The sequence below is a fragment of the Hemicordylus capensis genome, chromosome 7 (assembly GCF_027244095.1).
Source record: "Hemicordylus capensis ecotype Gifberg chromosome 7, rHemCap1.1.pri, whole genome shotgun sequence".
NCBI classification, from domain to species: domain Eukaryota; kingdom Metazoa; phylum Chordata; class Lepidosauria; order Squamata; family Cordylidae; genus Hemicordylus; species Hemicordylus capensis.
This window is the reverse complement of record NC_069663.1, coordinates 36,750,248-36,820,310: the sequence shown is the minus strand read 5'-3', so window position 1 is coordinate 36,820,310 and position 70,063 is coordinate 36,750,248. Positions and strand designations below refer to the sequence as shown.

At 49.4% G+C, this 70,063-nt stretch overlaps 2 protein-coding genes and 1 non-coding gene across 6 annotated transcripts; 2 read left to right on the top strand and 1 right to left on the bottom strand.

Moving 5' to 3' along the window:
• The first annotated feature begins 15,711 nt into the window (after positions 1–15,711).
• Positions 15,712–15,786, top strand: TRNAA-GGC (transfer RNA alanine (anticodon GGC)). Its single transcript has one exon. It is a non-coding gene; the product is annotated as a tRNA-Ala (tRNA).
• An 11,156-nt stretch (positions 15,787–26,942) lies between these two features.
• Positions 26,943–37,441, bottom strand: GJA4 (gap junction protein alpha 4). Of its 2 annotated transcripts, none has more exons than XM_053268758.1 (2): positions 37,300–37,441; positions 26,943–31,692 (listed from the first exon to the last, which is right to left on the bottom strand). In XM_053268758.1, the coding sequence occupies exon 2, from the start codon at positions 31,684–31,686 to the stop codon at positions 30,634–30,636; it is 1,053 nt and encodes a 350-aa protein (XP_053124733.1). In that variant the 5' UTR covers positions 31,687–31,692; positions 37,300–37,441; the 3' UTR covers positions 26,943–30,633. The 2 variants fall into 2 exon arrangements, with proteins under 2 accessions (XP_053124733.1, XP_053124732.1); XM_053268757.1 differs by lacking the exon at positions 37,300–37,441 and adding an exon at positions 35,562–35,635.
• Positions 37,442–50,211: 12,770 nt separating this feature from the next.
• Positions 50,212–67,771, top strand: LOC128333059 (uncharacterized). 3 transcript variants are annotated; one of them, XM_053268087.1, is made up of 22 exons: positions 50,212–50,683; positions 55,701–55,774; positions 56,944–57,007; positions 57,996–58,084; positions 58,407–58,470; positions 59,188–59,273; positions 59,813–59,885; positions 60,828–60,913; positions 61,265–61,343; positions 61,703–61,794; positions 62,318–62,387; positions 62,688–62,857; positions 63,185–63,307; positions 63,427–63,547; positions 63,638–63,775; positions 64,185–64,358; positions 64,536–64,685; positions 64,910–65,029; positions 65,131–65,239; positions 65,563–65,625; positions 65,893–66,084; positions 66,379–67,771. In XM_053268087.1, exons 1-21 carry the CDS (start codon positions 50,471–50,473, stop codon positions 66,075–66,077), a joined length of 2,343 nt encoding a protein of 780 aa, XP_053124062.1. In that variant the 5' UTR covers positions 50,212–50,470; the 3' UTR covers positions 66,078–66,084; positions 66,379–67,771. The 3 variants fall into 3 exon arrangements, with proteins under 3 accessions (XP_053124062.1, XP_053124065.1, XP_053124064.1); XM_053268090.1 differs by lacking the exon at positions 50,212–50,683 and adding an exon at positions 52,872–52,910; XM_053268089.1 differs by lacking the exon at positions 50,212–50,683 and adding an exon at positions 54,056–54,094.
• Positions 67,772–70,063: the final 2,292 nt, after the last annotated feature.

Below are 70,063 nucleotides of genomic sequence, written 5' to 3'. Positions count from 1 at the left end.
GTGAGTCCCCTTGGAAAATGCCTGTTCTAATGCTAACCTGTCCAAGTGTCTCGCCATTGATTGTTAACTGTGTACTCCACATGCTCATTGCTTTTTAAAATAAATATCTGAATGTTTTTGCTGACACCAGTTGTTTCTAAACATTTTAGTATCCATGTGTGAGGCAATGAATCGAAGGCTTTCTTGTAGTCAATCCATGCAACACTTAGATTTGTTTTTCTTCTCTTGCAGTTTTCTAAAATCATTTTGTCAATCAGCAGCTGGTCTTTTGTGCCTCTGGTAGGGCAATTTCCTTTCTGTTCAGCTGGAAGCGCTTTGTTAGTTAATAAGTGTTGCATCACTTCATCTGCTATTATTCCAGTTAATAATTTGAACATGTTTGGCAGGCAGGTTATTGGTCTATAATTACTTGGAAGTGCACCTTTTGCTGGGTCTTTTATTATGAGATGAGTTTTCCCAGTTGTTAGCCATTGTTCAATATCACCTCCTTGCAAAATGTGATTGAACTGTTTTGATAGTTGTTTATGAAGGCTTGTTAGGTGTTTAAGCCAAAAGCCATGCAGTTCATCGTCGCCTGGCACAGTCCAATTTTTAATTTTCTTTGCTCTTTCACTTGTTAATTCTGGTGTTATTATTAGATCTTGCATTTGTTGGTTACATTTTTTGACCTCTTTCATCCAGCCTGCTTTTTTATTATAATCTATTGGATTGTCCCATAATTTCCGCCAGAATTGCACTGTTTCTTCTTTATTTGGTGTTTCTAGGTTTCTTGCAGTTTCTCCTTCTATGCTTTGGTAGAAACGTCTCTGATTCAACTGGAATTGGAGATTCTGCCTGTATTGTGTAATTCTGGCTTCATATCTGCTAATCTTCTTTGACACTGCTGTTATTTGCTCCTTTATTATTTCCAGGACTTCTCTAATTCTCCTTGAATCTAGGTGGTATTTTTGGATCAGATACTGTTTGTGTTTTCATTCTTCAGATTCTTGTCTTTCATATCTTTCAATTTACTAGCATCTGATCTAAGCCTGGAGATTTTATTTTCTAATCTAATCTTCCATTTAGGTGATGTACTGCTTTCTTTTTTTACAGGTCTACTGATCTTATATCCGAGCTCTTGTGTTGTTATTGTTGCTGCACTGGACATTAGTTGGTTTGTTTCTTGCAAATTCTTGGTTGTTATTTCTGCAAGTGCAGCATTGACATCTTTTAATGCCTGAGCGAGTTGTTTTTTGGCAACTGTTTTTAGAGCGGGAAGTTGAACCCTGGTGGTTGTTTGGTTCATGTGCTCAGTTATTTAGTTCTTGTTGCTTTTCTGTTAAGCAGCATTTGGGTTTTTGAGGTGAAGGCAAAGGGGCGGTTGCCTGGTTTTGATTTTGAAACAGTTCAGTAACAGTGGCATCCTCAATTTCCCACACTTCCTCCACCTGCGCCTGAGCAACTTCTTCAATTGGTGATAATTCTTCTTCCACATCTTGAGACTGTGTTGCTCTTTTCAGTTCTTCCAGCTCAACTCCTGTGAATACTTTATTTCTTATTATGTATCTTCTCTGGTCTGCCAGCCTTTGTTCTGTTATTTCTGTATCTGGATGCTTCTCTTTCCAAATTTGGTACATTCTTTTTAAATAACCTCTTCTAGTTGGACTAGACTTGTTCTAGCAGATCATTATTTCCTTGTTGGCATTTTTCGTATATTTTTTTCGGTTAAGCGACGTTTCTTCCAGTAACTTTGCAGTCTCCAGCCCTGGTTGCTCAACTGAAGATCCTGAGTCCTGTTGCCCACTTGCCACCAGATGTCCAGGGACTCCAGCACCTGGCGCGGTCCTTGTTGACCCGGGCAATGACCGATCCAGTATAGATTTATTAAAGTTACGTCTCACCATAATGTTGATGGGAGAGGCACTCTTTGTCTGGCTCCTCTGGTGAGACCTGTCCAGTATGGTTTGACCTCTGGCATAGCTCTCACCTTCCTCAGAGCACTCAAGCCCCACAACCACGCCAAGGTAGTGCCTCACTGGGGGGTTGTTGTTATTATTATTATTATTTCTTGTTTACACAGTCAGACAGGTGTTATTGATTGGTTTGTTTTATCCAGACATCAAGTCCTTCCCAAGGACCTGGGATGGCTGAATTTTATTGTCAATTGTTATAGATATCATCGCAGAATATAGGCTGTTCCCAGTAAAGCTGCTTTATTATTATTATTATTATTTATTATTATTATTTTGATTTCTGTACCACCCTTCTTCTTCTTCTTCTTCTTCTTCTTATTATTATTATTATTAATAATAATTTGATTTCTATACCACCCTTCCAAAAATGGCTCAGGGTGGTTTACACAGAGAAATAATAAATAAATAAGATGGATCCCTGTCCCCAAAGGGCTCACAATCTAAAAAGAAACATAAGACACACACCAGCAACAGTCACTGGAGATTCTGTGCTGGGGGTGGATAGGGCCAGTTATACTCCCCCTGAAAAATAAAGAGAATCACCACATTAAAAGGTGCCTCTTTGCCCAGTGGGTGGATCTCCAGGAATAGCTTTAGTTGGAGTGGGCAACCATATCTCTGAGCACCCTGAGTCAAAAATGCACATTTGAGTCATTATCTGAGTTCCAGGTTGTGCCCTGTGAGTCAGACCAGAAACCAGAGAGGAGAATGTACACATTTTCTGTGTGTGCGCGTGTGTGTGTGTGATTGTGGGGTGCGGGTAGGAGTTATCAAAAAAGCAATGGAATGTTGCTTTTCAAACATCACCAAAGTCTATTGACATAACACTGGAAGATCAGGACAGTTGAGATTGCATGAGTATTGAATACATATTATTTGGCACTCACAATTAATGCTTAGAATTCTGGAACATGCTATTCTTTAAACGGTGTGTCTATTGCATCTGGTTTCCTGGTTGTTAGAAGCAAAGATCTGATGGGAGGGAGCCATGCCGGGGGGGGGCATCGGAGACAACGGCAGGAAAAGGGTCTTGTAAAGGAGAGTAAACTGCAAGCAAGATTCCCACAGTGTCAGGGGAAAGGGCAGAAAGGGAGCATGGGAAAAAAAGGGCTAAGAAGCAGAGGGAGAGGCAGCTACGTCCCTTGGGAACTCAAGAAGAATGTGATTCCCTGGTTTTGGAGTTCCGTTTCTAACATGGCTTTTCTCTCCTGGGAAGGTGCTTGCTCAGATGTGGAGAAATGTCTCCAAAGTGGAAATTTTCTCCAAATTTAGGAACACTGGATGCTGCCTCCTGCTAAGTCAGGTCCTTGGTGCATCTAGCTTAGTTTTGACTTCACTGACTGGTAGCAGCTTTCTAGTGTTTCTGATGGGACTACCTGTCCCCAGCAGGGTTCCCTCTAACAGGGATTCCCAGATGTTGTTGACTACAACTTCCGGACTCCCCAAGCAAAAACCATTGCAGCTGGGGATTCTGGGAGTTGCAGTCAACAACTCCTGGGAATTCCTGTTAGAGGGAACACTGGTCCCCAGTCCTACCTGGAGATGCTGCCAGGGATTGAAGCTGAGACCTTCTGCATGCAAAGCAAGTGCTTTCTACCTAATCCCCAAACATCGGAAGACAGGAAGCTGCCCTAGGCCAGGTCAGACCACTGGTGCATCTCGTGAGATATAGCCTGCCTTGACTAACAGCATCTCTCCAAGGTTTCAGACAGGGGTCTTTTCCAACCCTACCTGGGGATGTCAGGATTGAAACGGGGGCCTTCTGCATGCAAAGCAGATGCTCTGACACTGAGTTATGACCCCCCCCCCCGGCCAAGGCATAAAATTGTTTATATGAACCTGCCTCCTACTGAGTCAGTCCCTTGGTCCATCTAGCCCAGTATGACCGACACTGACTGGCAGCTGCTCTCCAAGGTTTGGCAGGAGTCTTTACCAGAATGACCTTGGAAGGCTGCTAAGGACTGAACAGGGAGGTTTTACAGACAGGGCTTCTACCTCAAATCTCCTTTGGGAGAGAGTGTGTGCATTCATATACCAGCCAAACGTACCCCCTGAAGTCCCTTCGGGATCCTTGGACCCACCCCCCACACAAGTCGGGCTTTGTCCTGCGAATTCTAGCTTATCTCAAGGTATTTCTGGGTTTGTAAAATGCTGGTTTTAAGCCACTTCTTCTTTTTCAGAGCAAATAGGGAGAGGCACTGTTGTAGAATCATGAGCATGATAAGAGGGATGCTCTCTTTAGAAATGCAGATATAGCTCTTTAGGAAGCTCTCCCCCCCCCGCCCCACTGCATTGGCTAGAAGGAAAATATGGGGGCATACCATGTGAACTTGCATCAAAACAAAACCCGAGAGCAGAGGGGAGGGGCTGCTTCCCTCAGTGCCGCGAGTGTAGTTCGAAGTGGCTTCGCTCAGCATTTACCCCGCAGCATGAAGCCATGGGAGAATAACGCCCTGGGGCCTTCAGCATACACAACGGGCCCTTCACATAAAGATGCCCCCTTCTTAAATATCGCTTCTCATGTACCACAGCAGAGCCCTGGCGGTGAAGAGAGGTGTCAGGGCTGAATCAGGGGCAGAGCCACTATTGGGCGAACGGGTTCAAAGAACCTGGGCCGCCACCAATCAGGGGCCATGCCTTGTAGCCCCGACACGCCCCCAGCATCTGACGTCAGATGTGAGGAGCATTATTTCACTCCCAAACACAGCCGCGTGGCCCCATTTTGGAACAAAATCAGCCTGCACTGCACTGGCAGGGCGGGCTGGAGTGACTCTCCCTGCCTTTAAAAGCAAGGAGAGCCACTCCTGGCCTTGCTGCCAATGAAGTGGGGCTGATCTCCCTCCCAAATGGAGCCGTGCAGCCCCATTGGGGAGGGAGATTGGCCTGCTCTGCGTTTGCAGCATGGCCAGAACAGCTCTCCCTGCCTTTAACGGTGGGGAGAGTCACTCCGGCCCACGCTGCCCAACACAGCATGGGCCGACCTGCCTTCCAAATGGGGCTGCATGGCCCCGTTTGGGAGGGAGACCACGCCCCTGCGTCTGATTTCAGATACGGGGGCGTGGCTAGCCGGGCCCCTGCATCTGACGGCAGATGCGGGGGCGGGGCCAGGGGCCACAGTGGCAGCCAAACACGGTCCACCACCAGCCTTGCTCCGCGGCTGGACTGAATCCCGGTGAGTCTCAATTTGCCACAAATCCTACTTTTAGCGGGCAGGCAAGCCATAATGTAGACTCCACTGGCACACTCTCAGAGCATTAGCAAAAGCAACATTGACATGGAAGAAGGATCTTTCCATTGGTGGCTCGTATTGGCCCCAAACTTTTATTTGAGCCAGCGTGGTGTAGTGGTTAGAGTGCTGGACTAGGACCGGGGAGACCCGAGTTCAAATCCCCATTCAGCCATGAGACTAGCTGGGGGACTCTGGGCCAGTCACTTCTCTCTCAGCCTAACCTACTTCCCAGGGTTGTTGTGAGGAGAAACTCAAGTACGTAGTACACCGCTCTGGGTTCTGAGGAAGAGCGGGATATAAATGTAAAACAAACAAACAAACAAACAAATAATTTACCCCAGAGTTCCCAGTCCTCCCTACCCCGCTGCCTTTCTGGGGGAAAGCATCACCCTTGGAACAAGGGAGCGATTCTCACAGGAAGCACTCATAGGAACATAGGAAACTGCCATATACTGGGTCAGACCATTGGTCTATCTAGCTCAGTATTGTCTTCACAGGCTGGCAGCGGCTTCTCCAAGGTTGCAGGCAGGAATCTCTCTCAGCCCTATCTTGGAGATGCTGCCAGGGAGGGGACTTGGAACCTTCTGCTCTTCCCAGAGCGGCTCCATCCCCTAAGGGGAATATCTTACAGTGCGCACACATCAAGTCTCCCATTCATAGGCAATCAGGGCAGACCCTGCTTAGCTAAGGTGACAAGTCATGCTTGCGACCACAAGACCAACTCTCCTCTGTAATTCAGAGGGATTTAGTGAACATCAGGTACGTTGGAATAAGATGGTTGTATTTGAAAACAGAAAAGCAAATCCACACACATTCAGTTACAGGACATGTGGATTCGACCATTTTCGAGCATTGAGCATGAAACTCCAAGTTTGTGTGTGTCTCTCTCTGTGTGTGTGAATGAATTGGGGGCAATATCTGACAATGCTCACATTTCTAGTCTCCCATTCATGTGCAACCAGGGCAGACCCTGCTTAGCTATGGGGACAAGTCATGCTTGCTACCACAAGACCAGCACTCCCCCCACCTGCCTGCCTTCTCAGCCCCAAATTCATCCCTGGAAATAGCCTGCTGCAGCCATGAAGCTGTCTGTGTTATTCTTGGAGAGCAAAGGGGGCCGCCTAAGCAGCAGAGCCCGCCCTGGACAGAGAGGTTGAATGCTGTCATAACAGGCAAACAATAGGAAGCCGCGGAAGATTGTAGACCGCTCTGTTGCAGGCACACTTTGGCACAGAGGAGGTCTCCCTGGGGTAGGGATCTCTGCGGGCAACGGTGCTCGCATGGCCTTGTTTTCCACCTTACTGGAAATGTTGGGCAAAAACTGAAGCATAACCCCGTCCCCAGTTTTGCCAACGAAAATATTAGTCGAGGCAGCAAAAACAGGGAATGAAATCAGCGGCCTCTCTCTCTGCAGTTGGCCGGAGTCCTCGGAGGTATCTGCACCATCACCTTCTCACAGGGCACTTCCTCTGCCTTCATCCGACCCTGGAATCGTTCGAAGGCCACTCCAGGGGAACTTCAAAGATTCCTCCCTCTTGCTCTTGCAGGCGAGAAAGATTTCCTCATGGCCCAACCATCTGACAACCTTGCGCGGCTGACAAAGGATCCAGAGTGTGTTGCTTTGACACCGAGAGTGCTGACAGGAGGATGTTGCTGAACAAGCGCAAACGTGGAGAGGAGAGCTGGTCTTGTGGTAGCAAGCATGACTTGTCCCCATAGCTAAGCAGGGTCCACCCTGGTTGCATCTGAATGGGCGACTCGATGTGTGAGCACTGCAAGATATTCCCCTCCGGGGATGAAGCCGCTCTGGGAAGAGCAGAAGGTTCCAAGTTCCCTCCCTGGCAGCATCTCCAGGATAGGGCTGAGAGAGATCCCTGCCTGCAACCTTGGAGAAGCCACTGCCAGTTTGTGGAGACAATACTGAGCTAGCTAGACCAATGGTCTGACTCAGTATATGGCAGTTTCCTATGTTCCTATGTTCCTATGTGTGCTAAGTCTGGAACTGGCACTCCAGACAAGTGTTGTGCAACTGCAGGCATGCTTGCGTTTGCGCAACAGTTGTGCAAGTGTGGTGCAACACATTTTTTTTAAAAAATGGGAACCTTTGGGCAAAAGTGTTATAGCAGGGTTTCTTAACCTTAGGTCCCCAGATGTTGTTGGACTACAACTCCCATCATCCTCAGCCACAAAGGCCATGTCTGGGGATGATGGGAGTTGTAGTCCAACAACATCTAGGGTCCCAAGGTTAAGAAACCCTGTGCTATAGTGCAAATCTGCAAATCCCTGTTTTTTTTCAACACAGAAAAGCTATATAATTAGGAACATAGGAAGCTGCCATATACTGAATCAGACCGTGGGTACATCTAGTGCAGTATTGCCTACACAGATTGGCAGCAGCTTCTCCAAGCTGTGACCTGCAATATGCGTCGGTCCAGAGACCACTTGGGATAGGCCCATAGTTGTCATGGCCACTATGAACTCCCGAGCTACCCCAGACAGATAGGTCCCCAAATGAACATTGAAGTCCCCCAGCACCAAGAGTCTGGGAGACTCCAACATGAGTTCCGCGGCCAAGTCCGTGAGCTCAGTAAGAGATTCTGCTGGGCAGTGGAGCGATCGGTACACCAACAGACGTCCTAATCTATCCCTGGTGGCCCCCGAACTCAAGTACACATATTCAATATGGTCCGACACCCTGACAGGGACCCTGGTAAGGGAGATGTTATCCTTATAGACCACAGCCACCCCACCTCCCCGTCCACGTCCCCTCACCTTGACTAGCGAGCCAGAGGTTGCTGGTTCCTGCTGGTGTGTTTCCTAGACTATGGGAAACACCTATATCAGGCAGCAGTGATATAGGAAGATATTGTGTGGGAGGAGGCAATGGTCAACCCCTCCCTGTATTCTACCAAAGAAAACCACAGGGCTTTGTGGGCGCCAGGAGTTGGCACCGACTCGATGGCATATTTTACCTTTACTTTTAACCACCTCAAGGGATGAATGCTCATGGCCATTTTTGGCAACATCTACCCACTCCCAAGATGGAAAATAGGTGATAGCATTGTTGCTAACTGAGTAAAGAGGTGCCTTTCAAAGTGGTGATTCTCTTATATTTAGCAGGGGGAGAGCAACTGGCCCTATCCAACCCCAGCACAGTATTCTTCCAGTGGTGGTTGCTGGTGTCTATCTTATGTATTAGATTGATAGTTTTATTATCTTTAATGTTGGGTTTTAAATGGTTTTAATGTTTTGATCATTTTGGTTTTGTCTAACTGGTGTTGTTTTCATTGTACTCCGCTCAGAGGTTTGGGGCGTTATAAAAATTTCGGTTAGTTAGTTGGTTAGTTGAATTAAAGAATGAATGAACCAACAGACAAACAAATACATTTTATTTTTAGACTGTGAGCCCTTTGGAGACAGGGAGCCATCTTATTCATGTATCATTATTTTTTTATGTAAACTGCTTTGGGAAATATGTTGAAAAGCAGTATATAAAAGTTTGTTTGTTTGTTGTTTGCATGTATAGCTTATCACCCCTTCTTTAATCCTAAAGGTAAAGTGTGCCGTCAAGTCAATTTCGACTCCTGGCACCCACAGAGCCCTGTGGTTGTCTTTGGTAGAATACAGGGGGGATTTGCCATTGCCTCCTCCTGCACAGTATGAGATGGTGCCTTTCAGCATCTTCCTATATCGCTGCTGCCCAATGCAGTGGGGATTCGAACCGGCAACCTTCTGCTTGTTAGTCAAGCATTTAATTAGGGCAAAATTGCCATCATTTTTGCACAGAGCAAAGGGAAGGGTCAGGTTTAGTGTAACAATGAGCAAACAGTTGTCCTCTCTCCATGGAGTTATCTTTGGAGGACATTCCTACCAATTGTCATGTCCACTCCTCTGATAACATCGAGAACATTTTGTGGCCGTCTTTGTCTTTTTAACACTTTAAAAAGTTTTAAAAACATCATTGTGCATTTGTCTGCTGCAGGCCTGATGGTCAGGATAACCAAAGCATGATTGAACACTGATAGTCTTGCAATGTTCTTACATCTCTAGGGGTGCAGAGTCAAGAATGATACTGAGCATTCGTTCCCCTGATGGGACCAACTTAATTCAGCTTAAGTCGCTCCTTAATGATGGCAATTGACTATGCTATTTTTACTCCCTTTCTCCTAGTTAAATGTCTAAGTTGGCATCTTGTCTCTAGCACATGAAACAACAACCAGAATAGTAATAATAATAACAAGCATCACAATAATCACAATCATAATCAACTTTGTTCGCCGCCCCATAACAAATTGTTCTCTGGGCAGCTCACAACAACACAATTAAAACGTCCAATTAAAACACATAATACAAGACAAATAAATTACAATAGAAAAAAGGGTACAAAACATCTTTAATCAAATTTTAATCAATCAAATGGAGTGAACAGAAAGCTCTTCACCTGGGGTCGAAAAGAACAAAGTGATGATGCCAGACAAGCCTCACATAAGAACACAAGAACAGCCCTGCTGGATCAGGCCCAAGGAGGCCCATCTAGTCCAGCATCCTGCTTCACACAGTAGCCCACCAGATGCCTTCTGAGAAGCCCACAGGCAAGAGGTGATGGAATGCTCTCCTGTCGTTGCTCCCCTGCAACTGATATCCAGAGGCATCCTGGATCTGAACCTGGAGGTAGCCTATAGTCTTCAGGAATAGTAGCCATCAATAGTCCTGTCCTCCATGAATTTATCTTAACCCCTCTTAAAGGCATCCAGGCAGTTGGCTGTCACCACATCTTGTGGCAGAGAATTCCACAAGTTGATTATGCATTGTGTGGAAAAGTACTTTCTTTTGTCGGTCCTCACTGGGGAGGCTAGGCTATTCCATAGACAGGTTGCCACTACTGAAAAGACCTCCATTGCTTACATCACATGTAGGTAATGCGTATGTGCATGGATTCTAAGAGAGCCACCATAGCAAGGGAGAGGTTGCAGCTCAGAGGAAACACACCTGCTTTGCATGCAGAAGGGCCCACACTCATAGGAACATAGGAAGCTGCCATCTACTGAGTCCAACCATTGGTCTATCTAGCTCAGTATTGTCTTCACAGACTGGCAGTGGCTTCTCCAAGGTTGCAGGCAGGAATCTCTCTCAGCCCTATCTTGGAGATGCTGCCAGGGAGGGAACTTGGAACCTTCTGCTCTTCCCAGAATGGCTCCATCCCCTAAGGGGAATATCTTACAGTGCTCACACATCAAGTCTCCCATTCCTATGCAACCAGGGCAGACCCTGCTTAGCTAAGGGGACAAGTCATGCTTGCTACCACAAGACCAGCTCTCCTGGTCTGATGTTTTCCTTGGTATCTCCATATAGGGCAGGAAATGACCTCCGCCTGAAACCCAGTATCTGGGGATCCATGACTGAAGACTACTGCATTAATTGGAAGAGCTGGTCTTGTGGTAGCAAGCATGAGTGGTCCCCTTTGCTAAGCAGGGCCCACCCTGGTTTGTATTTGAATGGGAGACTACATGTATGAGCACTGTAAGATATTCCCCCTTCGGAGATGGGGCCACTCTGGGAAGCACATCTGCATGCTTGCAAGGCTCCAGGTTCCCTCCCTGATATCTCCAAGATAGGGCTGAGAGAGGGTCCTGCCTGCAACCTCGGAGAAGCCGCTGCCAGTCTGTGTAGACAATACTGAGCTAGATGTACTAATGGTCTGACTCAGTATACGGCAGCTTCCTATGTTCAACTCGCAGAGACCAAAAGAGCTACACTGGCTGCTGATAAGTTTCTGGGCAAAATACAAGGTGCTGGTTATTATCTATAAAGCCCTAAGCAGCGTAGGCCCTCGTTTTTAAGAGAACATCTTCTTTGCCATGAACCCCATCACCCATTGAGATCTTCTGGAGAGGTTCGTTTACGGTTGCTTGTCTGGCAGATACTCAGGAACAGGCCTTGAGGTACTGAAGACATATTGGTTCACCCAGGCTTTTAATTGGGTTTATAGTTTTAATACTTTTAATGTTGGGTTTTAAACAATTTTAATTTTAATGCTTAAATTATTTTAATTGTAAACCACCCAGAGATGCATGTTTTGGGCGGTATAGAAATTTAATTAATTAATGGAATGATTTTAATCAATCAGTCAATCCGTTAATTAATGGATGGGCTTAGCTTGCTAGCACTAGAAGATTGGGCCTCGGAGCAGGATTGGGAAACCCGTTTCATTGAAAGAGGTGTTTCGTTTCCATTTCCACTTCGTCATTTCTGTGAAACCATCCGTGCGGATCGGTCTGGAAGGTGAATCACCCTGCCTCCCTCTCCCTGCTTTTTTTGGTGGTTATTCTTTCCCCGTTTAGGTTTGTCTTTGTTTTGTGCCCCCATAGGATTGCCTGGTCTTTTTTCCTGCGATACAAAGTTTACGGCAATGATAACAGCGAACAAGGCCCTTTTGTGTGGTCAAGCCAGGGTGGGACCTGCTCGATAAACTCCTCTTTCGTGGCTGCCCATTCTTCTCCGATCTCGCAGGAAACAGCTTCGCGATAAAGCAAAGAGGAGCGGAGAGGAGAGAACAAAGCACGCCACTGCAGCAGGTCAGCTGGGGAAGGCAAGGCACACAGAAGAGGACAAAATAGCTGGTCTCCTGAAATTCAGAAACTGCCGCTGATATGAAAAGATCGGCTACCCTCCATCCATCCATGCCTCCATTCTTCCATTCATTTGTTATGTTCAATAGCCCAGATTGCAAAATGCACTAAGGAATCACCTTATATTCTGCAACATAGGAACACAGGGAGATGCATTATAAAGAGTCAGACCCTTGGTCCCCCCTGGTCCACAATGCCACTCAGCATTGTCTGCACAGACTGGCAGTGGCTTCTCAAAGGTTTCAGGCAGAAGTCTCTCTCAGCCCTATCTGGCGATGCCAGGGAGGGAATTTGGATGCAAGCATGCAGGTGCTCTTCCCAGAGCAGCCCCCTCCCCTAAGGGGAATAGCTTACAGTGCTCACACATGTAGTCTCCCATCCAAATGCAAACCAGGGTAGGCTTTGCTTAGCAAAGGGGACAATTCATGCTTGCTCCACAAGACCAGCTCTCCTCCCCATCCCCTGGATAATCTCATCCCCAGAGACGAAAGTTTGGGCGGTATAGAAGTTTAATAAATAATGATGATGATGATGATGATGATGATGATGATGATGATGATGCATGGATTGACTACAAGAAGGCCTTCAACTCATTGCCTCATACATAGATACTAAAATGTTTAGAAACAACTGGTGTCAGCAAAAACATTCAGATATTTATAAATAAAGCAGTGAGCATGTGGAGTACACAGTTAACAATCAATGGTGAGACACTTGGACAGGTCAGCATTTTCCAAGGGGATTCACTATCCCTCTGTTGTTTGTAATCGCCAGGACTCCATTTTCACAAATATTAAACAAAACAGGCCTCGGATACCAAACATCTAAAACATCAAGTAAAACAAACCATCTGCTGTACATGGACAATCTGAAGCTGTATGGAAAGTCCCAGTCAGAAATCGAATCATTGCTAAACACTGTCCTTATATTCAGTAGCGATATAGCAATGGAATTAGGACTAGACAAGTGTGCTGCATTAATAATGAACAGAGGGAAAATTAGAAAAACAGAAGGTATAGAACTGCCCCATGGAAGCAAGATCAAGAACCTGGAAGAGAAAGAACCTCACAAATACTTGGGCATTCTCCAGGCTGATAACATCGCACACACTGAAGTTAAAAGAAAAATTGGAAGTGAATACATCAGGAGAGTTAGAAAAATCCTCAAGTCCAAACTCAATGGCGGGAACACCATACAAGCCATAAACACCTGGGCTATACCTGTCATCAGATACACTGCAGGAATAATAGACTGGACCCAGGCAGAGCTAGAGATGCTAGATCGTAAGACCAGGAAAATCATGACCATCAATCATGCTCTGCACCCCTGCAGTGATGTACTGTAGATAGGTTATGCTTCCCTCGCAGCTCAGGTGGAAGAGGAATGCTGCAAGGCCATCAAACAGTAGAGGAGGAGAAAAGAGGCCTTGAAGAATATATCAAGGACAGTGAAGAAGATGCACTTCAAATGGTCAATAATGAGAAACTATTAAACATCAATGAAACAAAGCAGGCCTACAAGAAGGAACAAGTCAAGAACCAAGCAGAAAAATGGAAAAATAAGCCTCTGCATGGTCAATATTTGCACAATATAACTGGAAAATCAAACATCAGCAAGACCTGGCAATGCCTTAAGAATGGCAACTTGAAGAAAGAAACTGAGGGTTTAATACTGGCTGCACAAGAACAAGCACTAAGAACAAATGCAATAAGAGCCAAAGTCGAAAAATCCACAACAAACAGCAAGTGCCGCCTTTGTAAAGAAGCAGATGAAACAGTGGACCACCTAATCAGCTGTTGTAAAAAGATCTCACGGACTGACTACATACAAAGGCATGACAAGGTAGCAGAGATGATACACTGGAACATCTGCAAAAAAATACAAGCTATCTGTAGCCAAAAATTGGTGGGACCATCAAATTGAAAAAGTTGTAGAAAATGAAGATGCAAAAGTATTATGGGACTTCTGACTACAAACAGACAAACATCTGCCACACAATACACCAGATATCACTGTAGTCGAGATGAAAGAAAAACAAGTCAAAATAATTGACATAGCAATACCAGGGGATAGCAGAATAGAAGAAAAAGAAATAGAAAAAAATCACAAAATACATACATCTACAAATTGAAATTGAAAGGCTGTGGCAGAAAAAGACCAAAATAATCCCAGTGGTAACTGGCGCCCTAGGTGCAATCCCAAAACACCTTGAAGAGCACCTCAACACCATAGGGGCCACAGAAATCACCATCGGCCAATTACAAAAAGCAGCTTTACTGGGAACAGCCTATATTCTACGACAATATCTATAATAATAACAACGATATTGATAACAAAATTCAGCCATCCCAGTTCCTTGGGAAGGACTCGATGTCTGAATAAAACAAACAGTCAATAACACTTGTCTGACTGTGTAAGCAAGAAATAATAATAATCTGGGACCTTCTGCATGCAAGCATGGAGATGCTCTTCAATACAATGAATATTGTAAAGTTTGAAATTAAAATCCTACAAATTTCATCTTGTTCTCTTACTTCCCTTTTGCAAGCACATTAAACAAATTCTATTCCATATATTTAATTTATTGAACTTTTATATAGGTGTAATCTACACAAAATGCCTGGTCAAGAATGGGCCTCACCTACTAGTCCGAAATACTTGCATCCTACCCTTCCAGTAAGCCACCTAATGGCGCAGCAGGGAAATGACTTGACTAGCAAGCCAGAGGTTGCCAGTTCGAATCCCCTCTAATGGGAGTTGTAGGCCAGCAACAGCTGGTAGACTGAAGTGATGTAGGTCTACACTGACTGGCAGTGGCTCTCCAAGTTTTCAGGCAAGGATCTTTCCCAGTCTTACCTGGAGATACTACCACGGATTGAGCCTCAGACCTTCTGCATGCAAAGCAGAATCTCATCTACTGAGCTTTGGGCCTCCCCCAATGTGTCTGAAAGAAACTTTGCTTCTCTGCTAAAATTATCCTGACCTCTTGCAAATGTTCTGTTTCCGGTGTCCACTCTTATCACTCCCAGAGAGGGAAAGAAATAGAGATGATTAAAAAAAAAAAAAAAGCTTAAACACTAAATAAGCAGATAAGCAGAATGTTTCAGTGGCTGTGATCTCTGGAATGCTGAGCCCCTGACTCCCAGATCGGAAGACAAGTGCCTAGGAAGGCGACTGGGGGAAAACCCAGCTATATAAAAAGGGATCCATTGGGGCTCCTATGTGGGAACATAACATCAGAATACAAGAAGTGCCTTGCGGGGTACATCAGGCCAAGGTTCGTGCAGGCCAGCATCCTGTTTCCGACAGTGGTCAGCAAGAAACTCCGTGCAAGTTCACTCACAGGGCTTGAAGGCAGCAGCCCTTCTCTGGGATTGGCCTGGAGTCACCAGGTATTTGCATCCATCGCCATGTTATATTATTATTATTATTATTATTATTATTACATTTATATCCCGCTTTTCCTCCAAGGAGCCCAGAGCGGTGTACTACATACTTAAGTTTCTCCTCACAACAACCCTGGGAAGTAGGTTAGGCTGAGAGAGAAGTGACTGGCCCAGAGTCACCCAGCAAGTCTCATGGCTGAATGGGGATTTGAACTCAGGTCTCTCCGGTCCTGGTCCAGCACTCTAACCACTACACCACGCTGGCTCTCTCCATGTGACTTTTGAATGCAGCCCTCGAGATCTGAGTGGCTTGAATGGGGATGGAGGCCAATTCCTGGAGATTCTAGGCCAACAGCAGGAAAAGGCTGCCGCCTTCAAGCTGTGTGAGTTGCAGCGCTTGAGTTGCAGCAGCCAGAATGGATGGTTCTCTTTTCTAAGCAGGGTTCAGCTTGGTTTGCATTTGGATGAGTGACTGACTGTGGGCACTGTCTGCTGGGAGATATCCCCCCTTACGGGGTAGGGCTGTAGCTCAGTGGTGGGGCATCTGCTTGGCATGCAGAAGGTCCCAGGTTCAATCCCTGGCAGCATCTCCAAATCGGGCTGTGAGAGACCCCTGCCCGAAAGCCTGGAGAGTTGCTGCCGGTCAGTGCAGACAATACTAAGCTAGATGGACCAAGAGCCTGACTTGCCTTCAGGTCGCTTCCTTTGCTGCTAGCTTTCCTCACCAGGCCTCTGTTGTGGGACATGAGAAGCGATATTTAAGAAGGGGATGTCTTTAGGGGTTGAAGCCATAGCTCAGTGGAAGAGTGGGGCAAAGGCAGGGGCACATCTAGGTCAACCCCTGGGGGCAGCTCACAGGGAGAACTAATAGAATAGTATGAAATTAATAAAATTCAATTTAAAACAAGACCAAACCAAATCAAACCCGGCTAACTGGGCAGAGAGGCACCTTTCAATGTGGCGATTCTCCTTACTTAGCAGGGGGAGAGCAACCGGCCCTATCCATCCCCAGCACAGCATCCCTCCAGTGACTGTTGCTGGTGTCTGTCTTATGTTTCTTTTTAGATTGTGAGCCCTTTGGGGACAGGGAGCCATCTTGTTTATTTATTTATTTTTGGAAGGGCAGTATAGAAATCAATCCATCCATCAACCAACCAACCAATAAATTTTGATGCCCGGACTGCTCCTGGTGGGAGGCCCCCATCAGCGCAAGCCACCACCACCACCCAGTGTGAGCCCCCCCCAACCTACTTTTGGGGGCTTCCTGTGCCTGCACCGCCGAACCAAACATTCCTTTAAGAAAAATGTTCCCGCCGCCACGCGGCCAAGGGATAGCTGCTCTGTGTGTGCATGCGTGCGTGGGTGCGTGTGTGTGCGCCCAGCAGTGCTTCTCCCCGCCACCCCCCACCGGCGACAGGGATCTCTCACAACTGCGCAGGCACGCCTCACATCGCGTTAGAGGTTCTGAGCCGAACGGCAGGCCCAGCTGTCGCCAGCGGGCGGTCGTGGGGGGAAGAAGGACTGCTTGGGTACTGCTGTGGGTGGCTGCAGTCTGCGGCCATAATGGAGGGAGGGAGGGGGTAACTGGCCCTCTCCATCCCCAGCACAGCATCCCTCCAGTGGCTGCTGCATCTGTTTCTTTTTTAGACGGTGAGCCTTTTGGGGACAGGGAGCCATTTTATTTCTTGATATCTACGTAAACCGCTTTGGGAACTTTTGTTGAAAAGCAGTATATAAATATCCGCCATATTCATCGTAGTCATATAGATAAGTAAGTTAATAAATAAATAAATAATGTACATGCATGCACAGAGAGAGAGAGAGAGAGAGAGAAATCCTTTTCCTGCTTGCCGCACTCGTTTCATCATCGCCTAGAAACACAGCTGGGAGAGGGGAAAGCACATTTAAGCTCCTCTAGGCAAGTTATTTTTAAATGCTTTTTTCTTTTTTCTTTTTAAACAACCCTCAGCCAAAGAGAATGTACTGTGCTGGAATATTTAAAGCCCTCTGGTAATAGAAACAGAAAAACAATACCAACGTTTCACGCTTTGAGGCTTATCTTGCGTCCATTTCCACCTATTATGCGAGAGGCAAAGAATGTTCGGTTTCAGCCTCGTGGAGTTTTATCAGTGGAGAACCCAGAAAGAGGATGGGGGGTGGAGGGGAGAGATGTACAAGCCAAGCGGCAACCAAACGGTCTCTCCTTAAAGGGAAATCAAAGAAGGAGAGGGGGACAAGAATGACAAGGGCAGTGCAGTGCAGCTGAAGAGTGAGAATGGTGAGGCTGGAAATGCTACCGAGGGACACACGAATTCAAATATATGTAAACCACGGCTTTAAAAAAAGGAAAATTCAGAACGGCACAATGGTATGTGAGGGTCCATCATCCATGCACACAGACTTGCTGTGCCTAGAGTCACATTTAGGGCTGTGTGAACTGGTTCGGTGGTTCAGTTTGAGGGTTCAGGGCTTCGGCTGCCTAAATGGCCGCCGGGGAAAAAATGGCCACCACGCATGCACAAATGGTCCCTGCGGGGCCCTAGGCCATGCCAGGCCTTGCAGAGACATTTGAGCATGCACAGTGGCCTCCAAAATGGCTTTATTATTATTACAACAGGCCACAGAGGTGATTTAAGAGGCCAACGGGGGAGGGGGAACCTTTGTGGATACCCCCCTGTGGCCTTTAGGAAGCCCCCCGAAGGGGCAACAGGTAAATATTTTTTAAAAATATATATTTTAAAAAATATTTTGTGAACCCCCCCAGACCGAACTGAACCGGGGGGAGTTCAGGGTGGTGGTGGCTGCCAGACTGAACTGGCCTGTTCAGGTTTGGGTACAGTTCGTACCCAAACCGAACCGGGCCAGCCAGTTCCGTGCACACCCCTAGTCACATTCCATGACACTTGGAAGCCTATACAGAGTGGGAGGAAATTCTCACAACTGGGATATTCTCAGAACAATTTTATTTTTTATTTCATTTTTATATTTATATCCCGCTCGTCATCCAAGGAGCCCAGAGCAGTGTATATGGTTATGTTCATCTCCACAATGACTCTGTGAGGTAGGTCAGGCTGAAGGAGAAGTGACTGGCCCAGAGTCACCCAGAGAGTCTCATGGCTGAGTGGGGATTTGAACTTGGGTCTCCTCGATCCTAGCCCAACACACTGGCCACTGCACCGCCCTGGAATTTGACAACACAATTGCAGTAGAGTGCGATAATGGCCGCATTCACATGTAATGTGGAACCACAGGTTCAATGGATCCACCATCCTGCTCCCTCCTGTCCGAATTCAGATGTAACAGAGAGCAGGGAGCCTGTAGTCAGTGAGACTGCAGAGAGGAGGGGGAATTGGCTGTGTGGGCTTCCATCTTTCATGAAATACAGCCTGCATAGCCAATCATGGCCATAGAGAGGGAGGAGCTTCCTCCCTCAACTCTGGTTGAAGGGAATGCAGCCTGCGGTTCCACAGTTGGATGTAACGCAGGCTGTGTTGAACCTCGGGTTGGGGCAATGAAACTCACTACAACCTAACAGTTCAAACTGGAGTTTCACAGAGAAAGCAGCATATCGCTTGTGTCGTGGAACTGGAGTTGCACGTATTTGGACGTAACAGTTTGGAAACCTCTATCCCCTTAAACTCTGGTTCCATGTTACGTGCAAATACAGCCATTGATTGGTGAAGACACTGCGGGGAGTAGCACTGGAGCCTGCAGGAAGTGTATTTGTCAGTGGGGAGGAGAAATAGGTACACTAGTGTTGTATTCTATCTAGTAATCTTTTATGTTTTGTTATTTTAGAAGTTTGTCTGAGTGGGGATCCTGTAGAGCAGGCCTGCTCAATTTTGCCCCCCCTGCTGTTTTTGGACTACAACTCCCATAATCCCTGGTCACATTGACCAATAGCCAGGTATTATGGGAGTTGTAGGCCAATATCTGCAGGAGGGCCAAAAGTGAGCAGCCCTGCTGTAGAGAGAGAGAGAGTGTGTGTGGGGGGGTGAAGTCATAAAGAATGCTGTGTGGGTGAATAGGGCAAGGTTGCATGATTTGGTCATTAAATGAAAGGAGGAAAAAACCCTAAATTGGCTTAACAATTACCCCCACTCCAACTACTCTGCCCCAATATAACTCAATGGAGTAGAATGTCCGTGGACACAGAGGACACTTAACAGACAAGCAAGTGGGCAGAGCTAATGAAACTCATTGGTGAGGAGAGAGAGAGAAGGAGGGCTTGAACAAAAGAGTGGGATGTTTCTCAGCTTGACGAATACTCCCTCAAGACAGTCAGACAACCCCTTCTGCTTCTGCGGGGAAAAGGTACAGTATCTAAAACAGCCATTTCACACTTTTGTGTTTCAGAGGGGGAAGTGGTTTGACCCATTGAAGCTCTGGGTGAGTGAGTGAGTGAGTGAGTGTGTGTGTGTGTGTGTGTGTGAACCCCCACAAATAACATTAAAACAAATTTATGTGTGTGAACTCTCCTAAAGGATGTATGTTACAGTAGGGATTCCTGACATGGTTGCTAACTTTGGTTTCACTGCCATGCCCAGCCACAGGCTCAGCCATCACATGCACACCAGGAATATACTGCAAGTTGCAGATCCACATACGTATCACTGGATTTTCAGTGGTCTGTACCAGCACCTGTCCCCCAAAAGGCAGATGCAGGTGAGCATAAAAGGCAGATGCAGGTGAGCATAAATATCATAGTTCTCTACACTTATTCTTCCATGCTTCATAAAACAGGAAGGCAATTCAAAGGAGGGTTGGAATAAAAATAAAACTACAGGAGTTCAGTGAGAATCAGTTTACATTTAGGAAAGAAATATCCAAATATTGACATGGAGAAGATTAGAAATTGGGATGGACTCTTACGACATAATCCTGGGCATGTCTGTCTACTCAGAATTCAGAGAGTTCAATACGGCTTAGCAATAGCAATAGCAATAGCACTTACATTTATATACCGCTCTATAGCTGGAAGCTCTCTAAGCGGTTTACAATGATTTAGCATATTGCCCCCAACATTCTGGGTACTCTGGGTACTGGCTTACTCTCAGGTAAGTGTGCATACGCTTGCAGCCTTATTGTCAGGGTTTGCCTGGATGCTGATTTGGAAGAGAGCAAGTCTGAAGATGAAGGGGCATCTGCCCTGGCCTGGGTCTTTGCTAGAGATGTGCACAAAATGAGTTTTTCAATTCGTTTTGAATCTGAATCGAATTCCAAGAATTCATTTTGAATTCAAATCAAATTCAATTCTGGTTGAACAATTTTGATTCAAATTCAAATCAAATTCGAATGGATTTGACCCTGTTTTGGCACCTTTTAAAAAACCAATCAGGGGGGATTGAATGGTTTGGAAAAGGTGCCAAACAGCTCTTGAATGGAATTCAAATCAAAGGTTGAAAATCCGATTCAAATTTGGATTGATTTGTACATCTCTAATCTCTGCCCCTAACAGCAAATCCCCAGAACCTCTGAACATGGAGGAGGGCTGGTCTTGTAGTAGCAAGCATAAATTGTTCCCTTTGCCAAGCAAAGTTTGCACTGAAATGGTTTTCATTTTAATGGGAGACTACATGTGTGGGAACTGTAAGATCTCCCCTTTAGGGGATGGAGGGAGTGCTCTGGGAAAAGCACCTGCATGCTTGTATGCAGAAGATTCCAAGTTCCACCCCTGGCACCTCCAAGATAGGGCTGAGAGGGACTCCTGCCTGCAACTTTGGAGAAGCCGCTGCCATTCTGGCTAGACCATACTGATCAAGGTGGACCCATGGTCTGACTTGGTATAAGTCAGCTTCCTATGTCCCTATTTCCCTAAAGCATCCAGAGCCAACCACTCCCTCAGAGATGCCTTGGAGCCCAGGGGACCCAGCGCCCACTAGTGGGGTTTCAGGCCCTGCCCTCGAGACCACACCCCCCCCCAACACCCCCAGGTCCTCAGGAATGGAGGAGATGCCAGGCCAGGACTGAGCTCTTGCTCAGAAGTGTACACTTGGCTTCTTGAGGCTTCCCTCAGGATGGGTCTCCTCAGGAGGAAGGGGACACCCAACCCATATGTCTCCTTGGGAGAAGGGCTGCCATAAAAATTCGTAATGGGGTCCCTGCAAGCTCTACAGTCCTCCAGTTCCCATTTGCTTGTGGCTAATTATGGATCTGCTAATGGGGCGGATCCATAATTGACCAAACCTGTGCTCTGCTCATGGGACGCTGTTAATAATATTATCTAGTAATATTTTAAGTTGTGTTCTTGAGAAGTTGGTCCCAGTAGGGATCCTGTAGGGAGTGTTGGACGTGGGGTGGAGTCAGAAAGGGAAAGAGAGGAAAAGGAGAAGGAGGCAATGGAGTTGTTGCTGAATAAAACCTTTGTTAAATCCACATAAGATGATGGATGGTATGCCGTCCATTAAATCTACATAAGACATGGACGGTGATGCCGTCCATGTGCTGGCTCAGTGCCAAGAGGTTGTCAGGACCTGAATGGGCCAAAGCAAGTTCAGGCTCAATCCCTCCAAGCAAAAACAACAACAACAAATATTTATATACCGCTTTTCAACAAAAGGTTCCAAAGCGGTTTACAGAGAGAGAGAGAGAGAGAGAGAGAGAGAGAGAGAGAGAGAGAGAGAGAGAGAGATCTCCCTGTCCCCCAAAAGGGCTCACAATCTAAAAAGAAACATAAGATAGACACCAGCAACAGTCACTGGAGGTACTGTGCTTGGGTTGGATAGGGCTGAGGTGCTCTTGTTCAGTTTGTGATCTAGCCAATTGCTGTATGTGAGTTGATCTCTTGATGGGGTTGTGCTCCCCTTGAGAGGGACTGTTCATGATCTGGAGGTCTTCCTGGACTCATGGCTCCTGCTTGAACAGCAAGAAGAGGCCGTGGCCAGAGGTGCCTTTGGCCACCTTCGGCTGGTTTGCCAGTTACGGCCTTTCCTCGACCAGCAGGCCCTGGCAACAGTAACTCATGCCTTTATTACCTCTCATTGGGATTACTGTAGTGTGCTCTACTTAGGGTTGCCTTTGAAAATGATTCAGAAGCTTCAACTAGTCCAGTATGTAGCAGCCCACTTTCATTGGTTGCCTGTTCGCTTCCGGGTCCAATTCAAAGTTTGGGTCTCACCTACAAAACCCTTATGGGCTTAGCACCTGTATATCTCTGGGATCGCCTCTCTTGGCCAGTTGTATCTCGACCTGTGAGGTCCTCTCAGCTGGACTGCCTTAGTGTCCCGGGCCCTGGTGTGGTCCTAGTGTCTTGGGCCCTCCCTGGTTGCTTTTAAGTCCCTTCCGAAGACCCACCTGTTTCACCAAGCATTTGCCATTTTTATATATTATTATTATTATTATTATTATTATTATTATTATTGTTGTTGTTGTTGTTGTTGTTGTTGTTATTATTATTATTATTATTATTTTAAATCAATTTTTATTGGTATTGTGGTTGTTCGCCAACAGTCTTTGGAGGAGGCGATATATAAGAAAATGTAAACAAGCAAACAAACAAGATTACTCTGTTTTAATGAAGGAAGCAGCCACAAAACAGATGGAGCCAGGGTGGAGGAGCCTCCGGGACTACCCACTGCTGGCCGCCACGGCTCCCCACCCACTTGCCGCTGCCAGCTTGCCTCCCATTGCTGGCCGTGACGCGGTCTAGTGTCGTCAGCATGCAGGCGCCTGGGAGGGGCTCACGTCGGGATGGTGACATTATTATACTGTGTTGCAGCCCGCAAAGGGAGGCAAACCCATGGTAACCGTGATCGGGGCCACAGAAGCGAGCAGTGGGTGGGCGAAGAGGGGAAAAAATCTAACCACAGGCTGCTAACGTCACTATACCACTTTTAAGTCACTTTTACAGTCACTGCACTGGTTGCCTTCCGGGCCCTATTTAAAGAGCTGGTTCTCAACTGCACAACTCTTATTTATTTGTTTGCTTGTTTGTTTGTTTGACACACTTCTATACCACCCAAAACTGACGTCTCTGGGCAGTTTATGGGCTTAGTGCCTGAATGTCTCTGGAATCGCCTCTCTCGGCTGGTTGTATCCCATCCTCTGAGGCCCTCTCAGTTGGCTCTCCTTAGTGTCCAAGGCCCTGGTCTAGTGCGTGGTGCCTGGGCCCGTAGGAGGGCCTTCTCTGTGGCGGCCCCTCTTCTTTGGAACACCCCTTCCCCCTCCAGATTCGTTCAGCCACCTCCTTAGTGGCTTTTAAGGCCTTTCCTAAAACCTACCATTCATAGGCGTAACAATGGGGGGGGCAGGGGGGCACGTGCCCCGGGCGCCACTTGGCAGGGGGCGCCAAAAAGTGCCCCCGCCGATTTGCCGGAATTTTTAAATTATTATTATTATTTTTGCAGAACAGTCCCCCTCCCCCAGTCCCGGCGGGCCCCCCCCCATTGGCATTGCTCATCCAGCACTTTGAAAATAAGCTGGAATTAATTGTAGGTTGGGCAGGGGGCGAAAGTATATACTTCTAAACATTTATTGTTAAATTTATATACCACCTTTCATTAAAAACAACCCCAAAGTGGTTTGGTTTTAGTCATGGATTTTAATTTTAATTGCTCTTTTTGTCAATGTGATGAAGATTAGTTAAATCTGAGTGGTCTTAGGCAACCAATGTTGCATCTGAAATGCCATTTCATTTTTTATTGTCATAAATACTCTCCAACCAATTTAAATAGCAAAGGTGTATATTATCGCTTTATTCAATTGCAGGGAGTCTCAAAAAAGCAGGAGTTGCAACTAAGGCAGTGCATATCTTCTCTAAAATGGCCCTTTTATAGTTTTTCTAACTTTGAAATCGTAACATAAAACAAAGCATAAATGCTTCCCCCTCCATCTGAAACCTTTTCTGGTGTAAATAGCGTGCGGTTTTGGAAAAGGGGAGTCTTTCTTTAACAGCGGGAGAATAAGGAGTCTTTAGCACTATCACCCTAGTCCCTCAAATTACTTTGGAGTCCTTGGTTTTCGTTTTGTTAAAATACAGTCCTCACAAGGGAAAGTCAGGAACAGAACTAGGGCGTGAGGGAGGGGCATCATAATCATAATAATCATCATTGCATCATAATTCTGATGTTTGAGATACAAGCCAACTTCACAGGGTTGTTGTGAGGAAAAACCTAAGTATGTAGTGCATTTTGAAATTTTTGGTAATTTTTGTAATTTTTTAAATTTTTAAAATAAAAGTTTTCTGAAACATGTGTGTCAGTCAGATGTATGTTGGGGGGGCGGCGCGGCGGGCGGGGGGGGCGCAATTTCAGTGTTTGCCCCGGGCGCCGTTTTCCCTAGTTACGCCACTGCTACCGTTTCCACCAGGCTTTTGCCCTTTAATTTCCTTTAGATTATTGTTATTGTTCACCGCCTAGAGTCTTTGGAAGAGGAAGCACACAAGAAATTTTTAACAAACCAACCAACCACTACATAACAGCTCCATTAAGCGACTGTGCCCCAGACTGTGGGACTGGATGCATCATACAGCATCTATTGATCGGGGTGGGAGGATGGGACTGACAGCCTTGGCTAAAAGAAAATGTGCACTATATTTCAGGAGACAGGAGTAGATGATGAAGACAGCATAATATCTCATTTATACACACCCCAGGAAGCTATAATTAGAGGAAATGATATTGAATGAAGAGCCAGCGTTTGTAAAGAGTCTGTCAAGAGTGCTCACTGTGCCCTGTCCTTCTTAACATATTTATAGAGGATGCAATTAATATAACAAGTAGTAGACTCGGGCGTTAAAGTAAACCAAGAGGAAATAAATTGACTACGCTTTGCTGAAGATGCAGCATATCGAGGGGGGGGGGGGAATTGCAGACCTTATTAAAAGCAATGAATTTGTCTTTTCAGAAGTATGTATTAAATATAAGTGAGAATAAAACAAAGCTATTAGTGAGAAGTAAGGATCATTGCGACAGACGTAAATGGAAAGCAAGTGGAGCAAGTCCGAGAAGAGTTTAAATATCCGGGAAGCAAAATAACAGAGTTGGAGCAGAAATTAAGAGCAGGGTTGAGGGTTGTTCTCATGATCAGTATTAGGGTAGGAGAAGCCTCCTACCGTAATCCAGGAGCCAATTGGACATCATGCGAGTTCTAGAAGCAAGGTAGGAGGAGGAAAATGCTCATCTGCAAGCTGGGTATGAAGGTGGGAGGCATGGGGAGGGCTTTCCCTCCACTCTCACTCTGGAACTGGGTACAAGTTCCAGCCTCACTGCTACCACCTGACTCTGTCCCCAGCATTCAGATGAGCATTTCCCCCTCCTCCTAGCTTGCTTGTAGAATTCTCTGGACAGCCAATCGCTAGAGTTCAGGGCTTCCAAATTAGGGATGGAGGTTTCTCCTTCCGTAATGTTGATCACAAAAACAGCCCTTTGGTGTGGCAAAACATTTGATCAGAAGACAGACCTGTAAACAGGAGGAATACAGTCAAATCAGATGCAACATTAACCATGTCAGTGTGTTTGTCTTTTTTTCTTCTTGATTACAATTAATCTTTGTGTCAGGGGCCAGGAAGTGAGAAGAAGTGGGGAGGTGAAGTGGGCTCCATGAAGTGGGGAGATATCCTTTTCTTGAGGGAGTGGTAGTACCTCAGAAGGAACAGGTGTGTAGCTTGGGGGTACTCCTGGATTCGTCGTTGTCACTGGAGGCCCAGGTGGCAGCGGTGGCCAGGAGTGCCTGTTTTCAACTCAGGCTTGTCCGCCAGCTACGGCCCTTTCTGGACCAAGATAGCCTGGCCACAGTGATCCATGCTCTGGTAATGTCCAGACTGGGCTATTGTAATGCGCCCTATGTGGGGCTGCCCCTAAAGATGGTTTGGAGGCTGCAGCTAGTGCAGAAAGCAGCAGCAAGACTGCTGATCAGCACTTCTGGCCAGATGCACATCACGCCAGTCTTAAAGGAACATCACTGGTTGCCAATGTGCCACCGAGCCCAATTCCAGGTTTAAACACTGACTTATAAAGCCCTGAACAACCTGACCCCAAAATACCTGAAGGAACACCTTCTCCCGTATAGACCTGCCCATCAGTTAAGATCTGTAGGAGAGGACCTGAACATGAGTCTAAGAAATGGGAGTTACCAGGAATATATGTAAGATGAAAACCATGATATAACACCACATATTAAAGAAAAGAGAAGGGTGAAGCTATATGCAGTCCTGAAAAGGCCTGCACAAGGTAGAAGAGGACAGAGCTGCTGAGAAGTAATTTATTGACTGACACATACAAATATACTTAGAAGGACATGAGCCTGTCCACCAGCCAAAGACTGACAAGAGAGGCCGCAATTGCATGGAACACAGAACTATGGGTCCTCCTCCCAACTGCAGGTGGGAGGAATGATCGTCCAAGGGAGATGGCCCCATCCTACTCATGTTCCCTCTAACAGGGATTCCCAGCGGTTGTTAACTACAGCTCCCAGAATCCCCAGCTGCAATGTCTTTTCCTTGGGGATTATGGGAGTTGTAGTCAACAATGTCTGGGATTCCCTGTTAGAAAATGCTGCATCCTACCCAACTGAGTTGCAGGTTATCACTTCCCCTCTCCCTACCAAGAGCACACAGCTCCTTCGGATGTTCATCCTACCCCATTAATGGTCATGTGAGCATCCTTTATCCTTAATTTAAGAAGTCACTTGTGGCAGTTCTAAGGAACTCCTTTAATCCATTTTTCTACCCTCACAACACCTGGATTGTCCAGTTTTCTACCTACACAGGGGAAGTGTTTATAAGACAAGGATCAAAGAGCACAGAAAACCCGTTTCTCAGTTCTTTATTTGAAGGGGGAGGGAAAGAACATAAATTTTAATATCACCTCTCCCCCCCGACCCCTAAAAAAAAAAAAAAAAAGCACCTTTGCATTCATACACTTTGGGTGAATGAGGGACAGGATGCAGACTCTCCACAATGCTTGTTCACACCAGACAAGCAGAAGGGTTTACAAGTACAGATCTCCTTTTCACAGCTTTGTCAAGATCAGTTCATTGGAGACAAGTTGCCAAGAAGATAAAAGGATTCTTCTATCACTGTTCTTCTCCCTTGATCAGTGTTTGAAGCTACAAAAGTAGGAATGCTTCCATTTGCGGGTCACAAGCTTTTCTTCTAAAGAAATATTTCCCAGTGCTACTGCTGTAGAACCAGGGCAGGGTGGGATTTTGTTTAACCCAGGAATAGATGGAAACCAGCTTCCAGAATGAAAAAGTTTAAAAATGCTTTTAAAACGAACCAAGAAGGCTGGTTGTCTCTTCATATTACATTCTGCACCCAGTGGCAAGTTCAGGAGAGATTCTTATTTGAGGAGACTGTTCCTGCAACAAGACTGAAAGATGCAGCTCATGTTTCCAGACAAGACTGCAATCAATTAACAAAGAATACAGGACAGAAAATGGCCAATGCAACTTCGCATAGAGATTTAAATCTATGAAACATTCAACAGCTCAGACACACAATAAACAATGCGTTAGGACGTTGTTTTTATACCAACTTGGGGGGTGAGTGGCAAGGTGGCACAGCATCTCGCAGGATCAATATAACTTCCTAACACAGCTTCTGCGTTCCCTCGAACAGGAAGAATTCCCAGATGTTGACTACGACTCCCAGAATCCCAAAGCAAAAGCCATTGCAGCTGGGGATTCTGGGAGCTGTAGCCCACAACATGTGGGAATCCCTGTTTAAGGGAACATTGCACAGGATGTGTCTGGCAATTCAGGAAAAGGATTCACAGGTGCCCTGCCAACCCAGTAATCTGCAGGCTGCTTCTGACTGGGCAGTGCATCAGAGCAGACTACAACTCCCATCATGCCCACCCACAGTGGCTATAGGGACCTGCAACTCTAGCACTACTTGGGGACCCAAGGTTGAGAATCCCTGCTTTAGAGGATGACCTAGGCAGTCTGGGGTATATGAGAAATACAAGACAATCTTCCGTAGGAGATCAGTCCATGCATTAGAGTCATCCAAGCCCCATAAGCTGAAAATGGGAGTGGGGTGAGGAGGGGAGAAGGCCACCAATTTGAGCAGACTAAGAGGACAATTTGATAAACGAAGGAAGGTAATGCTGGACAAGTCAAAAGCACTAATTGTGGATGGTGTTGGAAAGTAGAGTTGGATGAAAGTTCTCTTTCCTAACGATGGGTGGAAGGCGAAACGCCCCAAACGCACATTTAGACCAAGTAGTTGCTCTCCTCGCAAGGTCATTTCTGCTACTTTTCCTTCGACCAAGCAGTCCCATCTCTGTCCAAGCAGATTAAAGTGTTGTGGTGAAGGCTATAGCTACTTGTGATGTGAGAACAGGTTTGATGTTGAACCAGTTTGGTTGGACGGTTTGCCATTGAACTGAACCACCCCCGCTTCGATCTGACCCCAGACCACCACCGCCCAGCCTGTTCAGGGGGGTGTTCATGATTTCTTTTAAATCTTAGCTCCTCTGGGGTGTTTTCTCCAAGGCGGGGGGGGGGGCTCCACAGAGGCCTCCCTCCCCCTCCCACTGGCCTCCCTTTCCCCCCACCAGTGTGGTGGCCATTTTGGAGGCCGCTGAACCTGAGCAATGGACCTCTGCGTGGCCTGTGTCCAATGGGCCGATTTGGGGTGAGTGGGAGGCCAGTGGGCAGTGGTGGGGGAGGGAAACCTCCACAGATGACCCCCCCCGCCTTGAAGTATCCCCTAGAGAGGGGTAATTTTTTAAAATTAAATTTTAAAAACCAAGCTCGCGAACCCCCCTGGATGAAACCGAACTGGAGGGTTTGAGGGAGTTCTGAATGTAACTGGCCCAGTCCAGTTCAGACTCGAACCAGACCAGCCAGTTCCATGCACACCCCGATTGCTACATCTACTGACCTTACCTTCTCTATCACCTTGGTTTCTGGAGGCTGTATCTCCAGTCACACAAGTAAGCGTCAGGTACTTATGGGCTCTTGCTTGCCACCAAACACTGGAGATGGAAGTCTTCAATATTTGGATGAAAGCAAGCACCCTTTTGACTGCAACCATCCCACAGAACCGCTCAACTCTGTACAAGTCACATTACACTTCACTACTTGGTTCCGAAGCATGCAGGCTCAAGAGCAGGGGTGGGAAAACTTGGCCCCCAAGCTGCTGATCAACCACTCTCATCCCAACAAATTGTGACTGGGGATGATGGGAGTTGTAGTTCAACAGCTGGAGGGCCAAGTTTGCCCATCCCTTTTCTAGAGCCAGCTTCCAGCCAGAAGCACAAGAAATAGCTACAAGGAACCCTGCCATGACTTTGCTTTATATTTATTAGGTCAAATAGATTTCAGCTGATATTCTCACATGCTCGCTTCAGACAGGAACTCCATTTTTAAAATATATGCTTGGTTTCAGTCCAAGAAGCTGCTATATTTGGTTCGTGTTTTTGTTGTAAGCTACTCAGACTTCCTGTAGACCATGAGGGAAAGAGGTTTAGATGGATGTATGCTTCCCCCATCCCATCTGTTCACATGGCCATCCATAAATAGAAAGTTATACCAGGGAGAATCTCTTAAGTACAGTATGTTGCATTGAAACAAGACTTCTTTTGCCCATGTAGTTTGCCAACTCACCCCCAGAAATAGTGGATTAGGAGAGCTACCCGTGTTCCATTTGCAAGGACAGATTCAACAGAATGCCCCGTCCACCAATACAGCAAGGGCAGGATCTCATTTCTGGAGACAGTTCCCCCCCCCACCCCTTTTCTTTTTTGGAGAGTGCACTTTGCACTGAGTCCCCAGTTACACAAGTGTTCCCTCCACAAACCAATGAGAGTCATCTGCTCTAAAGGAGCTGGCATTCTCTTCTTGTTGCCCTAAAGCAAGAGATCTGTGTTCAGTTCTGTGCCAGAGATCTCAGCTCCACGATGTGGAAGTGGTAAGAAACTCCACCACCTCGAACAATGTGAGAACACCTCTTCCCTTCCAGTGGAGACCCATCACCACTGGAGGTTGCCAGAGAAGCAAGCAACCATCAGCTTGCTTGCCAAATCTTTCCTCTGTTGTCTCCCAGCTCATGAGTTCTCTTCTAGAGTCAAGGCCAGCTCCTGTTGAGTCTCAAGCTAGAACAGGTTCCTCTACCCCCACACCTGTCTGGTGGTTGCTGCCACTTACCCCTTGTCCAGGCTTAACATGCAAGAGGAAAAGTCAACTTTAAGACAACATTTAGCACCACATCTGGGAGACAACCAAATGCCCATTAACTAGTCATTCTGCTGGCTTTAACGAGATGGTTTTTATGTCCAGTTGTCTGTAGCCTTGAAGCATCAGTCTATGCCCAGATGCTATGGCCCAAACAGAACCACCTGGTAGAAGCAAAGGCAGCACTTAAGACACTGAGCAATTGCCTTTTTCTTCAGTGGTCGACTTTTGCAAAGCAACCTGACACTAAGAAAACCTTCTAGAGAACCTGGCTGATCACCTACAGCAGAAAAGGAGATTCTCAGCTTGCACTTGGGTTGCTAGACGTACTGTTTTTTGGAGCTGCTGCTGCTGGGCCGGCTGGGCTGCCTTTCCTGAGAGATATGGGCTGCAGGGCCTTGAGTGGTAAAGACATCAGGGGGCTTGCCCACATGCCCCAAGGCCAAGGTTTCCTCAGTGTTGAAGTTGGCCCAGTTCTGCTCGTTAGAGAGTTTGTTGTAAGTGTGGTAGGGCTGGGAGTGCCGCTCTGCCACCGGGAGGTAGAAGTAGGGCTTCTCCAAATAAGGCCCAGTGGGCACATCACAAAGCTTGAAGCCATTGGCGTCACAAGGCAGTGGAGGGGCCGAGGATGTGGAGCAGCAATTGCTTTCCTTGACGCTGTGGAGGAGGTTCTTGCAACAGAGGTAGCAGAGCTCGACAAGGTTGAGGATGAGGGAGATCAAGCCCATGACCACCATGAAGATGATGAAGATAGTTTTCTCGGTGGGGCGGGAGACGAAGCAGTCCACCCGGTGCGGGCACGGGGACCCCTCACAGACATAGCGGGGCTCCATGATGATGCCATAGAGGAACCACTGGCCTACCAGGAAGCCAGCCTCAAAGATACTCTTGGCCAACACGCTGATGATGTAGGTCCACATTAGAGGCCCACGGATTTTGATCCTCCCATCTTCCCCCACGCAGATCTTGGCCATCTTCTTCTCCACGGTCACCAGAGCTGCTGCCACATTGTAATCCTTGGACTGCAATGCTCGGAGCTCGCTCTCCCGCTCCTTCAGCTTCTCCTCCTGCCGGGAAAGATAGATGACATGTCCCAAGTAGATCAGGGTGGGCGTGCTGACAAAGAGGAACTGCAGCACCCAGTAGCGGACGTGAGAGATGGGGAACGCCTGATCATAGCAGATGTTGGTGCAGCCAGGCTGCTTGGTGTTGCACACAAAGTCCGACTGCTCATCTCCCCAGACGGACTCCCCAGCCAGGCCGAGCATCAGGATACGGAAGATGAAGAGGATCGTCAGCCAGACCTTTCCAATGGCTGTGGAGTGCTCCTGCACCTGATCCAGCAGCTTCTCCAGGAAGCCCCAGTCACCCATCGTGAGCTAGGGACAGCAAGGAGAAGCAGAGTCAGCTTTTGACGGTTCACGTCTTCAACCCATGGTCATCACCATCTTTATGGCAGCTCTATGGCCCGATTCATACAATTATTTGATCCCAAGTTTAACTTGAGCTACCAACATTAGCATGATAGTGTGAACCCATGCCATGGCAGGAAACCGATTCATTTCAGGCCATGAACCACCTTGGCAGGGGTTCACACAATCACACTAATGTTGGTAACTCACATTAAACCTAGATTTGTATGAGGAGAGCTGGTCTTGTGGTGGCAAGCATGATTTGTCCCTATTGCCAAGCAGGGTCTGCCCTGGTTGCATATGAATGGGAGGCTTGATGTGTGAGCACTGGAAGATATTCCCTTTAAGGGATGGAGCCGCTCTGGGAAGAGCAGAAGGTTCCAAGTTCCCTCCCTGGCAGCATCTCCAAAAGAAGGCTGAGAGAGATTCCTGCCTGCAACCTTGGAGAAGCTGCTGCCAGTCTGTGTAGACACAATACTGAGACAGACCTGTGGTCTGACTCAGTATATGGCAGCTTCCTGTGTTCCTATGATTGTGTGAACCAGGGCATAAAGAAATTTGGGGCTGGTGACGCCTTTGGCAAATTACCCTCTGACATTTCACCAATGAAAACAGAGATAACCCTGCGAACGCATGGGGCATTGCCCAGCAAACTGGGAGGTAAGGTGTCCAACATTAAAGTTGGTAAAGGTGTGCCATCAGTAGCACACGGCAGTATGCGGAGACACATGAGTAGACCTCCGCTCCTGGGCTTGGGGGTCTCTCCAGGATGCCCCGTGCACACATGCAGGGCATCCTGGGACTTCTGGAGGCCATGTGCCCCCCGAACCCTGCTGTAGCCCCCGCCAGCTCTGTAACAGAGCCAGCAGCAGTGCTCGTCTGCAGGGAGAGCAGGCTAGGCCTGGTCTCCCTGCAGAACCCCGTCAGGCACTTGGCATGTGTCGTGTGAAGCACCTCACTGTTTTAAGAATCCCTCTCTGGCTGAGGTTGACCAAGGGTAACTTGACATCCAGGGACTCCACAGAGCATGAGTACTCCCTTGGAACCCACCAAACAGCAGAATATCACACAACCATCCATTGCCTGACGGGGTGCAAACCAAGGGAATTTTTCCAGTGTCTAGGGGGACAAGTCGTGCTTGCTACCACAAGACCAGCTCTCCTCACTCAACATAGGAAGCTGCCATATACCAAGTCAGACCATAAATCCATGTCCATCTAGCTCAGTATTGTCTACCCAGACTGCCAACTGTGGCTTCTCCAAGGTTGTAGGCAGGAATCTCTCTCAGCCCTATATTGGAGAAGCTAAGGAGGGAACTTGAAACCTTCTGCTCATCCCAGAGCAGCCCCATCCACCAAGGGGAATATCTTCCAGTGCTCACACATGTAGTCTCCCATTCATATGCAACCAGGGCAGACCCTGCTTAGCTAAGGGGACAAGTCATGCTTGCTACCACAAGACCAGCTCTCCTCCTCAACATCTTGCATTACTGTTCCCAAACAGTGTTCATAGATATCAAAGAGTCAAGTAACCAACACTGAGAATGCCCATGCTTTCTACTAGAAGCACACACACCACTAAAGAGAGGGGCTTCTTCAAGCAACTTGATCGAAAGGCATTTCATTTCTTGTTGAAAGGAAACACAGGCTTATGCAAGCACTTTTGAGACCAAGAACTCTATTGCAGTAGGAAATTGAGGTGGTCTGCAACTCTCCCCTGAAGTCTGTTTAAATGTCAGATAACACAGGTGTGTCCCTTCAACACCTGTTGCATTTTCTGTTCAGTGGCAGTCATTTATCAAGGCAGCTATGCTCCCAAGTATTGTCTCTTAGAAACTGAGTGACTCACAGAAGCAGGAGGGGAAGACCACTCAGATTTCAACTCAAGATTAAACTACTTTCCACTCACTCATTCAGTAGGGGGTGTGCAGAACTGGTTCTAACTGAACTGGGTTCAATTTGAACCGGCCCAGCCTCAAACCGAAATGGCCTCAAAAAGAGGCGGCTGGTTCGAGTTCGAACTGAACCCAATCCATTACAGACCAGTTCGATGTGTGATGCTTGTAAAGGGGACTCTAGTGAAGATTCCCCTTTACCAGCAAAGAGGAATCCTGCCTTTAGAAGGTTTTTAAGGGTGGCTGGGGAGGGAGCAAGAGGGCAACCTAACACACTAAATCCAGGGGCTTTTAAAGACCTATAGCCATAATAGTTATTTGCATGCACACACATCTTGCAGAATTTGTAAAACAGTGCATAAGTTAAACACCTAAAAAAGCTCTCCTTGTTGAGAGAAAGCTACTAGTCCTCATGGTATGAGAGTGCAACAGCCATGCCCATTGAAAGCTCACAGAGCACGAGGCCCAGCTAGTGGAGTTGGGGAAAGGTAGAAGAGACACAATCCTGCCTGAGAAGAGCTACATGAATGGCTACAGCTTGCTTTAACTTGTTCACCACATCGGTAGCCCACCTACCCACTCACGAAACTCAAGGTGGCAAATTTGGGGTTCCTATCCAGACACTGGCCAGATTCAGAACCTTTTTGCATCAGAAGATGTATGTATACTGTGCTTTCAGACCATGCTTTGGAGTTTAACTGTCGATGGGGCAAATTAAATGTGCACATTAAGATTTTAAGGAGAATGTCAGGAAGAAGAAGAAATATTGGCTTAAGTCTACAGAAGCAGCACTGGGGGTTACCTTTCTACCCATTAATACAGAATCCTCCTTACGTATCACTCTTTATTCAGAGAAAGATCTTCTAGATGAAAAACTCCTGAAGGAGACCATAATAGAGTTTTGTTCTCTCCAGGTTTTTTCAGAGAGGGAGAGCCAGACATCAACATCCAAAGACCAGAGACCTCAGGAAAGAATAAGCCTAACTTGTGGTAAAAAGGTAGAGTTGTGCCATTGAGTCAGTGTCTACTCCTGGCAACCACAGAGCCATGTGGTTGTCTTGGGTAGACTACAGGAGTAGTTTACCATTGCCATCTTCCTATATCGCTGCAGCCCGATATAGGCATTTCCCATAGTCATAGGAAGCTGCCATATACCGAGTCAGACCATAGGTCCATCGAGCTCAGTATTGTCTACACAGACTGGCAGTGGCTTTTCCAAGGTTGCAGCGAGAAGTACCTCTCAACCATATCTTGGAGAAGCCAAGGAGGAAACTTGGAACCTTCTGCTCTTCCCAGAGCGGCACCATCCCCTGTGGGGAAGATCTTACAGTGCTCACACTTCTAGTCTCCCTTTCATATGCTACCAGGGCAGACCCTGCTTAGCTAGGGGGACCTTGGTAGCATATGAAAGGGAGACTAGAAGTGTGAGCACTGTCAGATATTTCCCTTAGGGGATGAAGCCGCTCTGGGAAGAGCGGAAGGTTCCAAGTTCCCTCCCTGGCAGCATCTCCAAGATAGGGCTGAGAGAGATTCCTGCCTGCAACCTTGGAGAAGCCACTGCCAGTCTGTGAAGACAATACTGAGCTAGATAGACCAAGCATCTGACTCCATTATAAGGCAGCTTCCTATGAGCAGTATGGTCCAACCCAATACAGAATTACAGCAGCTAATTTGGTCACACCACAAGACTGTTGCTATGCAGCATTTATCCCATTGTTTCCCCCAATTAGCTGATGATTCCCTGGTAGACCACATATGAGGTCAAAGCACTCAACAAATGAATTATGTATAGCACAATAAGATTTTTACAGTCTTTAAAACAGGAACAAGCAAGCATTTTAAATAAGAGGAAACATTTCAATTCACAAGCAGTAAAAGGAAAATAACTACAGTCCTTCCCAAACCTGGATTTTTTTAAAAAAGATACCCTACTGTCACTCACCTTCAAAGAACATTCTTCCACTAACCCTATGCTTTTTACCCTCTGCTCATGGGCTTATAAAAAGAAAGAAGCTGGTATCTAATCAGCAATCATCTTCTTGGGGCTCAGTAGGTTTTTAAAGAGACAGCAACTGCATTCAGACATTAATGCTAACATACAGGTAACATACAGGTTCCGGTCACATTCACATGTTATTAGGTGGAGGACAACATGATCACATTTTATTTACTATCATATTTTCAAATGAGATTCTGGGCACAGGTTCCTGCAAATGCAAGGTACATAGGAAATGCACTACTGTACATCTGTGGAACGTAATGTACCCCCATAACAGGCATACAGAATTGTGCATGCATACACTGTACACAGATTTAATTTTAATTTATTTAATTTACATTTTATATCCTACTCTTCCTCCAAGGAGCCCAGAGCGGTGTACTACATACTTGAGTTTCTCCTCACAACAACCCTGTGAAGTAGGTTAGGCTGAGAGAGAAGTGACTGGCCCAGAGTCACCCAGCAAGTCTCAGGGCTGAAGGGGGATTTGAACTTGGGTCTCTCCGGTCCTAGTCCAGCACTCTAACTACTACACCATCCTGAACTGAACATCATGGGTGAATAGGACTTGGGTGTAAAACCAGACTCAAGGAAAGGGTGGAATGGAGAAAGGAAGGAGAAAATAGGACCCTTAGGGGGTTAAATTAACCCACAAGAGGCCTTGGGAGTGGAGGTATCCCATCCCCAGCACAGCATCCTTCCAGTGGCTGTAGCTGGTGGTGTCTATCTTATGTTTCTTTTTTTAGATTTTAAGTCCTCTGGGGACAAGGAACCATTCTATTATTTATTTATATCTATGTACACTGCTTTGGGAACTTTTGTTGAAAAGTGGTATATAGACATCCATCCATCCATCCATCCAGGCCCTTCTTTTCTGCTTCAGCAGTGCCCTAAACCAACAGAAATAAATAAAGAAGCAATTCTTGGAAGAGATGCAAGATCTCAGTTGGGTGTCCCAGGTGGGGGCTTCATTTGAGAGAGGTCAATAGCAACTGAAGTTGCGTGCAAGCCAAGTGAGCACGTGCAGGGTTCTTCTCCACTGAGTACATGAGGACTAGTTACTTCACTTCTAAATTCTAAGAAGTCCCATTGGATGGTTTCAAGGAAGAGGATGCAGCAACCTTGCTTGAGCAAACCTGGTTTTGGCCAGGATGGGAGGCTAGTAAAGAACCCCACTAAGGTTGCTAGATCTGACTGAAGCTATTTCTGGAGAATTTCCTCCCTCCCTATATTTTCCCCAATATGTCTCCCATAACCAAACCATTAAAATATCCCTGACTGCTTTCAAGAGTCACCTGTACATTGGTGCCAATTCCTCAAGGCCAATCCGGAGGTATTGGCAAGGTAACCCTAAAACTCATATATTCATTCATTCATTCAGTCATTTGATTTCTATACCGCCCTTCCAAAAATGGCTCAGGGCGGTTTACACAGAGATATAAATAAATAAACCACTTGAATCCCATGATGGAAAAAAGACAGGATGCAAAAACCATAATAAACCTGAACGTTCATGCAGCTGAGAGTCAGGATGCCAGATTGCCTTCCAAGCAGTTTAAAACCATATCACCTCTTCACGGATAACTAAATAACCCAACCATCAAAGGACTGACCCCAGGACTCCTTCCACAGGCAACCTGACTTTGGGACTGTCAGCAAAAATGAAGATCTTGGTACTCACCAATAAGAAAAATAAAGTTTCTCAGTCCAAGCTGTTTGTTGTTGATCAATGTCCTGAGTGAGTTGTGTCCAAACAAAACCAAAAACCAAAAATGGCAGTGGCGTCGAGTTCAGAACCAGTGTCTCAACAGCAGGAAGATCTCTTGTTGGGATCCAGAAGAAACTTCAGTACAGTTATAAAGAGCAGAGGGGAAAAGCTGATTATACATTGGATCTTGGTTAAGAGGGGAGGAGCTGGAGGAAACTGAGCGGGGAGGAGCAGCTCGGGTGCGAGATTTTTGCTTGCTCTGAATTAAGTTTCTCTTGTTTTAAAGAAACAGCTGCAGGTGGAAATGGAGCAAGAAGGGAAATCAGGGTGACGTCACCTATTTCCTGGGTAGATCACGAAATATTCCCTGCAATGATGGGGAGGGAAAGGAGCAGAATGAAACAACTCGCGGAGGGGCACTGAGGCCCAAATGCGTGCTGGAGCTTTGCAAGGTGGCTTCTCTGCTGTGGCTCTCCTAAGAGCAGGGGGTTGCTGTTTGGGCCGCTCAGTCGAGGAAATAGGAAGTGTCGGAAAACAGCCGAGACTGAAATAACAAGCACGGCGTATTGCTGGGCCTTTCGGGCCAAGAACAACAAGGGGGGAATCCTGGACAAGCAGAAATTGCCGGCACTTATGAAGCGTGGGAACGGAGAAAGAGACAGGCCTCAGCCGTGGCGTGGGAGAAAGTTGATTGTGCAGGCTCAAATATGATGGAAAGAGAATCTTTTGGAAAGTTGCCATGCATGTCACGTTTGGAAACCCAACAGGGCATCACCCCAAATCAGTGTGTTTGGGGTTGGATCGTAGGCCTCAGGGAGGATTGCCACCAATGTCCCCTCTAATTCCCCCCCCCCTTTAATGAATGGCTACAAAACTTTAATGAGTTTTGTTCTGGGCCTTCGTATCAAGGCATTGTGTATGCAGTGCATGTGCATTCAGTGTGGGACCTTCTGGATTCAACCTGTTCAGGATATTAACTATATTAACTGAGCAGACATCAAAAAAACTTGTGTGCACACGCACATACTCACACCTTAGAGCAGGGGTGGTCAAATGTGGCCCTCCCACTCTTGTTGACCTACAACTCCCATAATTCCCAGCTAAATTGTGGCTGGGAATGATGGGAGTTGGAATTCAACAACAGTGGGAGGGCCAGGTTTGCCCACCCTTGCCTTAGAGGGAACACCGATTGCCACCTTTCTTCACTGGCCTTGCTCCTGCGCTTTTAACAGCAGGGGGTCACACAGAAATTCAGTGGGGGGGGAGCTTCCCCCCTCCGCACATCCTTTTAAGCGGCATGCTAGCAAAGCTTCCCCTGCTAAATGTTTGTGTTAAAGTCACAGGAGCACCAGCAGGTGGCAAATAGGGGTGTGCACGAATCGTTTGATGCTGAACCAGGCCAGTTTGGTAGCTTGATCACGAATCTAACCAGGGTCAGTTCGGTCTGCAATAGAACCAAACCATGACTGGTTCGGGCAGAACGGTTCAACATCGAACAGTGTCGGCGGGGGGGTGGGGGTGGGGTGGCGACAGCGAGAAAGGTAGTTTAAGGTGTTTATAGGCCTGATGTGGCAGCTGGCACTGCCACTTGCTGCCCCCCCCCCCGGTGCAGCCCAAGCACCAGTTAGCTGCCGATGCGGTGGCCTGCTTAAAGAGGGATCGCCGGCATTTGGTTGCACCAGGGGGGTGATGAGCAGTGGTGCCAGAGACTGCACCGTGCTGGGCTGGTAAGCATCTTAAACTACTTTTCTCGCTCCCCCCACCCCCACCACTGACCTTCAGTGTATTTCCATACCATGGATTCCCCTTTACAAGTATTGTTTCCTCACCAGATTCCCCGTTACATGTATTGCTGCTCGAATCACTGAACAGTTCAGTCAAATGGAGCAGATCAATCGGTTCGACTGACCCAGTTCGGCAGCACACGATTCCGTTCGAATTCGACCCGAATTCAAACTGAACCACGGTTTGGGGTCTGTGCACACCCCTAGTGGCAAATCCACCCTCAGTGCTCTTCAGGGTACCATGTGTTGGGTGAACCTATCCACCCAATTATAGCTCCACCCCTGCAAGGTATATTTTCCAGGGAGTAAGTCTAACAGAACTCATTGGGCCTTACTCCTTACTTGACATAGGAACATGAAATCTAGAAAGCTGCCTTATGCTGAGTCGGACCGTTGGTCCTTCTAGGTCAGTCTTGTCTACACTGACTGGCAGCGGCTCTCCAAGGTTTCTGGCAGGAGTCTCTCCCAGCCCCATCTAGAGATGCTGCCAGGGATTGAACCTGGAACCTTCTGCATGCAAAGCAGATGCTCCACTGCTGAGCTTAGGGATGGGGCCAGATGTTCTAGGCCAGTGATTCCCAACCTGGGTCCCTCCAGATGTTGCTGAATTACAACTCCCAGCAATAAATTGTGGTTGGGGATGCTGGGAGTTATAGTTCAGCAGCAACATCTGGAGGAACCCAGGTTGGGAAACACTGCCTTAGAGTAAGGCAGGGCTGCTCAATCTCAGCCCTCCTGCAGATGTTGGCCTCCAACTCCCATAATCCCTGGCTAATGGCCACCGTGGCTGGGGATTATGGGAGTTGTAATCCAAAAGCAGCTGGGGGGGGGGCAAAGTTGAGCAGGCCTGTCCTAAGTGGAATACCTTTCATGTAGTCTCCCATTCAAATGCAAACCAGGGCAGACCCTGCTTAGCATAGGGTACAATTCATGCTCACTACCACAAGACCAGCTGTGCTCCCCATGTGTGACATTGTGCTGAAAGATCATGCATCTCTTTTTTTGGCCCTCACCAGCAATGGGAGAACTGTTTTGAGAGGGAGAATGCAAGTCGTGGGCCAGGATCTCAGCCTCCAGCCTCAGTGAGGAGTAGCAGCAAGTCTGATTGTTACAACCACCATTCCTTCTACACATGTCTCCTGTTCTCAGGGAGGGCCTGTACCTTGTGAATGGAAAGTGGGAAACAGCTCAACAGCTCAGTCAATGCAGGGACTCTCAAACTTGGGGTCCCCAGATGCTGTTGGACTACAACTCCCATGATCCCCAGAGAAAATGATTATCTGGGAACTCAAGTTGGAGAATCTCTGCATTGGTGGCTAGGGGAGTTTGTTCAGAGATTAATCACAATAGATGGTTATGATTGCAGGAGGGGACTCCAGATGATGCAACAGGGAGGTATTCACACATGCTTCATGCTTCGTGCTTCGGGGTAAATGCTGAGCAAAGCCACTTTGAATTACACTTGTGGCACTGAGGGAAGCAGCCCCTCCCCGCTGCTCTTGGGTTTTGTTATGATGGAAGTTCACATGGCATGCCTCTGTGTTTTCCTTCTCGCCAATGGTGGGGGTGGGGTGGGAGAGAGAGCTTCCTAAAGAACGATACCTGCATTTCTAAAGAGAGCATCCTTCTTATCATGCTCATGATTCTACATCAATGCTTCTCCATTTTTGCTCCAAAAACTAGCTTAAAACCAGCATCTGGAAAACCCAGAAATACCTCGAGATAAGCTAGAATTTGGAAGATAAAGCCTGGTTTGTGCATGGAGTGGGTCCAAGGATCTCAAAGGAACTTCGGGGTAAGTTTGGCTGGTGTGTGAATGCACACACTCTCTCCCAAAGGAGATTTGGGGTAGAAGCTCTGTCTGTAAAACCTCCTGATCAGCTCAGATTGAGGCTATGGCCAGGAGTGCTTGTTCCATAGAAACACAGGATCAGAGGCATAGCACCAGGGGAGGGAGGCCCTCTTCCTGGTGGCCCCTCAGAGTGAGGAAGATAATGAAGAAAATAGGGAGAGGTGGAGCTGTGGGCTCTCAGGAGCTGGGGCCCCTGGGTTATTTGAACCCATCTGCTCAATTATAGCGACACCCCTGCACAGGATGCTGCCTTTTACCGAGTCAGACCCTTGGTCCATCCAGCACAGTATTGTCTGCACAGACTGGCAGCGGCTTCTCCAAGGTGAGGAGGAGGAGTATCTCCCAGCCCTATTTTGGAGATGTCAGGGAGGAAGCTTGGAACCTTCTGCATGCAAGCATATAGGTTCTCTTCCCAGAGTGGCCACATTCCCTAAGGGGAATATCTTACAGTGCTCACAGATGTAGTCTCCCATTCAAATGCAAACTGCTTAGCAAAGGGGACAATTCATGCTTCCTTCCACAAAACCAGCTCTCCTTCCTATAGACCAGCTCTAGGGGTGTGCACAAAACCAGCTGGCTTGGCCTGGTTCTTGTCCGAACTAGACCCGAACTCTAGACCCGAACTCCGGCACCCCCTTGAAAACCCCCCACCTCCGTTTGTTTCGGTTCGGGAGGGTTCACAAATAAAATTAAAAGAAATTTTTCTAGTTACTTACCCTCTCTGGGGTTTGGTAGCGCAGCCATGGGAGGGCCTCTGAAGTTGCCAAATTTCCCCCCAGTTAAGGGGCTCAGTTAAGCCCAGTTAAGGTACTCTTTGGCCTGTTCCAAGCATTCTTCGGTCCATTCTGGGCCTCAACCCCATCGTGGAAACCATTTTGGAGGCCATGCAGAAGCCCATAGGATAAGTGACTAATTTTTTATTTTATTTTATTTGCAAACACCCCCAAACGGCCAGGGGTTTTCGGTCCAGGGCCAGACCATCCAACCAAACAGGTTCAAGGTCGACTCTGTTTGACCTCAAACTTGTTTGCACACCCCTAACCAGCTCTCCTCAAAACATAAGCACATCAGCTGGTAACCTTAAGGCTAGACTACTGCAATGCGCTCTATGTAGGGCCGCCTTTCTACATAGTTCAGAAAATGCAGCAGCCAGATTAGTCTCTGGGGTCACTCGGTGAGACCATATCATATCTGTTCTTAAATATCTGAGCTGGCTGCCGGTAGGTTCCCAGGGAAAAGATAAAGTGTTGGTTAAGAACATAAGAACAGCCCTGCTGGATCAGGCCCAAGGAAGCCCATCTAGTCCAGTATCCTGTTTCACACAGTGGCCCACCAGATGCCGCTGGAAGCCTACAGGCAGGAGTTGAGGGCATGCCCTCTCTCCTGCCATTACTCCCCTGCAACTTGTACTCAGTGGCATCCTGCTTTTGAGATTGGAGGTGGCCAATAGCCCTCCGATTAGTAGCTGTTGATAGACATCTCCTCCATGAAGATATCACCTTTAAATCCCTGGATGGCTTAAGCCTAGGTTACCTGAGAGAATGTCTATCCCTTCAAGATCTCCATCACTCATTATGATCATCAAGAGAGGTCCATCTTTGGGTGCCACCAATTTATCTGGTGGCAACTTGGGATGGGCTTTCTCTGTTGTCACCCCTAGATTGTGGAATGTGTTTCCTGTGAGTATGAGAGTCTTTCTGTCTTTGGAGGCCTTCAAGAGGGCCCTAGAGACCCATCTTTTCAGCCTGGCTTTTAATAATATTTAACAGGTTTTAAATGGTTTAAAAATGAGATTCATGTTCATATTTTAACTGCTTTTATTATATGTTTTATGTTAAGGGTTTTTTTTAAATGTAAACCAACCTGAGAAGTTCTGGGATGGTTGGTATATAAAAGAAAGAAATAAACAAATATATCAACTTGATGCTTAATTAACTAGTTAATTCATTCATTCCCGTTTCAGCTTGGCTAATGGAAAATTGGGAAAGACGCAAAGTGCCACCACTGCTTATTTGCGGTTTCCACTTGTGCCACTTTTCTAAGCGAGGAACGTACTTGGTTGGATGGACAATCTTTAAATGAAATCACAGCCTCAACCTTAAAACAAAAACCTCTTTTTCTGAAGCAGCTCTTAATCTTATCAACAGCCACTTTGAACGGCGGGAACAATCTCTCTGCAGCAGAGAGTGAAATCTTGTCATTGGGCTGCAGTTGCCAGTCGGAACAATAGAATGTGACAGAAAATTCCAGTTCTCCTATATATCAAATATAAATAGGAACATAGGAAGCTGCCATATACTGAGTCAGACCATTGGTCTACCGAGCTCAGCATTGTCTATACAGACTGGCAGTGGCTTCTCCAAGGTTGCAGGCAGGAGTCTCTCTCAGCCCTCTCTTGGAGATGCTGCCGGGGAGGGAACTTGTAACCTTCTGCTCTTCCCAGAGCGGCTCCATCCCCTGAGGGGAATATCTTGCAGTGCTCACACTTCTAGTCTCCCTTTCATATGCAGCCAGGGTGGACCCTGCTTAGCTAAGGGGACAAGGCATGCTTGCGACCACAAGACCAGCTTTCCTCTCCTAAAAAGATCTCAAGTACAGAGCCAGGAAAGATCTCAGGGAATATAGGAAGTTGCCATATACTGAGTCAGACCCTTGGTCCACCTAGCTCAGTATTGTCTTCACAGACTGGCAGCGGCTTCTCCAAGGTTGCAGGCAGGAATCTCTCTCAACCCAATCTTGGAGATGCTGCCAAGGAGGGAACTTGGAACCTTCTGCTCTTCCCAGAGCGGCTCCATCCCCTGAGGGGAATATCTTACAGTGCTCACCCATCAAGTCTCCCATTCAGATACAACCAGGGCAGACCCTGCTTAGCTATGGGGACAAGTCATGCTTGCTACCACAAGACCAGCTCTCCTCTCTGAGAAGAGATGCAACTCCAAAGCTCTTATTTGTTTTCAACAGCAATTATACAAACAAACCCTCCCATGCCCTCAGGGCTGAACTTACTGCTCTCATGCTTTCCCTAAAGTGGGACCAAATTTCATCCCAGTATTTTATAGGTGAGAGAAGAGTGCCACCTCCTGGAAAACCTGTACAATAGCAGCAAATTTTCAAAAGGTAATCTTCTTCTTCTTCTTCTTCTTCTTCTTCTTCTTCTTCTTCTTCTTCTTCTTCTTCTTATTATTATTATTATTATTATTATTATTATTGAATATTGTTGTTTGCTATGGATCTCACTGACACATGAGATCCATTGCTTTACAACTGCTTTGAAGATTGGAGACATGGCACTCAGGGAGGAGAAAGTACCCCCTCATCCTTTCCTTGATCAAAATCCCCCCTAGCTTTTATTAGCTCCACATGGTGGGGTGGAGGGAGGGGGAAAAGATGGGAACTGATGCTTTACCAAACCTTTCACCCCTTTATTGGCAGCTGGAATAGCAGTGGGGGATGGTTTTGAGTTTGGAAAGAGCAAGCAAAGAAAGGGCTAAGCAACCCTCCCCACAGTGTCATGCTCCCCCATATTTAAATGAGCCACAAAGGGCTGCTAGTTAAATATCCAAGCACAAAATGTGGGAGATACTGAGTGACATACCATGTGGGTTGTGGGGAAGGGGATGGGATCTCGAACTGAGCGGCCGTGTACCAAGAACATGGGCCACCAGAGGCCTGATGGGGAGAGGAACATAGGAACATAAGAAGCTGCCATATACTGAGTCAGATCATTGGTCCGTCTAGCTCAGTATTGTCTTCACAGACTGGCAGCGGCTTCTCCAAGGTTGCAGGCAGGAATTTCTCTCTCAGCCCTATCTTGGAGATGCTGCCAGGGAGGGAACTTGGAACCTAGATGCTCTTCCCAGAGTGGCCTCATCCCTTGAGGGGAATCTCTTACAGTGCTCACACTTCTGGTCTCCCATTCATAAGCAACCAAGGCAGACCCTGCTTAGCTAAGAGGACCAGTCATTCTTGCTCCCACATGACCAGCTCTCTTCCGCCTGGGGTCCTGAAGGGGGAAAGCCGACAGAGTGCTTGCCATTTTCCACCTGTACAGCGGCCCTTCCCACATGCCCTGCCATGCGCTGCCTGGGGCCTCCCTGCTTGGCCACCCCTGGCTTCTGCTGGCTGAAGTCACTGTGGCTGGCTTGCTGCCCTTTGCCATCCATGGTGCAGCATAATGATGCCACATTGGCATAATCATACATAATGATGTCACAATACAATCCATGGCACAGCATAAGGATGTCACAGTGGCAACTGGTGGGCCAATGTGTGAAACAGGATGCTGGACTAGATGGGCCTTGGGCCCGATCCAGCAGGGCTGTTCTTATGTTCTTACTCCAAACCATGATGTCATTATACTCTGGTGCGACTGGCAAAGGTGGGTAGGGCTGTGGAGGCCAGCGGCAGTCGCAGCAGGTGAATGGTGGGGCAGGTGAGCCCAGCAGCAGGTGACAGTCGCAAGGGCGGCAGGCCTACCAAAACTTTGAACATGGGCCACCACAGCAAACAGAGCCAGTGTGGTGTATTGGTTCGAGTGTTGGACGAGGGCTGAGGAGACCAGAGTTCAAATCCCTGCTCAGCCACGAAACTCTCTGGGTGACTCTGGGCTGGTCACATATCTCCCAGCCTAGCCTACCTCACAGGGTTGTTGTGAGGATCAACACAGCCATGTACACTGCTCTGGGCTCCTTGGAGTAAAAGCAGGATAAACACGTAAAATAAAATAAATTAGCATCACTACATCACTGGCAGGAGGCTTGAGCACTGCCTGCACCCTCGTGCGTGTGTGAGCACTGCTGCTGGAGCCACTGTAAGCACTCTGCATGCAGTTGTATGTGATCGGCATGAGCACAAATTGATTTTTGTGATTCGATTCATGCTCGAATCGGGCCAGTGGAGACTGGGCAGGTTTGTTTCGAGGTCGAATCACTCGAATCAACCAGATTCAAGTCGAATCGATTTGACCTAAAAATGATTTGCACCTCCCTTGTATGTGACACAATGCCCACTAGAAAGAATGGGCCTTGCATCCTGCAAAAGTGCTCACAGAGGCCTGCAACACAGTCTCATGCTAACTGGGCAAAGAGGCACCTTTTACCGTGGTGATTCTCTTTATTTAGCAGGGGGAGAGTAACTGGCCCTATCCACCCCCAGCACAGTACTTCCAGTGACTGTTGCTGGTGTGTGTCTTATGTTTCTTTTTAGAATGTGAGCCCTTTGGGGACAGGGAGCCATCTTATTTGTTTGTTATCTCTCTTTGTAAACCGCCTTGAGCCATTTTTGGAAGGGCGGTATAGAAATCGAAATAATAATAATAATAATAATAATAATAATAATAATAATAATAATGGGCTGCACTTACTTCATTCCCTCCTACAGCATGTCTCCCCTCCCACACTGAGCATGCATGTCGCAAATCACGCCTGGCCCTGAGAGAGGAGTCCGAGGTCCATGCAATGATATCGGCATATATTAGGGTGTTCACAGCCTTCAGTCACCCACTGTGGGTGGACTAGAACAAAAGAGCACAGCATGTAAAGTCGTAAACAAATTGCTTTTAGTGTGGCTATAAACAAACAAATTCCCATCATCCTCAACCACAATGGCCAAAGAAGACAGCTGGTCTTTGCTAAGCAGAGTCTGCCCTGGTTTGTATTTGAAGGGGAGACATGTGGGCACTTTGAGATATTCCCTTTAGGGGGATGGGGTTGCTCTTGGAAGAGCATTTCTGTGCTTGCATGCAGAATGTTCTGAGTTCCCTCCCTGGCAGCATCTCCAAGATAGGGCTGAGAAAGACTCCTGCCTGCAACCTTGGAGAAGCTGCTGCCAGTCTGGGTAGACAATACTGAGATGGATGGACCTATGGTCTGACTCAGTATATGGCAGCTTCCTATGTAAGGTTGAGAACCTCTGTTTTAGAGGGTGTGTGCATGTGTACTCCTGCTGCTTGAACAGTACTTATGCAAGGGTGTAACTATAATTGAACAAGGAGTGGTATGGTGGTGGGAGAGACAGATCTCTCTGGGTCGCAGAGGGAGAAAGGCCGACTGGCTGGAAAAGGGCCCAATCTTTGCTCTCCCCTCCTGCCTCCCTGACTCAGTGGCAAACTGCTGGCTTCTGACTGGAGGGTGCATAGAGTGTGACATTATTTGCAGAGAGGTGAGAGAAGGGGCATGCCGAGAATCTTTTGGTTTTTTACCATGTCCATATGGTTCTTCTGCAGCCAAGATACTGTGGTTGGTGCGAAAAGAAGAAGGCAGAGGGCTGAGAGGCCCATCTTCACTTCTTGTCCCAGGATGCATTTTCACCTTGCTACACCTCTGCTCTTCTGCCACACAACAAACGATTTTTGAATAAAAAGGTGCTCCAGAAGTAGAGATGGCCCAGCCACATAGACACACTGAACGACACCAGCCTGAGGTTCCAAAATGCCCGGGGCGTCTGTCTCAGGTCAGTAAGCATCCTTTTTGGACCACTGCCTTGACTTTGGGAAGGGTCACAGAGAGGCAGCTTGGCCATTCATCAGCTAAATCACATCTAGGGGTGTACAAAAATGGGATTTTGTTTTTTGGTTCGAGCAGCCTGAACTACACAACAACTGGCCCACACATCTGTAGTGAAGTGAAAAATGGCAGCAGGCCTCGCTGAGTCCAGCAGCCCCAACACAACTTCTCTGCAGGCCTGGTACAAGGAGGGCACCACCCTCCTACTGAAGGTGGTGCATGAAGGGATCCGGTACTCGGGGACAAACATCTGGAGCAGCCGGTGGAAGCTAGCATTCTCCACCATCTGAAATGGCTGGTCGTCCAAAGCCATGATCTCTCCAATGGCCTGGGTTATGAAGCTTACTTTGGGGCAACTGGACCGCTTGTCCACTGGAAGTGCCCACTGTGGGATAGGCAACGTGCTCTGCTTGAGAGCAGGAGCATGCCCCTTGCAATGGGGGTGCTGGGAGTTGTAAAGAATGACATCTGGGAATCCTTGTTACAGGGAACACTGGTCCCTTGCCACCACTAGTCGTGGGCACAGCAGGCAGCCTAGTGCCACCAGCAGGAGTGAGGACACCCGGATAAAACCGTTGGATGTGCCTCCACATCTATTACATCCCCAGATGCTTGGCGTCCTTTCCCCTGCTGACCTGTGCCCTGCAGTGGATGTAGACTGCACATGTAGGTTCACTTTGGCAGCGCTCAAAGTGGTCCCACACAGGGCTGCCAGAGGTCTTGGACCACTTGGATGCTGACAGCACTACTAGGCCTGCTGATAGTCCACCATGAGTATCCACCCCCAGCCTCCATTGTCCATGGCTGCGAGAGTTATGGAGAGCAGTGTTTCCTCTAACAAGGATTCCCAGATGTTGTTGACTACAACCCACACAATCCCCAAACAAAGCCATTGAAGCTGGGGATTCTGGGAGTTGTAGTAAAGAACATCTGGGAACTTTCTTAGAGAGAACACGGATGGAGATGTATCTAGGCCCCAATCCATTCCTGATGGCATCATCAAGAGCACAGGGGCTTAGAGGCCTCACCAGCAATTCATTTTTTTAAAAGAAAAATGGATTGCAGATGTCCAGTGTAGTAGTAGTAATCGTTATTTCAATCATAGATCAGACAATAAAAACCATTACATAAAGCCAGAGCGAATTTTACAAACGATATAGCAAACCCTTGCCATTCTACAGGTAATCCCCTTGTTGGAATTAGTCAACAACAACAAAAAATTAAGTAAAATTCATTGGGATGTCCAGGAACTTTTCTCAGAAGAGGAGAGATTAATCTTGAGCGAGTAACCCTGTAAAAATCACAATATAAAATAACATGTGGGGTAGTTTCTATAGTGCCCAAACGCATGGACAGATGTCCAGTGAACATCCTCTTGATTAGAGTGGACCGATTATGATTCAGAATCCATTCCGCGGTATTCTTGACCATTAGAAATGGGAGGTGACTCGTCCTAATGCGTCAGGAGGTGCCCAAGGAGATGCAGTGGCCTCAGCTTCCCAGCAGCTCAGGTTGCTCCTCTCTCCCCCACCAAGCCCGAGAGCCGTGCTACCGGCAGGTAGGCCATTCATCAGGTAGAGCTACAAGGTTAACTGCGCAGCTCTACCTAATGAGTGGCCAGCCTGCATGCAGTTTTCAGAACTGTTCAGTAACAGTGGACAACACAATGAATGCTGAAATGTAGGGGAAATCCTCATTGTGTAAGGCTTCGTGTGAAGCTGCAGTGTGCAGGGAGTAGGGGGAGCGGTTTCTGCTTCTCTCCCTTCCCTGGAAAAGCCCTGTTTGTGCGCAGCCCTCGGGGACATATTCCTGGATGGAAAAGGGGCTTTTGCAGGGATCACGCATGGCTTCCCTTTCTCAAGGTGCTGCAGCTACGAAGCAGGCCTGATGCCCAGCTTGCAAGGACAGAGCCGGTGTGACTCAACAGAGGGTGCCCAGCAGTGCCAGGAACTCTCCCCTAGGCTCAGCCCCTTCCCACTAGGGATGGCCAAGTTAGTCATCATCTACCAGCAGCTGCAAGCCTGAGACAAGCACCCACAGAACCCAGACTCCCTTCCAGGCTCGGGGTCCACATCGTATCAAATGAGATGGTTCAGATCCTGGAGGTATGACGAGCGCATTGACCGAAGAAACAGAAAGGAGGGCTTTCCAAGGCACCATTGCTGTGGAGACGGATGGGGCTCTCCTGTGCCACAGCGGTGAGTTCCAGAGGCTCCCGGTAGAGTGGCGAGCAGCAAAAGATGGATCCCCCAGACGAGAACATAGCAGCACCCTGTCTCTCTCTGTGTGTGTTTGTGTGAATGTGCGTCTGATTGCCCTGAAAAGTGCCTGACCCAGTTTTCGCTTCTCTCCTCCCAGGGGCCGGAAGGTGGTCATGGTGCCAAGCCAGTGGGCTTGTGGAGATCCTTGCAGGATGTGAGACTTGCCGGCCATCTGCTGCGTTTGGCTTAGTGGCCACGATGACTGGGAATGAAGCCCTGCTCTGACCTGAAGGAAGGAGGTTCCTTGCCTGGACCCCAATTGACACACACACACCTCCTCTGCCAAGTCTTCTGCTCCTCAGCAGCTCTATTACCCACATTTAGTGGGCGCCTCCCTCATGCCCTGTAACATCTGTGTGGAGAAGTCTCCCTTTGAAGACCTGGGGGGCCAAATGTTCGGAATATTCCTCCTGCCCCTTGGAGGAAAGGCACGGTCCTGCTGTCCCCTGCCATGTGTGATCAGGGATGGACTTCAGTCAGAATCCTGCAGGGTTGCCAACCTTTTTGCTAGCCTGACTCCTGTGCCTTTAAAAAGACCTTGACAGTCCAAGATTAAGCAGATGAAGCTTTTGCTGCAATGGAAATGAAGAGATGGGGAAATCTTCACCAGTTTAATTTCTATATGCCAGGTTTCCTCTAAGAGCATAAGAGCAGGAGCAGGTAGAGAGTTGGCAACCCTGCCTGCTGGTGCCTCGCACCCACCACTGGGCCTGGGAGTTCCGCCATCCTTGTTTAGATCCAAATATGGCAGTTGCTGGAGGGGGGGTCCCTGGCCGGGAGTGTTTACCGGTTGCAACGGATCCTGATGGGGCTGGAGGTTCCGCTGCTGCCTTCAATCTCTCTGGACTCGACCGTTGGCAGGAGGACTTTCTGGCCTCTCCTGCTGCTCACAGCAAATTTCCGTCCACTTTTGGCCGTGAGGTAGCGCAGAACATGGCCTCAGACAAGGAGTCCAGAGTGAGTGTCCACCGCCCTGCCCCAAATAGGTTCAGAGTTTGGTGGGGGCGGGTGAGACCCAGAGGGGTTGGATGGAAGGGTTGGATGGTCCAGGTGGAGACATTTAGGAAGCGAGAATCTCCTTGCCCATTTGGGCTGACCCATGTGGGCGTGAATGAACTGGCCCAGCGCACCTTCACAAGGTCTTCATGGAGCACCAGCCCCCCATGGATGGCTCAGAGCTCCGCCAGCCCCCTCCCTCCCCCAGAAACTCTTCCAGAGATTAAGCACAGAGTGGAGCCACCTGCACAGAGGAAGGGAAGGAGCTCCTGGCCTCTCTGAACTCCCTGCAGTTCCCCCTTCAGAGGGGCAGGACGGCCATATTAGGAACTTTAAGAAAAGAACACTGGTCATTCTTGGTAGTTGAGCATGACTGGAATGGATGGTGAAAAGAGCCCAAACTCGGGAGCACTTTCAGTATCCAGCAACACCCCTGCAGCGAGGCTCCCCCTCTCTCTTCCTCTTTGGATAGATGGTGATGACCTCCATTTTTTGGAAGGCGTCTTGACCGAAGAAACAGTAGCTTTGCATGGGATTATATGAGTTCTATTGTTTGTTAGCCACTTCATTATTTTTAAACTAAAAGGAAGATATCAATTTAATGGAATGGGGGGGGGGAAGGAGGATAGAAATGGCGAATTCTGCCAAGTGGGAGTTGCAGGTTCTGTGGAGGATGGGAATTGCCCCCTCTTGATGAAGGGGGTGGGGGGGACCCCCAGGGGTTGGATTTGGTTCAAGGTGGAGACATTTAGGAAGCTAGACTGTCCTGGCCCCTCTGGGCTGACCTTGTAGGGCAGGAAGGGAGTGGCCCAGCCCATCTTCACGGGGTCTTCATGGAACAGCAGCCCCCCATCGATGGGTCAGAGCCCCATCAGCCTCCTCCCTCCTCTAGTGCCTCATCCAGCAAGGAAGTGCAGAGTGGAGCCACCTGCACAGAGGAAGGGAAGGGGTTCCTGGCCTCTCTGAGCTCCCTGCAGCTTCCCCCTTCAGAGGGGCAGGATGGCCATATTAGGGAGTGAAGAAAACAACACTGGTCCTTCTTCAGTAAAAGAAATGAAATGTTGAGGAGGGGGATGGAGGAAGGATAGAAAGGGCCATTTCTGCCAAGGGGGAGTCGCAGGTTCTGTGGAAGGTGGGAATTGCTGCCTCTTGGTGTGGCCTGGCTCCTCTGCTCTGAGCAAAAGCTTGACCAGCTTGAGCAGGTGAAGCCTTTTCTAGCCCAAAGAAATGGGAAATGCATCACCAGCTTGATATCTGCATGCCAGCCTTCTGCTGAAGTCACAGGAGCAGGATTAGTGAGAGAGTTGGCAACCCTGCCTGCTGGTACCCCATGCCCACCACTGGGCCCTGGGAGTTCAGCTAACTGAGCCAAGAGACCCCTTCACAGTGGTCATACTCTCATATTTAGCAGGGGGAGAGCAACTTGTCCTCTCCATCCCCAGCACAGCAACCCTCCCGTGGTGTTGCTGGCATCCTCTTTATGTTTCTTTTTGGATTGAGAACCCTTTGGAGACAGGGGACCATCTTATTCATGGATTATTGATTTATGTTTCTGTGTAAACCACTTTTTGAGACCTTTGGTTGGAGAGTGGTACATAAATCTCTGTAGTAGCCAAAAGACTTGTATAGATTCAAAAAGTGGCAATTGCTCAGCTGCATCCCAAGGCTGGGTATGTTGACCTGGTTGCCATGGCGCTGGGGTTCAGCCCCTTGCCACTCGGGATGGCCAAGTCTCTAACCAGCAGAAGATCACCTTGTCTCAGGTGCAAGTCTGAGACACGCCCCTGCCCCATGGAGAAGATGGGGAAATCTTCACCAGTCAAATTTCTAGATGCCAGGTATCTTCTAAAGGCACAGGAGCAGGAGCAGGTAGAGAGTTGGCAACCACAGATCCTGCAGGTGCCTCATTTCCACCACTGCGCCTGGGAGTTCCGCCATCCTTGTTTAGATCCAAATATGGCAGTTGCTGGAGGGGTGGGGTCCCCGGCCGGGAGTGTTTACTGGTCGCCATGGCGCTGGGGTTCCGGCGGATCCTGATGGGGCTGGAGGTTCCGCTGCTGCCTTCAAACTCTCTGGACTCGACCGTTGGCAGGAGGACTTTCTGGCCTCTCCTGCTGCTCACGGCAAATTTCCATCCAATTTGGGCCGTGAGGGAGCGCAGAACATGGCCTCAGACAAGCAGTCCGGAGTGAGTGTCCACTGCCTTGCCCAAAATAGGATTAATGGTTGTGGGGGGAGGCCCCAGGGGTTGGATTTGGGTCAAGATGGAGAAATTTAGGAAGTGAGACTGTCCTGGTCCCTTTGGGCTGACCTAGGTGGGCAGGAAGGGCCCATCTCCACGGGGTCTTCATGGAGCACCAGCCCACCTCCCATCAATGGCTCAGAGCCCCGTCAGCCCCCTCCCTCCTCCAGGACCTCTTCTGGAGAACAGCCCAAGGTGGAGCCACCTGCATAGAGGAAGGGAAGGAGCTCCTGGCCTCTCTGAACTCCCTGCAGCTTCCCTCTTCTGAGGGGCAGGATGGCCATATTAGGGACTTGAAGAAAACACTGGTCATTCTTGGGAGGTGGGCATGACTGGATTGGATGGGCAAAAGGGCCATGGATCTAGAGCATTTTAAGTCTCCAGGGACACCCCTGCAGGGAGGCTCCTTATATCTGTCTCTCCCTCTTTGGATGGATGGTGATGACCGCCATGTTTTGGAAGGCTCCTTCCTCTGTAGATTAGCTGTTAATGACAACTTAACAGCTTTGACTGAGATAATATGAGTTCTATAGTTTGTAAGCCTCTTTGATATTTTTTAATTAAAAGTAGGATATAAAAGAATTGAAATGTTGAGGAGGGGGGTGGGGGGAAGATAGAAATGGCAAGATGTGCCAAGTAGGAGTTGAAGGTTCTGTGGAGGATGGGAATTGCCCCCTCTTGGTGTGGCCTGGCTCCTCTGCTCTGAGCAAAAGCATGACCAGTTTGAGCAGGTGAAGCCATTTCTAGCCTAAAGAGATGGGAAACTGCTTCACTAGCTTAAGCTCTGCATGTCAGGCATCTGCTGAAGTCACAGGAGCAGGACCAAGTAAAGAGTTGGTAACCAAGCCTATTAGTACCTTGTGCCCACCACTGGGCCTGGGAGTTCCACCATCCTTGTGTACATCCAAACATGGCAGTTGCTGGGGTGGGGGGGGGGGTCCCTGGCCAGGAGTGTTTACTGGTTGCAACGGATCCTGATGGGGCTGGAGGTTCCGCTGCTGCCTTCAATCTCTCTGGACTCGACCGTTGGCAGGAGGACTTTCTGGCCTCTCCTGCTGCTCACGGCAAATTTCCATCCAATTTGGGTTTGTGAGGGTGCGCAGGAAATGGCTTCCGGCAAGGAGTCCAGAGTGAGTGTCCACTGCCCTGCCCCAAATAGGTTTAATAGGGGGTGGGGTGGGGGAGACGACCAGGGGTAGGATTTGGGTCAAGGTGGAGACATTTAGGAAGCGAGACTCTCATGGCCCCTTTGGGCTGACCCTGGTGGGCAGGAAGGGACTGGCCCAGCCCATCTTCACGGGGTCTTCATGGAGCACAAGCCCCCCATGGATCGCTCAGAGCCCCGTCAGCCCCCTCCCTCCTCCAGGACCTCATCCAGCGAGGAGGTGCAGAGTGGAGCCACCTGCACAGAGGAAGGGAAGGAGCTCCTGGCCTCTCTGAGCTCCCTGCAGCTTCCCCCTTCAGAGGGGCAGGATGGCCATATTAGGGAGTGAAGAAAACAACATTGGCCCTTCTTGGGAGCTGGCTATGACTGGATTGGATGGTCAAAAGGGCCCAGGCTTGGGAGCATTTTAAGAATCCAGCAACACCCCTGCAGGGAGGCTCCCCCCCCCTTTAGACAGATGGCAAAGACCTCCTTGTTTTGGAAGGCTTCTTCTTCTGTAGCTTTGCGTGAGATTTTCTGAGTTCTGTTTGTAAGTCACACTGATGTTTTTAAACTCAAAGTGAGATATAAATCTCATTGAATGGTGGGGTAGAGAGATGGAGGGAGGATAGAAATGTCCAGTTCTGCGAAGTGGGAGTTGTGGGTTACATGGAGGATGGGCATTGCCCCCGCTTGATGTGGCCTGGCTCCTCTGCTTTGGGCAAATACATGACCACATTGAGCAGGTGAAGCCATTTCTAGCCTAAAGAGATGGGAAACTGCTTCACCAGCTTGAGAATTGCATGCCAGGCTTCTGCTGAAGGCACAGGAGCAGGATTAGTTAGAGAGTTGGCAACCCTGCCTGCTGGTGCCCCACACTGACCACTGGGCCCTGGGAGTTCTGCTAACTGAGCCAAGAGACCCTTTCAAAGTGGCGATACTCTTATATTTAGCAGAGGAGGGGGATCAACTGGCCCTCTCCATCCCCAGCACAGCATCCCTCCCGTGGTGTTGCTGGCATCTGCTTGATGTTTCTTTTTGGAATGAGAGCCCTTTGGAGACAGGGGACCATCTTATCCTGGTGTTCTTGATTTATTTCTCTGTGTAAACCGCTTTGAGTACTTTGGTTGGAGAGTGGAATATACATCTCTGTAGTAGCCGAAGGACTTGTTTAGATTCAAAAAGTGGCCGTTGCTGAGCTGCATCCCGGGGCTGGGTTTGTTGAGCTGGTCGCCATGGCGCTGGGGTTCCGACGGATCCTGATGGGGCTGGAGGTTCCGCTGCTGCCCTGGGAGCCCCTGGACTCCACTGGTGGCAGGAGGGCGTTGCGGTCTCCCCTGCTGCTCACGCCAAATTTGGTCCATTTGGGGCCATGTGGGAGCGCTGAACATGGCCTCCGGCAAGGGGTTTAGAGGGAGGGTTCACCACCCTGCCCCAAAGAGGTCCAATGTGGGGGAAAGACCACCAAAGTTCTGAAAGCGGTTTGATGAGACATCTAGGATGGGAGTCCCCACTGGCTGCTTAGGAATGACCCCGGTGGGTGTGAACTGGCCCAGCCCATCCTCACTCCTGCTCTCCTCTCTCCTTGGCAGGACATGGGAGAAGGATGCCCCTTACTCCGCGGCGTGGGCAGCCTTGATGGGGCTACTCCTGTGGCTCCTCTCAGGTACGTCTTCCTGTTCCTCCTGGGTTATCCGGGCCCATTCTTGATTTATGGCACCTTGGATTTGGGACCCTCTCAAGAAACATGGCCCCTGCCAGGGTTTCATTGTTGAAGATCCAGGCCATCGGCCTTTGGCACCAGTAACCCTGATGACCACGACAGGTCTCTCTCTGACCAAGACGTAGCCAGAAGTCAGATAGAGGTCTTTTCCTCTCAGCATCTACTTCTGAATAAAGTAGATTAGTTTAACCTTGTGTGAATCTCCCTGCTTATCAAGGACAAGCTGTTGCCCCTGAGACCCTGTTGACTTCTGCTGTAATTGGAGTGAATTAGCTCTTGAAGGACTCTGCCATAGAAGTCATGACCCCCAACCCCCGCAGAGGTCTCTGTTCACAAGGAGCATCCAGTCTAAGTTCTGACTATTGGAATGTGGGAAAGACAGAAAGGAATGACAGCAAGGACAGGCAAAGGGAGTTCCAAAGGAGAAGAGTTGATCAGTCTGAGCTAGCTGGGCCTTGGGGGAGGATCCAGGGGTTCAGGCACAGGAGGCCAGGGAGGGTTCTCGTGCACATTTTGCTCCCTAGGGTTTCAAAGGAGGATGGGTGGGGTGGGGGGATCGGTCCCCTAGTCTGCTCTCTGAGGACTGAGGGGCTGAGGGGCTCCATAGGCTGGTGGGCCTGGCCCTCCATTTCTCAGAGCCTGGATTCCAGGTGAGCCCTGCAGCCACCCAGAGCGTGAGGCTGGAGCCAGGGTGTGGCTGGCTGCTCCTTCAGGGCTGGATCCCCTGGTGCCTCCTTGAGTCAGGGGAAAGGGAGCAGCTGGGATGGGGAGCAGTGGAAGTCCCTCTGGGGGGCAGAGGAAGGGGTCGTGGCAGCTGTTGCTCTAGTCATTTCATGGCTGTCTACTCTGCCCGGGAACCGCTCTCCAAGCCCCAATCAAGGGAACTGAGAGGTTTTAGATATTTTTATACTAGGCGGTATATAAATAAAATAGATAGATAGATAGATAGATAGATAGATAGATAGATAGATAGATAGAGCAAGCCTCTTATGTTGCAGGGAGCGGGGAGGGTTCTTGCCTTCACGCCTGTCCACTGTTGGAAACTGGGTACTCTGGGTTCCTTTGACACACTCACTCACTCACTTGTGTCTTTTGTCCTTTTCCCCTCTCAGTGACTTCCAGCCACAGGAGATATATGAAGAGCGCTCCGTGGCCAAAACCAGCAAATGGTCACTGGTAAGGGATGGAAACCCAGTCCGTACATGGCAGGGCTGGGAGGGGGCAGGAGAGACTCCATTTCAAGCTAGTATAGAGGGCGTGTGGTAGAGACCCAGTCTTAGCAGGTTGAAGGGATGCTTTGAGAACTTGTCCGGAAAAGCCATATGCATCGATCTTTGCAGTGGTAGTAGCAGTGAATTGGGTGGGTGGGATGAGTGACAATCCAGGCTCAACTACAAGTGACTCATGCAAAGGTGGGAGACCCTCGCTATGGAGGAAGCATCATGGGAACTTTAGGAATGGGAAGTGCTGAGAGGGAAGAGGGGTGTGTCTACCTATCTTCCAACCTCGCTTCTTCATTCCGCTCTCCTGCCCCAAATCTCTCCCTCCCCCAGGGTTCTAGACTTTGATTTTGTTCTGGACTACCAAGCAGAAAACACATCCAGGAAGGGAGCAGTCTGGAGGGGAACTAGAGTGGGAAAGTCTTCTTTGGGGTAGATGGTGCACTCTTTCCCCCCTGCCACTTCTTGGCTCCACATGGCCCCCTTTCTGGTGTCATTTAAAAGAGCCTCAAAACATGGGTCTGCAGCATCAAGTGGCCAATAGCTCTGCCCAGAAAAGAGAAGAACTTAATTAGGCTTTCCTTATTTAAAGGCACCATCCTTGACTGTGAAACCACAGTGTCCCATAGAGCAGGAGGCCTGACTCTTCTTCAGGATCCTGCCACTCCAAATGTTGTGTAACAGTTATGATTTCACCCGACTCCCCCGGAATGGGCGGAAAGCTGTTTTCTGAGGCTTGGTAGATTCTTGGGTTTGGTTCCTCTCTGAGCCCAGCTAGACACTGACAGACAGTATTTTGAGGTGTTTTTGTTTTGAGCCACCTCCTGCTTTAAGCTCCTCTGTTAAGGACCTCTTGAAGGAGGGTTGACGTTTGGACCCCAGATGCCCTGGAAAGGTCAAGTGGGCGCCAGAGCACCCATTCCTCTCTCCATTCTCATCCACAGAAGTCATTCTCGGACGGCTCCAGGATTCAGACGGTCAACACTGGGAACGAGATCCTGGAAGAAGCACATGCCATCAGTTCCCTGAGGAGGTAGAGTTTCTTCTTGAACTTTTGTGTAGGGAAGGTTTTCTTCCCCCTGCCAGCCTGGATCTGGGATGGATCCAGTGCCGCTGACTGGCAAGAGGTGCAGGGCAGACAAAAACGACGTCTTCATACATTGTGTAGAAGCATTCACTCTTCCAAGAATGGTGGTGGTGATGTCCGTTAGCTTTAAGGGCACAGAGGATAGCTTCCTGGAGGCCTCCCAGATGGCTGTCCCCTATTGGAATCAGAGTGCTGGGCCAGATGCATTTTTGGTCTGATCCAGCAAGGCTCTTCCGAGGTACTCATGCCATTGTATTTCTTCCTGCAGTGTCTTCACGGTTGAGGAGGATGGATGGTTTCTCCAGACCGTGGCCACCGAATGGTCTTGTGAGGTAAGGACACGATTCCTGTCACTTTTGTGGATGGGCTGGTTGAGGGGTGAGGGGAGATTGCATCTCCACCGTCAGGAGACAGAGCAGGGTCAGATTCAGAAAGGGGAGGAAATCCAGCTGCTGCATGTTGGACAGAGAATTACCGTGGGAACGCTGTGGCTGGGGAAGGATTCTGCACCCCTTTGCCTCTCCTTCCAATGGCCACCTTTCTGGGTTTGTGTGCTTTGGATTTGAGGCATCAAATGGCTCCCAAGACCCTGAGACAGGTCAGGAGAGGAGAGGGTCTTCCTGGCAGAGATCTTCCAGGTCTCGAGCAGGCAGGGAGCCTTGGGTGGCTGGATCGGCTGCCCACACGATGGCCGGTTCCATGCTCGAGTGTGCAGGGCATACTGGGGAGACCCCCGGCGCTGGGAGGCAGCTTTTCGCCTCCCAGCCTGGGGTCTACTCATGAGTAGGTGCGGCGCGAAGGCATGCTGCGGCTACTCACGATCCTAAAAAGCAGGTTCTGCTAGCCCGATTTTTGTTGATCGTGAGAATTGCCCCACTGTTTCTTTTTATAAAGTGTTTTGTTTTGTTTTTAAAAAAATCAAAATAATTTAAAGAAATAAAAATGAACTCAAAGAAAATGTCAGGGAAAAACTCCCTACGAATCCTAGGCCCTAGGAAGATCAGAGCGAGTACAAGTTCACACTTTCCAAACCTTTGTCTCATTTGCAGATTCCTGACATCCAAGAGGCCGAGATCCCAGAGGTCAACACAAGGGATCAGGAGCTGGACGTGGAGAGCTTCGTCAGTTCCCCGAGGTACTCTTTTCTCACCTGGAGGGGCAGCTCCAGAGCTCATGGGACCTTGCAAGGTTTTTTCCCCCCGGGCTGGAGGTGGTTAGTTTAGCAAGAAGCCAAGGGTGGGCAGAAGCTCTGAGCAGAATGGAGGGTTGTTTTTCTCCTCCCACAATCCTGGAAGTGAAGCTCATCTTATGGACAGAGGAGAGCAGACCTTAATTATGACAAACCAGAACAAGGTCTAGGGAATTCATTGCCACAAGGTATGCTGATGGCTGCAATCTTCAAAATGATTTGGAAGGGATCCTCTTGGAGAAGAGGGCCATTCAAGGGTTTTAGCCACGCGATCAATGGAACCACCACATCTCCGAGATGCCTAGAGAAATGCTGGGGAGGGGGCAGGTGTCTCCATGCCCAGCCTGTGGGCTTCCTGCAGGCATCTGGCTGTCCACTCCTGGAAACAGGGTGCTAGGCTGCATGCCTCATTCATCTCATCAAGCAGAGCTCTTTCTAAGCACTCGTGTTCTGATCTCATGTGTCTTCTTTCTTTCTTTTCTTAGCGTCCAGAGGCCAAGCACCGTGCGGAGGAGGCTGCAAAACACCGCCGCTGACCAAGAGCCATCCCTTGGAGAGGTCAGGAAGCCTCAACATCCTTGGAAGGACTGTGGGTTGGGTGTGTGGGTCCCCCGTGTTGCCCAGGAGTAGAGAGCATGTGGAATGGCCCCAGTTTTTGATGCTGCCGGGTGGGCGGCCATCTTCTGACAGTCGTTTGCTTAAAGCTATGGTAAAGGGACAGCCATGCCCTTAACAACACTGCATCACAATGGTGGCACCGTGGGGGTGATAGGGTTAAAGCAGATGGCCGCAAGGAGATGGCAGCCATGGCCTTGACTTCCGGTCCAGATCTCACAGTTAAAGGTGGAGCATCCTGTTGGCAACAATAGAAAAACAGTGACAAATAAATGAAATATGAATAAAAATACAAAAAAATAAGCAAACTCAACCAAACCAATGAGAAATGAACTAAATGGAAATGGGAAAGAAATGCGAAAGAAAGAGGAAAGGAAAACCAATTTTTGCACATTTTTGCACGTGCCTTTAGTGTCCTCGCTAAGGAGCCGACTGAAAGCATGAAGTGGACTGGAAGTGGTCTTTTCCAGTCACCAGAGCCATCGGGGCCCCAGCTGAGTGAGGGAGCGCAACATGTCTTGGGGGGGGCGGCGGTTGATGCCTTTCCCCTCTGCCATTTGCATGAGTGCGCGAAGGCCTGAAATCAGCCCGACCGACCTCACTGCGAGGAAGGCGGGCACGAGAGAGGAGCTCTTTCGCCATCTCTTCTGCCCACCTCCAGCCAGCACGCCTGGGCTCCAAAGTGGTTTTTAAGAAAATTGAAAATCAGGAAAGCGGGAGGAATTGTGTCCAGAACGGGACGATCCCCAACCGGCCCACTTCCTGCATTCAGCTCACCCGGTGATGACCGCTGGAAGGTGACAGGCTGGCCTTTTCCCTGCTGAAGCCTAGGAAGCTCAATGCGAGGGCCAGAGCAGCCATTTCTCCCCCTTCTCTCCTTCACAGAGTTCTTTCTTCCCGGGGGCCGAGACTCCACACACCAGCGTGGAGGACGAGGGGTCGGAAGGGGACTGTGCCACCAGTTCCCCCAGGTACCTTTCTCAGCTGAAGGGCCGCTCCAGGGATCATAGAGGCGGATCACCTTCCCCGGGAGCCTTGGTTGATTAGACATGTTCATGGAGCAGAAGCCAGTTGAAGACTATTACCCATGACAGCCAAGGAACCTCCGAATCTCGAGATCTCTCTCTCTCTCTCTCTCTCTCTCTCTGAATAAACACACTTTAATGCCACATGTAACCAGGTCTCAAGTGGTTCACAACCAACTAAATAGGCATCTGGCTGTCCACTGTTGGGTGCTGGGCTACACGGGTCTTTCACTTGATCCACAGGGCTCTTGGCATGCATTGATGTTCTAATGCCATGTCTCTCCTTTCTCCGCTCAGAGTCCAGAAGCCAAAGAAGTGGCTCATCAAGAAGATGATGATGAACACCTACACAGTGGAAGACTCGTCCTCCGCAGAGGTCAGAAATGATCATCCATTTTTTCATGTGGACGGGCTCTAGCTTGTCTGTGTGTGTGTCTCCTGTTCCCCAGCAGGAGACAGAACATGGAATGGTTCTAGTTCTAGATGCCGCAGTATGGGAGAAATTGTGATTGGTGGGATGGGAGGAAATGCAGTTGAGGCATTGGAAAGGGGGCGAAAATGTGGTGAAAGGCTCTTCTGGGCAGAGATGCCAAATGCCTTTTCTACAAAGAGGCACGTCTTATTTTAGAGCCGGATGTCTTCCCAACCGTCCCTTGGGCTTGGTTCCTCTCAGAAGCCTCGCAAGGTCAACGCAAGCCCTGGAACGCTCCCGTTTCTCTTCTCTCTCCTCCCCAGTGCTCCTCTACGGACGAAGATGACACGATGCATGACATCAGCAGCATCGAGGACGAGGTGTGGGACTCTCCGCTGACCCCCAGTTCGGCCAGGTAGGTACCCTCGTCTCAGCTGAGGAGCCAGTAGGGAGCTGGGGGGCTTTTAGCATAGCCAGCAGAAGGCTGCAGGGGACAGGGGCAGCTCCCCCATGTCTGAGCCCCATAGAGGGATGTTTCCTCCTCCTTGCTCCCTGAGGACTCTGGAGGGGGAGATCACCCAAGGAAGCTGATTGGCAGCAGGTGAAAGACAGACACCAGCAAGTCTATTGCTGGCTAATAGCAGAGGGAGCTCCGAGACCCCCATGCTGTTGGCATGAGCGGGTGTTGGGGAGAAGGAGCAGGGGAGGGCTCCTGTCTCCATGCCCCCTTTGAACACTTCCCAGGGCTTCTCAGTGGGGAACGAAAGGCTGGACTTGGGAGATCTCTGGCCTGATGAAGTTCCCCTGCCAGCCACCTCCCAAGGGAGGTGAGATCCTTGCTTAGCATCTCTTTGGGTGCCCGTGTTCTTCTTCAGCTGGCTGCCATCTCCAACAGGACAGTTCTTGGAGCAGCTTTTCTCTCTCCTCTCCTCTCTCAGGAACATCGACGAAGAGGAAAGAAGAGGACAGCTGGCCCCAGATTGGTTCTCCTCGGTCCATCTGGGAGAGGTAAGGGGCGCAAACCAAGAGTGACTTCCCTCCACCCCTCTGCCCCTCCTTTCCTGCACTACACAGGATGGCGGCTTGGATGGCAGTCACTGTTCACACGGGAGGTGGGGACTTGCCCTTTCCCCTCGTGGATGTCTTTCCCTTGCAGTTGACCTCATGCATCCTGAGCCAGAGCCAGCACCCTCCAGGCCCAGATGTGGGTGCAGACACCCATGGCACTGGCCTGGCCCTGGGGATTCTCCTGACCCATAACCATCCCTCAGACTGTGTGCTGAGGCCTGACCCTCCTCTTCTCCTCAGGGGAGAGCAACAAAGAAGATCGGGGACGTCATCCGGAGCGTGGAGTATGCCAGTGAGGTGGAGGAGAGGTTCCCCGAACTCCTGGTAGGCCTGGTCAACAAGATCCTCACAGGCCTGCAGAACACCACCGAGGGAGTCGGGAACCGAGACAGCCAAGACCTGCCTCCTGAGTAAGTCATGGCGGTGGGGAAAGTGGGGCCAGCAAGTCCTCCTTGCAGCACTCTGGGAGGACAGGCTAGGGTCATTTCTCCCATGTCCCACTCTGATGGTTGAGGAGCATTTCTGGCCTGTTGGGGTGACTCTGGCATGGTGGTCCCCTCCCTCAGCTCCACAGGGGAGACCCCAGAATTTGCAGCCCTCTTGGCTCTGCAGAGAGCCTTAAAATGCATCTGCAGTGTTAAAAAACCAGCTGTGGGGAAAGTCCCTCCACCCTTGACACTACGCCAGCCCGCAAGGAGACACACACTTTGGTGACAGCAACCTTCTCTTCTCTGCAGGGAGACCGCGCAGATTGTCCGGACCCTGCTGGAGAGGGTGGCACAGGTGACCCCGGAGAAGACCTGCTGGGAATCCCTGTGCTCTCCGCAGAACTGCCTCCAGGGTGTGGCCCTCTTGGTGAGGTAAGTAGGAGTGAATAGGAGATTCCTCACAAGGAGTGGGGGCTGGGGTGGTTTGGGCTAGGTCTGCTCTTTCCGGGCCTTCCGCCCAGGACTCAGCAGGGTCCTTTGGTGTGTTGCAGGGCTCTCCTACAGACACCATCCTCCACAGTGGCCAGGCTGAAGGCATACCTGGCTTCCCTCTTCAGCCTGGACAAAGATCCAGATCAGCATTCCCTCACAGAGGTGGCCTTCTTTGTGGAGGTGAGCAGCGTATTCCTCAACATGGGCTTCCCTGAGAGGAGGGTCTGGCCCCAGAGGCTGATGGATGTTTTCCTCCTTTCCCTCTTTTAGCTGCTCTTGAAAGACAAAGACTTCGCCGCCTTGGAGAAGACTTGGACGCTCCTGGTAGCGTGGCTAGTCCACCCCAGCCAGAACATCCGCTACCTGAGCGAAAGGGGACTTCTCCAAATTTATGGAAAGCTGAAGGCGGTGAGTGACCCAGACCCACGACCCCGGGAGCATCTCTGGGCATGGAAACTCCTCTCTTTGGGGAGCCCTGCCTGAGGCTGGTGCTCCTAGGCATCCCCAGGTGTGATGGGGAGATTTCTCCAGTTGGGTGGATTGAGCCTGTGGAACCCTTGCCACAGGATGAAGGAGAAATCCTTAAGGGAAGGCACAGAAATGCATCTCTCAGTGGGAGCCCTGATTCCCCACATGCTCCAATGCCGCCTTCTCCCCCCTCTTTGTGCCTCTGGGATGGCTTGAGTGATCTCCTCCCCAAGGCAGTGGATGGAGGCCAAATGGCATCAGCCCCCCGAGAGGCCTGTGGTCTGTTTAGCAGGGGGTGGATTAGCATGTGTATGAAAGGACTCCAAGGATCCACCTTTTCCCTCCCTAGGTGAAAAAACCCCAGGATTTTAGTGCCGGGATCCTGGGAGGGCTCAGGACCACCAGTCTGGAAGCCACTTTGGGGGTCCTGGCCTTCATGGAGCGGCTGAGGCACTGTCCATCGGAACACCAGGCCACAGTGAATGCTGTCCTGGCTGCCCTGTGCCGCCCTCTCTTCCACCACGTGAGTACTTGCACGCCAGCCCTCCGCCCCGGCTCTATGAGGGCCGGCCATCCTGCAGGTTCCGACTGGGTTGGAGAAGGGAAACCAGACACCCCCTAGAGACCCATGCAAGCTCTTCTTCATGGTGATGGAGGTGAGGAATTCCTCCCTAATAACGACTCCTGTTCTTCTTTGTAGGAGGAGGCTAAGATCCGAAGGGCAGCCATGAAGACCCATCTGGATCTCCTGCAGCACCGCCACCACCATCATGAGGGTACAGAAGAAAACATCACGACCCTCGTCGCGGTGCTGATGCATGTGGAGGATGAGGACCTGGAGGTAGCACAGGTGAGAGCCCACTTCTTCCTGCCACCCCTACGAAGGTGTTTAGGCTTCCCCAAATCCAGCCGCCCAGTGGCAGGCCCCAGAGTTAGCCTCACGGGGTGGTGAATCAGCGAGCTGTCCTGCTGTGGTTTGGCCCATCCAGGCCCTACTCCTTGAAGCCCCCTAAGAGGTTTCTTGGAATCCCTTGGGAGCCTTTTTCACTCCCATTCTGGTCTTTCTTTTGGCAGGCTGCGAAGGACAATCTGAGCCTCCTGGCGGAAACCCTCCTATGGCACCTGGAGGGCAGGCTGCTGGCGCGGGATTCTTACAGCCTGCAGGAGCTGCTCCACAAGATCGCCAAGCGTCTGGTAAGGGCAGCCCCTCCCTGTCCGTCCCTCAGCTCAAATGGCTCAAGGACCTTTGGGCAATGCTTTGCTCACTCGGGATTTGTCTTTGCTCTTGATCCCAGATTCGGCAGCTCGGCACAGAGGACGCCGTGGAGATGGAGGCCACCAAGATCCTGGGCTTCTTCCGCAGCGAGCAGCCTTCAGTGAGGAGAACGGCTGCCCTGCTGATCGGTAAGCGAAACAAGACTTCTGGGTCTCCCTTAGTGGGTCATCTTGGTGGGCAAAGGTTCACTCTCTTGGACGGCAGTGCCAGAAGGGTGTGGAGGGGCAGGAGCTGTTCCCTCCCCAGGAGGACTGGCCCACTGAGCGTTAGCGAGGTCTCTTGGCTTAATTTCCTCCCAAGGTGACTTCAGATTCCATGGAGGAATGGCTCAATCTGTCAGTCTCAGAGGGAGCAGAGAGGGGAGGACTTCCTCTCTTGAAAGATGGGATGTGGCCTCTCCATGCGCAGGGACTTGAACTGTAGTTCCATTTCCTTCCACCCTTGTTTTTAGGTCACCTGGTCCATAAAAAGGGCAGCATCCTTACTGAAGGGAACATAGAGACCTTCCATGCTGGTAAGTGTGGGTTTCTGGGTGGGAAGGGGCAGTTTCTGTGAGGGGAGACGCCTAGGTTTAGGGACCACAGAGCTGGAATGGGCCACCTGTCCCCTCAAATGGAAGGTCCCGGTTGCATCCTCAGGGATGCTCAGCAGTAGGGTTTCCCAGTGTGAAGGGGAGAAAGAGTCAGGACTTGCTCCCTCTTGGTGTGGAAATGGTGGGGCTTGGCGAAGGGTGGGGTGATCTCTTCATGCCATTTCTGAAGTGTCTCCTTCATCCTTCCAGCGCTGGAGAGCTTGCTTGGCGACCATGACCCCGAGGTCGGGAGAGTTGCCTGCAAGACAGAGAAGATCGTGAAGAAGGCCTTTTCCCTCCACTCCCGGCACGGGCTGCGGGCTGCCGTTCGGTGCTTGTGGGCGGGCTGTAAGAAGAAGAGACACCCGCCAGAGTACGGTGATCTCTCCACCTGACCGACTGGTGAGCAGACCAAGGCAGGGCTTCACTTGAAGGGGCCCTGATGGTTAGGGAGGGGGCTGGGGCTGCAGGAAGGGCGGGCAGAAGTCTGGGCAACCCTCCCTCGTGTTGGAATGCCATCTTCAGCCCTTGTGGCCAGTTGTACAAGTAGCCCAAGGGAAAGAGGAAATCTCTCTCTTCCCTCTGGGAAATGAGGACACGGATATTCTGCCAGGAGTCCCTGGTGCTTGGTGGTGTCATGGGGGAGAGTGTGAGAAGACCCCCCATCTCTGAACCAATGTCCTTCTCTCTTTCCAGGAACAACAGCCCCGTGCTCTCCCCTTGAAGATCAGCAGCTGAAGGGAGGTTCAGGAAAGACCGTGCAGCGCAGGGGCCTCCCAGAAGACCTCCTCCAACCGCGTGGACACAAGATCTGTCCACAAGAAGACATCCAGCAGGGAAGTGCAGTTCTGTCTGAGGAGTGAGGGGGAAGCAGGCTCCACTCCCCTGGCCCAAGGAAGCCCCGCCTCTGGGGTGCAGAAGCCCCTCCCCTTGCCTCTGCTGGCAGGCTGTGGGAGGAGGCTACAGGACCACCCTGCCCCCAAGTTGCCCTTTGGAACCATTCTTGGGCTTCCCTTGGGTCCGGGGAGGATGTGTGGCCCCACCAGGAGGGCAAGGTCACCGCCTCCCTCCCTTCCCACCAGCTGGCCAGGGAGCGCCCCCTCCTCCTTCCACCTTTCTCCCCTTCCCCAGCGGCCTGGCTTCCCCTGGCAGGGGAAGCACCATCCAGGCATCCGCCCCCCTCCCCTGCCGAGGGTGTGCTCCCCCCCCCACTCCCGCAGCCACTCCTCACTCCCCCCTCCGCTCCCTCCTCCTTCCTCCCCAAACCGGTGCAGCAGCAGAGGAGCCCGGGAGACTCTGGGGGCCCCCTGCAGCCCCAGTAGCGCCCCCTGGTGCTGCCCGGTGGCAGGCTAGAGAATCCTCCTCTCCTCCAGCTCCTGCTGTGTAGCACGTGATGAGGATACCAGCAGCAGGCCTCCCCTCCAGTCCTCCCCTCCAGTCCTCCCCATTTCTGGGGAGCATCCCCTCCCCTCCATAAGATTTGGCAGGCACTGATTCCTGCTCTTCGCTGTCTAAGGGGATTACAAGGTGTGGCCATGACACCATCCCGTGCTGCAGTGGGGAGCCCGAGGTCAAGCAGAATTCTCGGGCTTGCCCCCCCCCCCCGTCAACCCCCACCCCCTGCCCGATCCCCGCTTGCTGGGCTGCCGGAGTGGAAAGGGAGGAGGAGCAGGGCAACCCCACTGACGCTGCTTTGTGCTTCTTGCAGGCTTGTGCTGCTGCTGGGCGGCTGGAGGAGTCGATCCGCCCCAGAAGAGGAGACCAAGTGAACGTGCCTGCAAGGAGCGGGGGGGGGGGGGGGTTGGGGGTTGGCTGGGACTCCCCCCAATTTTGTTTGCCCTGCCATTCCCTTGTTCCGTGTGACCCTGGGCTTCCTTCCCTCCCTCCCTCCCCCTCCCTCCCAGGGACAGAATGGGCTTTGCTGGTCGTCCTGTTGGGGGCCGAGTAGGAATTTTTGGCTTTCCAACAGATTGGCCGAGATGGAAAGTTTTTTTGCCTACTCCATTCTGTCCTGTTTTGTTTCTTTTAGTCAGGAAGTTATGTGACGACTGGAAATATTACATTAATAAAGTTGCCACTTTTGTTAGCATCCAGTCGTTTCTTCCTCTTTTCTTCTCGTCTCCCTTGGAGTGTTTGTGCCAGATCTGGCCAGTGATGGTGCTCGATCGGCATCCTTGTTGCTTCTTCTATGATGCGCTCTCAGCCTTTTGTCTCACTCAGAGGGCGGTAGAGAGAGAGTTCCTCAGCCCCCCCTCCAATTTCCCTCCCCTAGATCAGAGCTGGCCTTGCCCCTTACCCCAAAGGCCGGCAGTATCAGAGCTAAGGCGAGTGCCCCAGTTCCCCTCCCCAGCAGAATCCCACCCAAATTAGAGTGGCAACCTCCTCATTAGCTGATAGCAAAGCTGAATGGACACCCCGCCTCTTCCTTCCCCCAGGTAGTTTCTCACCAAAGTGGTTTGGGGGTCATTAGTATGCGTGTACAATCATGAGCCAAGGAGGGAGTGCTTCAAGGGGAGCCCCCTATTGTGGAGTTCCAAACACAACTTACCAAATGCACACACACACACACACACACACACACACACACACACACACACACTCCCTGTCCTGGCAGATGTACTTTGCTCCCCACCCCCTCCACACAAGGGGGCTGGGATCTTCCACCCATTCGAGGTGCTCTTTCATTTTCTAGGCCCCATCTCACCCACCTCCCACGCTCTCGCTCCCTTGCTGGGCTGCCTGCCTGGGTTCTTGCCAGAAGCCCTCTTTCTGCTCAGGAAGCCTTCCAGGAGACGCTCCATATGGGAGAGACCCCCCATGCTCTCCCCAGGAGGCATCTGAAGTGTCGGCCACTTCTCTTCCCTCTGCCAGCAGCGCCTCCAGAAGTTTCTCACCTTAGTAATTTTGGGGCCCATTAGTGCACAAGTGCAATCATGAGCCAAAGAGGGCCTTCCAATTTGTCACCTATGGTGGCATTCAAAACACAACTTCCATTCATACCAAATGCACACGCACGCACACTTCCAGCTCCACTCAACAATATGACCAAGCTGAAGGCCACGTTCCTGACCTGGCAGATGTGCTCCACTTCCCACCCGCTCCCCACAAACGGGCTGGGATCTTCCACCCATTCGAGGTGCCCTTTCAGGGGCCAGGCCCCATCTCACCCACCTCCCATGCTCTCACTCCCTTGCTAGGCTTCCTGCCTGTGTTCTTGCCAGAAGCCCACAGACTCCAAAGCTCATCTCTTGGCTGAGGGAGACACTGCTAGAGTGCTACAGGTCCATGCAAATGCCTCTCGCCTTGAACGCCCTACTGAGAGGATTTGCTGGATCACTCGAGAGAAACCCAGTCGAGGTTTGCTGAGTACAGGATCCTGGGAGCTAGCTGAACCTTCCAATCGAGTGCCGCGAAAGCAGAGCCTTCTTCCAAATGCCTCAGATTTCAAGGATCATTCCATCATCAGATTGACATTAGGATGCACAATTAGGCTTGCCTTATGCTGTGGTGGAATGAGCTCCTACGTTTTGCTGGAATTCCCATCATGCTTTACTGGATTGCTAAGTGCCATGATGAATGAAATGCTCCCCCCCCGCCACCCCCCGCTTAAAAGTCATAAAGTTCTGTTGGCATTCTGTAGGTGTGCTCTGTGCAATGGCTGAATAGAGGAGCTGCATGAATTCTCACACCCAGGGTACCAAGGGAAGAGACTTCTCCATTTCTCCACCCTCAGTTAAAAGCAGGGTAAGGAAGCTGGGTTACCCTGCTTGGAAAAACCTGGGCTGGAGCAATGTGCATTGTTGGATATGTTTTAATTATCTAGTGAATCTGCAGTTAGGTTTCACTCTACTGGAGTACATTAAATCTGCCAAGCTGTTGTATCTGCTATCTTTATTTAGTTTATTTGTTGGTCAATGAATATGCTTTGTTAAGAGCTCCATGTGTGCCTGGAGTTATTCTGTGTGAATACTACACAAGATCTTACATGTGCAAATTCTCATGTTCATGTAAAACATATAATTTGGAGTTTGAATTGGCTTAGAGACCAGAGGCACCCTTACCCCTGGACTTCTGGGCCAAAGTCCAGGTCCTCCACAGCCCCTAGGGGCCCCCAAATCCTTTTTAGTCTGTCCTGGGTGGTGTGGTCACTCAGCCGAGCATTATGATGTTTAACCTGCAGGGGAGGAGGGGGCCCCCAAAGGCCTTTAGGTCCAGGCTCCAAAATCACCTTGGTGTACCTCTGCCAGAGACAAAGGAAGATACCTGGGTTCTGCAGCTGGCTATCAAGAAGCATGTCTGGGGGAGTTCCAAAGGTCTGCAGTTTCCATTTGGCTTCAAGATGAGGGCTGGATCTCCACGTCAGCAGACTGAGATGATCAAG

Excerpts from the sequence above, each read along its gene's own strand:
- GJA4 (XM_053268758.1), bottom strand. The coding sequence starts at position 31,686 with ATGGGTGACTGGGGCTTCCTGGAGAAGCTGCTGGATCAGGTGCAGGAG.
- LOC128333059 (XM_053268087.1), top strand. The coding sequence starts at position 50,471 with ATGGCAGTTGCTGGAGGGGGGGTCCCTGGCCGGGAGTGTTTACCGGTT. Across the intron at positions 61,795-62,317 it reads CTGACCCCCAGTTCGGCCAG|GAACATCGACGAAGAGGAAA; the intron begins GTAGGTACCCTC and ends CTCCTCTCTCAG. Across the intron at positions 65,030-65,130 it reads ACAAGATCGCCAAGCGTCTG|ATTCGGCAGCTCGGCACAGA; the intron begins GTAAGGGCAGCC and ends TCTTGATCCCAG.